The 71,427-nt window shown below is 45.1% G+C and overlaps 4 protein-coding genes and 1 long non-coding RNA gene across 5 annotated transcripts; 1 reads left to right on the top strand and 4 right to left on the bottom strand.

Annotated features, from left to right (window-relative positions):
• Window positions 1-11,623: 11,623 nt before the first annotated feature.
• Window positions 11,624-15,487, bottom strand: LOC125545505 (probable methyltransferase PMT19). Its single transcript, XM_048709460.1, has 6 exons — window positions 14,742-15,487; window positions 14,452-14,662; window positions 14,034-14,331; window positions 12,871-13,260; window positions 12,688-12,765; window positions 11,624-12,165 (listed from the first exon to the last, which is right to left on the bottom strand). The coding sequence occupies exons 1-6, from the start codon at window positions 15,387-15,389 to the stop codon at window positions 11,952-11,954; spliced, it is 1,839 nt and encodes a 612-aa protein (XP_048565417.1). The 5' UTR covers window positions 15,390-15,487; the 3' UTR covers window positions 11,624-11,951.
• Window positions 15,488-34,637: 19,150 nt separating this feature from the next.
• Window positions 34,638-40,135, bottom strand: LOC125545504 (uncharacterized protein At3g49140). Its single transcript, XM_048709459.1, has 13 exons — window positions 39,838-40,135; window positions 38,720-38,827; window positions 38,410-38,635; window positions 38,121-38,223; window positions 37,960-38,024; window positions 37,540-37,656; window positions 37,337-37,432; window positions 36,572-36,728; window positions 36,437-36,487; window positions 36,249-36,358; window positions 35,955-36,107; window positions 35,292-35,387; window positions 34,638-35,207 (listed from the first exon to the last, which is right to left on the bottom strand). Exons 2-13 carry the CDS (start codon window positions 38,794-38,796, stop codon window positions 35,112-35,114), a joined length of 1,347 nt encoding a protein of 448 aa, XP_048565416.1. The 5' UTR covers window positions 38,797-38,827; window positions 39,838-40,135; the 3' UTR covers window positions 34,638-35,111.
• A 729-nt stretch (window positions 40,136-40,864) lies between these two features.
• LOC125545503 lies at window positions 40,865-45,281 on the top strand. Its single transcript, XR_007300055.1, has 2 exons — window positions 40,865-41,985; window positions 44,654-45,281. It is a non-coding gene; the product is annotated as an uncharacterized LOC125545503 (long non-coding RNA).
• LOC125545502 (extensin-2-like) lies at window positions 42,561-44,872 on the bottom strand. The gene is made up of 3 exons (XM_048709458.1): window positions 44,647-44,872; window positions 43,068-44,096; window positions 42,561-42,832 (listed from the first exon to the last, which is right to left on the bottom strand). Exons 1-2 carry the CDS (start codon window positions 44,870-44,872, stop codon window positions 43,093-43,095), a joined length of 1,230 nt encoding a protein of 409 aa, XP_048565415.1. The 3' UTR covers window positions 42,561-42,832; window positions 43,068-43,092.
• Window positions 45,282-46,820: 1,539 nt separating the features above from the next.
• LOC125545501 (AP2-like ethylene-responsive transcription factor BBM2) lies at window positions 46,821-51,695 on the bottom strand. The gene is made up of 9 exons (XM_048709457.1): window positions 51,393-51,695; window positions 50,616-51,303; window positions 50,117-50,199; window positions 49,976-49,984; window positions 49,763-49,851; window positions 49,471-49,544; window positions 49,318-49,368; window positions 49,117-49,193; window positions 46,821-48,126 (listed from the first exon to the last, which is right to left on the bottom strand). The coding sequence occupies exons 1-9, from the start codon at window positions 51,505-51,507 to the stop codon at window positions 47,204-47,206; spliced, it is 2,109 nt and encodes a 702-aa protein (XP_048565414.1). The 5' UTR covers window positions 51,508-51,695; the 3' UTR covers window positions 46,821-47,203.
• Between the last annotated feature and the right edge of the window lie 19,732 nt (window positions 51,696-71,427).

Raw genomic sequence — 71,427 nt, 5'->3', positions numbered from 1 at the left:
TGATCTGCAGAAGTCAAGTACTTTAACTTGTCCGAGAAATGGGATCAAAGGAGAACAATCATTGTCGGAACCACAATTGCAAAGTATCAATTCACAGATATGAGATGATATTTTATCAAGGAAATATTCATTAGTACAAGAAGCTTTCATGATAGGATCTACATCATGTCCATGGGCATGAACACAAAGTTCAAGGTCGACTCCCACTTCTCCAATGCCTAACCTTTCATTCACTTCTCGTCTTCGAAGGAGCTGTAGAGTAGGAAATTATCTGGTAAAATACAAGAAGGGTATGACTTGTGGTAACTTTTGGGTTCATACGGCTTTAGGGAAGGTATAGGTTCAACCCATCGGGCATCTTAGAAACATATAACCCAAGTTTCAAGAGTAAATATCACCAGCTCGAAAGCAGAGCATGGTTGGACAAATCAGAGATTATAATTTACCAATGGCATTATGTATCAGGGAAGGAACTTCCAAAGTGATTGAATATGAAGGATGTTGTCAGATAAAATCCAACCACGGATCTGGTGGTCCTCAAGGGATCTAATGTGAGCATAGGTACTCAACCAGAGGAAGAAAGAATGCATGGAGATCAGATTATAGAATCAACCGACTAAATCAAAGCTCAAATGCAAAAGAATTATGATTTCCAAATCAATGGATCAGAGGAAAATGCTCTGATGAAGGATGGATAAGTTGAGTAGGATTACGGGTACAATCGGTGGCAATTCGATTGGTCAAGATCCAGCCCATGTTTAAAATGATGTCTGAGCTGGAAGGATGAATTCTAGGATTTGATTGAGGATTGCGAACATTAGCAACATATTGAATCAATGGACTCAAAATGATAATGACAAAGGATGCCAATAAGATTACTAGACTTCTGGGATTAATCATAATGCAAGCAAGCAAGAATTTCAAGAGCAATAGGCGGCTGAGGATTTTCGGAAGATCGAATGATATTTTGAAGACTTTTGTGAAATACTTGAATCAACTGGCGATGAGCAAATACTCGATAAGTGCGAGAAATTATTCATAGGGGTATTCAGGTGGCAAAGAACTGCAAGGGCAGTAGGCACCCAGTATTCTCGAAACAATGGAGAGAATTTCGGGGTATCTTGTAATAACAAGATCAACTGGGAATAAAAGTAAGAACGACATATGTATGTATTTATCCATAGGGATATTTCAGTGGTTGGGAATTGCAAAAGCAACAGGCACAAAGTCTCAAGAGAACATCGAAGAGTATCTTCGGAATCCTTCGATGCATCAAGCAATCATCTGGAGTGAGGGGTTCTCCGGGAGGAAGTAATTACGAGAACCTGGAGTTAGAGTTAGCAAAATCATTTAACCCGAGTAGAAGAGAGATCAGAGTCCCTGAGTAAAGATCGAGGAATAAAAGATCCTAATACCACCCAATGGCAATGTGGGCCCGTAAGCCACACAGCCAGGTTAGTAAAAGTTTTGCAATGACAAGACTCAACTTCGGCCAAGGAGTTGGAAAGGGGGATTCCTACAGGTAGTCGGCTCTGATACCAACTTGTGACGCCCTCGATTCAATTATACGCTAATCATACAGAAAATGTGTACGATCAGGATCAAGCACTCACGGGAAGATATCACGACACAACTTTAGACACAAAATAAAATAATACAAGCTTTATATTACAAGCCAGGGGCCTCGAGGGCTCGAATACAAGAGCTCGATCATAGATGAGTCAGCGGAAGCAACAATATCTGAGTACAGACATAAGTTAAACAAGTTGCCATAAGATGGCTAGCACAAACTGGGATACAGATCGAAAGAGGGGCAGGCCTCCTGCCTGGGATCTCCTAACACGCCTCGAAGCCGAACTCCACGTAGAAACATCCTCGGGATCCTCTGGCTCCTGGACTCCATCATCTGGTTGCGTGCTACCTCTTGAGCACTTGCGTTGGCTGTCCCTTGAAGAGGAAGGGGTGGTGCAGCAAAGTAGCGTAAGTATTTCCCTCAGTTTTTGAGAACCAAGGTATCAATCCAGTAGGAGGCCACACATGAGTCCCTCGCACCTACACAAACAAATAAATCCTCGCAACCAACGCGATAAGGGGTTGTCAATCCCTACACGGTCACTTACGAGAGTGAGATCTGATAGATATGATAAGATAATATTTTTGGTATTTTTATGATAAAGATGCAAAGTAAAATAAAAGGCAATAAAAATGACTAAGTATTGGAAGATTAATATGATGGAAGATAGACCCGGGGGCCATAGGTTTCACTAGTGGCTTCTCTCGAGAGCATAAGTATTCACGGCGGGTAAACAAATTACTATTGAGCAATTGATAGAACTGAGCATAATTATGAGAATATCTAGGTATGATCACTTATATAGGCATCACGTCCGAGACAACTAGACCGACTCCTGCCTGCATCTACTACTATTACTCCACACATAGACCGCTATCCAGCATGCATCTAGAGTATTAAGTTCAAGAGAACAGAGTAACGCTTTAAGCAAGATGACATGATGTAGAGGGATAAACTCATGCAATATGAAATAAACCCCATCTTGTTATCCTCGATGGCAACAATACAATACGTGCCTTGCTGCCCCTACTGTCACTGGGAAAGGACACTGCAAGATTGAACCCAAAGCTAAGCACTTCTCCCATTGCAAGAAAGATCAATCTAGTAGGCCAAACCAAACTAATAATTCGAATAGACTTGCAAATATAACCAATCATACATAAAAGAATTAAAAGAAGATTCAAATATTGTTCATAGATAAACTTGATCATAAACCCACAATTCATCGGTCTCAACAGACACACCGCAAAAGAAGATTACATCGAATAGATCTCCACAAGAGAGGGGGAGAACTTTGTATTGAGATCCAAAAAGAGAGAAGAAGCCATCTAGCTAATAACTATGGACCCATGGGTCTGAGGTAAACTACTCACACTTCATCGGAAGGGCTATGGTGTTGATGTAGAAGCCCTCCATGATCGATGCCCCCTCCGGCGGAGCTCCGGAACAGGCCCCAAGATGGGATCTCGTGGATACGGAAAGTTACGATGGTGGAATTAGGGTTTTGGCTCCGTATATATAGGAGGAAGGAGTACGTCGATGGAGCAATAGGGGGCCCACGAGGGTGGAGGGCGCGCCTGGGGGGTAGGCGTGCCCCCTACCTTGTGCCTTCCTCGTTGATTGCTTGACGTAGGGTCCAAGTCCTCTGGATCATGTTCGTTCCGAAAATCACGTCCCCGAAGGTTTCATTCCGTTTGGACTCCGTTTGACATTCTTTTTCTGCGAAACCCAAAAATAGGCAAAAAAAACATCAATTCTGGGCTGGGCCTCCGGTTAATAGGTTAGTCCCAAAAATAAAATAAAAGTGTATAATAAAGCCTAATAATGTCCAAAACAGAATATAATATAGCATGGAACAATCAAAAATTATAGATACGTTGGAGGCGTATCATTGCGACATCCGAGAAGAAAAAGAAAGGGGGGGAAAGAGGGAGCAAAGCAACTGTGGGTACTCATCCAAAGTACTCGCAAGCAAGGATCTACACTACATATGCATTGGTATCAATGAAATGGGTAGTATCTGTGGACTAAACTGCAGAATGCTAGAATAAGAGGGGGATAGCTAGTCCTATCGAAGACTATGCTTCTGGCAGCCTCCATCTTGAAGCATGTAGAAGAGAGTAGCAAGAGCAGCATCAAGGAACACCGCATAGCATAATCCTACCCGGCGATCCTCCCCTCGTCACCCTGTAGGAAAGTGATCACCGGGTTGTATCTGGAACTTGTAAGAGGTGTGTTTTATTAAGTATCCGGTTCTAGTTATCATAAGGTTAGAATACAACTCCGGGTCGTCCTTTTATCGAGGGACACGGCTATAAACTTCCCTGCAGGGGTGCACCACATTACCCAACACACTCGATCCCTCTGGCCGGGCACACTTTCCTGGGTCATACCCGACCTTGGAAGATCAACACATCGCAGCCCTACCTAAGCACAACAGAGAGGTCAGCACGCCGGTCTAAGTCCTATGCACGCAGGGGTCTGGGCCCATCGCCCATTGCACACCTGCACGTTGCGAATGCGGCCGGTAAGCAGACCTAGCCTCCCTAATACAAGAGCAAGCATTCCAGTCCAATCCGGCGCGCGCAGCTCAGTCGCTGACGTCAAGAAGGCTTCAGCTGATACCACGACGTCGAGTGCCCATAATTGTTCCCGCATAGTTGGTTAGTGCGTATAGGCGAGTGGCCAGACTCAGATCAAATACCAAGATCTCGTTAAGCTTGTTAATTGAAGTCTTCGCGGATGTCGACCAGGGCCAGGCCCACCTCTCTCCTAGGTGGTCTCAACCTACCCTGTCGCTCCGCCACAAAGATTCACCTAGAGGGCCATTGGGACAAAGGTCCTTTCAGCCCCCAATTCGATAATCACTTGCGGGTACTCTACGAGCTGACCTGTCTTTAGTCATCACATGTATCATGTATAAGATATATAGTATATACCCGTGATCACCTCCCTAGTGATCACGACTCGATAGTATAGCATGGTAGGCGGACAAGAATGTAGGGCTACTGATGGAATACTAGCATCCTATATTAAGCATTTTGGATTGTAGGTAAGGGTAACAACTGTAGCAACAATGACAGGCTATGCATAAGAATAGGATTAACCGAAAGCAGTAACATGCTACACTACTCTAATGCAAGCAGTAGAGAGAAGGAATAGGCAATATCTGGTGATCAAGAGGGGGGGCTTGCCTGGTTGCTCTGGCAAGAAGGAGGGGTCGTCAACAACGTAGTCGATCGGGGCACCCGTAGCGATGTCAGTCTCGTAGTCTACCGGAGAGAAGAGGGGGAGAAACAATGAATATAATGCAAACAAATGCATATCGATGCATGACATGACAAGTAACGGTGCCAGGTGTGCCCTAACGTAGTAGGTCATACCGGTGAAAGGGGGAAACATCCAGGAAAGTATCTCCGGTGTTTCGCGTTTTCGGACAGATGAACCGGAGGGGGGGAAGTTGCGTGTTTCCTATTCTAGGGATGTGCAGCGGACGAAAGGGCTGCGTCTTCGGATTCGTCTCGTCATTTTGAGCAATTTTCATGTACAAAGTTTTTCCATCCGAGTTACAGATTATTTTATATTAATTTTTAAAGTTTTAGCAATAATTTGAAATTATTATTAACTCGAAATTAATTGGAAAAATGCTATGCTCACCTAGCACAGGGTACACAGAAGTGTACCCAGGGGATGACAGGTGGGCCAAGGGGGCCCGGTTGACCATTCAAAGTTTGACTGGTCAACAGGGGGTGGGGCCCCCTTGTCATTCACTACTTAGTTAATTAACTAGTAGTTAGTTTATTAGACAAAATTAATTAATATAATTAATCATTTAATTAATTAATTAACTGATATTTTTATTTAATTTATTTATAATTATTAAGAAACATTTTCCTGTGGCATGGGCCCCGCTTGCCATAGGCCCAGGGGGCATAGCGGGGCGGGCGCGTAGCGGGCGCAAGAATGGAGCGGGCGCCCAGCGAGCACCCGAGGCCACGACGGGGCGCCGGTGGGCACGACGCCGGCCAGGGGAGGGCGGGCTACGGCGCAGCTGCGGGAGGCGGGTGGCTGCGGCGGTCGGCAAGGGGCCGCGGGGAGCGGGGGGGAGCACGGCCCTGAGCGGAGGCGACCGGAGATGGGCGCCGCATCGGCGGGCGCGGCAAGCAGCTGCGGAGGCGGCGACAGCAGCTAGATGCAGGGTCGGCGAGTAGGTGGAGGAGCGGCATGGGGCGGCTGCGACGCAGGGGCAGCGAGGCCACGGCGCGTGCAGAGCTGCGCGGCCGCGAGCGCATGCGTGGATGCTACGGCGGACGGGGTCGGCGATGGTCGAGCTCGACCCGGGGGGTGTAGCGCTGGCCATGCGGGCTCGGCCGGTGCCCACGGGGCACGGGACGCTGGGCATGGCGGAACGGCGCGGGCGGACTGCAGGCTGCGGCGGCGGCAACAGATGCAAGCGGCGACGGGGAGAAGGGGAGGGGTAGCCGGAGCACGCAGGGCATCGCTGGGCAGCGGCGATCGGCTCTCGGACGCTGTGGGGAACAATGCTAGGGGGTGCTATCTACGACGCGAGGAGGGGGAAACGTCAAGGAGCTCACCGGGACCTGTAGGGGTGCAAAGATGGGCTCGGGGAGGCTTGGAGCAGACGGACGGCGGCGACGATCCACGACGGCTGAGGGCGTCGATCCGTGCGAGGCAAGGGGTCCGGAGCTCGAATGCGTCCACGTAGTCGACGAAGACGACAGAGGCGGTGCTCCCGGCGCAGTCTCAGACGGCGGGGAGGGCAGTGGCCATGAGGATGAGGTCGGCCATGGCGACGTGGTTTGGCTGCGGGCATGGTGGAAGAAAGCGGCGCAGGGGGAGGGGGAAGGGTGCTAGGGTTTGGGGGTAGGGGGTCACCGCCGTTTTAACCATCTAGGGAGCCGTGGGATGGTCGGCACGTGCCAAGGCGCCCTGGATGCCCTCTACGCACTCCCAGCTTGCATCCCTGTAGCTGGAGGTAGAGGAAAATGGAGGTGGGTTGGGCTTCAGTGTCGGGTGTTGGGCCAAAGTGCACATTGACTTTAGTCTTTTTTTAGTATTCTTTGCTATTTAGTATTTTCTACTACTGTTTTGCATCAAGTTGGGCCACCAAATGATTTTTGCTTTGAACTAAACTTTGCACATAAATCTAACACAATAGCTAAGGGTGGCACAAAAAAGTTTGGGTTCTGTTAGAATTCATTTGATTTTGTTTTGAATTTAAAGGTGATGGGTAGGTGCTGTTGGGTCAATTCAAAAATAACTAGGGGCATTTTTAGAGTTCCGAATAATGTTCGTTTCTACATGATAATTCCTTAGTGAATATTTGCAACCCAACAAACATTTTTGTTTTACCGTTAATTCAAATAATAATTTCACTTGGAATTTAAATTTGAATTTGAATCGGGTTTGGATCAAAGTGAGGTTTAGCAAATTAACTGCGATGACATGGCACCATTAGGAGGGGGCCACTGTAGCTTAATTATCCGGGCGTCACAGTTATGGAGGTGATAAAGAGTTTGTTGTAAAGAGTTACGTCGATGCAAGTTTCGACATCAATACAGATGACTCTGAGTCTCGATCTGGATACATATTGAAAGTGGGAGCAATTAGCTAGAGTACCTCCGTGTAGAGCATTGTAGACATAAAAATTTGCGAAATACATACGGATCTGAATGTGGCAGACCCGTTGACTAAACTTCTCTCACAAGCAAAATATGATCACACCTTAGTACTCTTTGGGTGTTAATCACATAGCGAGGTGAACTAGATTATTGACTCTAGTAAACCATTTGGGTGTAGGTCACATGGCGATGTGAATTATGGGTGTTAATCACATAAATATGTGAACTATTGGTGTTAAATCACATGGCGATGTGAACTAGATTATTGACTCTAGTGCAAGTGGGAGACTGAACGAAATATGCCCTTGAGGCAATAATAAAGTTGTTATTTTATATTTCCTTATATCATGATAAATGTTTATTATTCATGCTAGAATTGTATTAACCGGAAACTTGATACATGTGTGAATACATAGATAGAACACCGTGTCCCTAGTAAGCCTCTACTAGACTAGATCGTTAATCAAAGATGGTTAAGTTTTCTAACCATAGACATGTATTGCCATTTGATGAATGGGATCACATCATTAGGAGAATGATGTGATAGACAAGACCCATCCGTTAGCTTAGCATGTTGATTGTTCGGTTTTATTGCTATAGCTTTCTTCATGTCATATACATATTCCTTTGACTATGAGATTATGCAACTCCCGGATACCGGAGGAATACCTTGTGTGCTATCAAACGTCACAACGTAACCGGGTGATTATAAAGATGCTCTACAAGTATCTCCGAAGGTGTTTGTTGGGTTGGCATAGATCAAGATTAGGATTTGTCACTCCGAGTATCGGAGAGGTATCTCTGGGCCCTCTCGGTAATGCACATCATGATAAGCCTTGCAAGCAATGTGACTAATGAGTTAGTTGTGGGATGATGCATTACAGAACGAGTAAAGAGATTTGCCGGTAACGAGATTGAACTAGGTATGAAGATACCGACGATCAAATCTCGGGCAAGTAACATACCGATGACAAAGGGAATAACGTATGTTGTCATTATGGTACGACCGATAAAGATCTTTGTAGAATATGTGGGAACCAATATGAGCATCCAGGTTCCGCTATTGGTTATTGACTGGAGAGGTGTCTCGGTCATGTCTACATAGTTCTCGAACCCGTAGGGTCTGCACACTTAACGTTTGATGACGATTCTATATTATAGAGTTATGTGATTTGGTGACCTAATGTTGTTCGCAGTCCCAGATGAGATCACGGACATGAAGATGAGTCTCGAAATGGTCGAGAGGTAAAGATTCATATATAGGGCAATGATATTTGGACGCCGAAAGTGTTCCGGGGGTACCGGGTACATATCGGGTCACCGGAAGGGGTTCCGGGCACCCCCCCCCCCCCGGCAAAGATTTGGGCCTATTGGGCCAAGAGGGGAAACGCAGCAGCCAGCATGGGCTGCTGCGCTCCCCCATGTAGGCCGAATAGGAAGAGGAAGAAAAGAGGCGAAGAGAGAAAGGAATGGGGAGGGATTCAACCTCCCCCTTCCTGTTTCATTCTCCCTCCGGAAAACAAGGAAGGGGGCCGAATTGGGGTGGGAGCCCAAGTAGGATTCGGCCTACTTGGGCGCCCCCCTGGCTGCCTCTTCCCCCCTCCAACCTATATATATGTGGGGACGGGGGCGCCTAGAACACACACAAACAACTGTTAGCCGTGTGCGGCGCCCCCCTCCATAGTTTACTCCTCCGGTCATATTGTCATAGTGCTTAGGCGAAGACCTACGCGGATCACTTCACCATCACTGTCACCACGCCGTCGTGCTGACGAAACTCTCCCTCCACACTTTGCTGGATCAAGAGTTCGAGGGACGTCATCGAGTTGAACGTGTACAGAACTCGGAGGTGTCGTACGTTCAGTGCTTGATCGATCGAAACGAGAAGAAGTTCGATTACATCAACCACGTTGTCAAACGCTTCCGCTTTTGGTCTACGGAGGTACGTGGACACACTCTCCCCCTCTCGTTGCTATGCATCTCCTGGATAGATCTTGCATGAGCGTAGGAATTTTTTTTGAAATTGCATGCTACGTTTCCCAACAATTAGGCCGAGCCATGTTGTCAGATAGAATATTAGCATCATGGGCTAATCCTTCCTAGCTAGCTAACATATATGTGAAGTTCAGATCAAAGTCAACAGTAGCAAGAACATTCTGCCTTGTGTAGTGCTTACTTTCCATGTATGTTGTAGACTGTGACCTCAACACTCTAGCAATCACATGAGTACCATCTATTGCGTCAATGCAATCCTGGAAGTGGCATGAAAATATGGTGTTATGGCTGTATCAGAATAACACAAGCATGTCAAGGCATGAACTATGAGTAGTGCTCACCTTGAAATATGGATACCATCTTGGGCTCGCACGGATCTTGCTAGGAGTTTTATCGGTTGGTGCCTTGATTATCTCTCCTTTGAGCTTCCCAACAACATACAAGACTTGCCTGAAATACCCACAAATGGTCTCCGTTGATCTCCTGAACGTGTTGTGGATAACCCCAAACCTCTGATTATGACCTACAACATGGAGGAACAATGGCAACTTGCTCTTCCACAGTGGTGTGGATGCTATCTTGTAGCAGCCCCCTTGTTCCTAAACGTCTCCACAAGCCCGATGAAAGGTGCTCTTTTCATTCGAAGCATCCGCAGAGCTCTACGTTGTTGCAGTTGTAGATGTGGTTCAGATTCGTCATCCTCTCCCTATCCTTGATTAACGTTGGATCATAACGGATGACAGGCTTATCACTCCGACAAACGGCTCTCTTGTGGACCAACATGAGCCAGGCTTGAATCACATCTATCAGCGATGTTGCCTGAACAACCAGCTTCATCGTATCGTCCATAACCTTGGCGACAACGATGGTGCAGTGAGCAATGGCGAAATCAATCCTACACCTTACGTGATGGCCTAACAAATGAACTAATAGAGGCAGAGGGGTTGTATGCTGCTTACCCCTTTGGAGCCAACGACCCGTCCATGGCACAGACGAGGAGGACAAGACAGAGTCGAAGACGAAGGGGAGGAGCGGGTCCTGCTGCCGAAGATTGAAGTCGCCACCAACGCCGCCTCCACAGATATGAGAGTCATCGCCACCGAGCAAAGCAAGAACTGAGCTAGAGGTCAACGAGTAAATGGGGGGAGGGGCAATGCCAAATTTCGCTCCATCCCGCGCTAGGGGATTTCTTTCTCCCGCCACCTCCACTAGGATTTTGCCTACACTGCCGCGAATGTTGTGACCCACTTTTGCGCCCGACTCAGCCTGGCTCACTGGAACGGTCGATTCGAGCCTTCCTAGCGAGCCAGGCTCTGGGCTGCTTTAAGGTTCGTGCACATGCGAGCTAGGTTTTTCTCACACCCACTCGACATGTTTGGAGTAACGCATGCTACCAAACATGCCCCAAAATTTTAATTTAATTTAATTTATTTATAGTATTTTTTTAAAAAAAAAGTACTATTCACATGGGTGCAGGTGGAACCATGTGCACCTTTGTATTCATGAGTCGTGTGGTAAGTATAACCTTAGATAAATTTTACCTAACCACTTGTTCAAAAAAGAAAACCTTTGCGGGAATTTTTTCGTTAATGCTAAAATTCCGGCGTTAGATTTTTAAGCATCGAAAATTGAATGTTTTATGCCAAATTTATTTGGCATGAGGATGGCAAATTTAATTTACAATCACGACATTTTTCTGGCAGAAAAATGAACCAAGACGGATTTACCATGCTTGCCTACTAAACTCGCCATCCTCGGCAAACACAAATTGCCATAAAAAAAAGGTTCGATTTACCATGGTCAAAAACATCTGTCATGAGATTTGCAGTGGAGTCCAATTTTTATCTATGCTCTTACCGTTGTCAGCTGACTGAAGTTACAACACTCAATTTACAGTTCCGAGCTGTTTAGCAACATCAGTAGTATTACTTGCGAAAGTGTCCTTCTCCTCCCGAGCTCAAATGAGCTTGGTGAACAGTAAAATCCAAAAAATCTAAATATTTTTTTGACAAAAAATTTAAGTGCATACAAAAATTCATCATGAAATCACATTCCTGTAAGGTGTGGCAAAAAAAAATTAGTGCTCCAAAATGCTTTTGAAGTAGCATTTTCAGAGTACTGATTTTGTTTTTGTTTTTGCCACACCGTTTAGAAATGTGATTCCATGGCGAATTTTTGCAAGTACATGAAACTTTTGTCAATGTTTGTCAACAAAAAATTCAGATTTTTTTTTATTTTACTGTTCACCCAAGCTCATTTGAGCTCAGGCTCAAAAACTATGCGTCCTATTTTCGTGAGAGATAAAAGGCATGTCCGTACTCGATTTGTGCTTTGCTTGTACGGGCACCCCTAACAACGGGCCCTTTTTGCATCAAGCCTGAACCTGGGACAGATTGTTGTTTCGAAAAAGAGATCACAACAACCCAACATGTATTACATATGTGCTCCTCGCTGGTACAGCTATAATACACCACCTCTCACAAGAATATGTAAACCTATTAACCTATAATACAAACTCAAGGTCACTGTTTCTACAGAGTGCCAGGGTAGAGGTTGGTGGCATCTACACACACTCAAGGCCATGCATGCTGGGGGCAATGTACCAAGCCTCGTCAGAGGGTTATTTGCTTATCTTATCCGGACATGTAACTGCAAGTGTAACCTCGCCTTCGGGCTCTTCATTTGTACAGGTAACTGATAAGATCATGGTACTGTCAACGGATGCCGTTGTAGTTGTTATACTAGCTCCCTGGCAGTGGGAGGGAATTGTCGACGATGAGAAGCTTCTGAGGATCTGGGCCCTCATCCTCCGTGTCGACAACCCGGCTGCGCCATTGCAGCCGATCAGCAGCCTCCTTCACTTTCAGAACAACATCAGCTGCATCTCGGATTATTGCCGCTCCCCCTGGCCGGAGAATTCGGTCCATCTCAACCAGTATGTCAAGGATACCACACCTGAAGACAAATTAGTGTCAAAATAGTGCGGTGAACCGCAAGGCCTTCCTGAGTTGCATGGTGACCATGTGCTTTTTGAAGGCATCATGTTTGTCAGGCCATGCGTTGAAAAAGGAGAAACATAACTTTAGGCCCCTTTTGCGGAACAGAAATTGACAAATTGTACATATACTGATGGTATTCAGCAATTAAGGGATTCAAGCAATTGCTGTAATTAAGCCGGGCGGATTTCATGTTAGCTACTTTTTTTCAGATAAGAAAATTCAGTAAGCAGATATCCATGGTCCAAGGGTAATGATGGGTGCCTCTTGAAGTCTTTATGTTCAGGGAGAGTATGCCCCTGGCAAAACTACGTGAAGCATAGGGTGTGTAGTGGCACAGTGGGTACTCTATATTTTAGTAGAGTTTGGTACCCTCAAGCTAAGTAAATTAGAAATAGCATTTATGTCTCTTTCTGAGTCTGTTCTGCCTCAAAACAGAACAAGTATACTTGAACAAAGAGAATTATGAGGAGTCACTTACTTGTCGATATACAAGCTGAATACTCCATTAGCATGTATCAGATCATATGTACGTGGATAAGTAGAGAAAGCTTCACACCTAACAATAAAAAATTGACTCGAGATAGTGAGTTCTTGTCTATATCTTAATGGAAAAATAGGAATAGTACTCCATTACAAGATAACAGTCGCTCTGTAACATTACCAGTCCATGTATGTTCCAATCAAGCCACGCTCATAGATGATACCGAGGGTGTTGTCTGTTATATTTGCAGGAACCACGTTCATGACCCAAACAGGGTATTTCAACATGGCTGCAGCAAAGCTACCAAAACCAGCATTCATATCCATGACATTTCTGTAACTCCTGTGAGATAAATCTTTCAAATATGTTCCATAGAGTTCAACTCTTCTCTTCCAAATTGAAAAGTCATGTTTGTATGCCTGGATGGACATCCCCTTGATTTCCCTATTGGCTATTCTTGGTGGCACTGCAGCAAGTCTTTGAGGCCATTTCTCCACTGGGCCACCAGCAATATCACCAACAAGTTCAACTCTTGGAAGACGAGTTCTACACATCGAAATATTTACATACCTGCAAGATAGAAGTACAATAATCCTTTTATGAGTTCGTCGATAAAATAATCATTCAGTGCAAGCGAGAGATGGCTAATATGTTAGGTTATCCAATGATTCAGCAACTGCCTTCTTTTTGTCCTGTTCGGCGGTGAGCTCTTTGGATTCACTGGTGCTGTACTCATATTCTTAGTAACTCACTTCGATGCACCTTTTTGTACATGCTTTAAGTATTGGGTAGAGTTCTTTTTAGTTATTGAGTTGTCTCCTGAAAATTTCCAGGCACGCTTATGTACAGATGGCTAATATTTTAGATTATCCAATGACTCAGCAACTGCCTTCTTTCTGTCCTGCTCGGCTGTAAGCTCCTATTCACTGGTGCTGTACTCGTACTCTTACACTTACTAACTCACTTAGATGCACCTTTTTGTACATGCTTCAAGTATTGGGTAAAGTTCTTTTTAGTTATTGAGTTGTCTCCTGAAAATTTCTAGGCACACTTATGTTCAACTAACCCGGAGAATTAACATTCATGGCCATACAAGCCCCCGCATGTCATGTACAGAGTGACAAACTTCAGATAAGAACAGCTATAATTTGTATGTTTCTTCTTAGCTTCACAATAACACGCGTGGAGTATATAAACATTAACCCTGGCCAAACTATTCTGTGCAGTGTCAACTTCTTGGGTGGTATTGAGAGGACTATGGAAAATGAAACAGTTAACTATCATGCTTCAAGCACACAAAAATGACTAGAAAGCAAAGTTCAAGCTGCCAAGGAGAACCTTACCAAGCACTATCTGGGTCATCTTCTGTACAGAGTGGTGGTGATCTCAGGAACTCTGCTTCTTGGGCACAATGGAGATGATTAATAGGCTTTCTCCAAACAGAAACTGTGCCCTTATCTGACACCTTTTCCCAACAAAGCTTATTTGCAGTATCTTCCATAGCTAACTGTTGACCATCAAGGTTCTCGATTGTTTTGTTGGGGCCCTTGTAGGGTGATTTCCAGCTTATGGGTGGTCTGGACATAACCCAATACCCACTAGGTCTGAGAAGACGATCAATTTCCAGCATATACAGCCCATCTGGAATCAGCTATAGGTGAATGAGAACATCAGAAAATATGTGCAATCATAAGTTGGATACAAAGAAGAAAATATGTATGTGATTTTTCGCAGTTAGCATCGATTTAGTTCATGTCCTACCATGAGCAGTCCATGAAACATGGCAGTCGGCGCAGTGCACCATGTCGAAGGACCTCGAAGGATACGGCAGCCTGCGAGCGCCGAGCACTCCAATCATCGCGGGCAGTCCACGCTCCAAGGCGAACTGGACATGCGCACCGTGTCTCTCCCTCGGAGCAATGGACATGGTCAGGACGCCATAGCTCAACAGGTAGTCCCCAAAGCTCGCAACCTGCAACGAGCCACAGCATCAGCGATGAGAACGTATGGTAATTACTGGAAGCACGAAGTGATTTAGTCTAGTTACTCACTCCGCAACCGATGTCGAGCGCCGTTCGCACCGCACCGCCGCGGAGCGGCACCACGCGCTCAAGCTGCTCGACGTAATTCCCCGCCCCCTTGGGGAACACCAGCCACTCCCCGCGCGCGTGCACGGGGTCCTGAGAGGCGGCCAGCTTCGCCGCAGTAAGTGGTGGCAGATCCGCGTTGGCGAACCGCGCGCGTTCCCGCCGCGCGGGCCACGGTGGGGGCGGGTGGTACCCGGGGGGCGGGGGGACGCGGCAGTGCGGAGGCGGGGGCGGAGGGTGAGGCGGCGGGTCCTCGGGCGGGTGCGGAGGATGAGGCGGCGGAGGGTGCGGGGGGCAGTGGCGCTCGCCGGAGGGAGGCTCGTGGCAGGGGGGGTGATGGGAGGCGTTGGGCGGGCAGGGCGGGACGGGCGGCGGCGGGGGATGGGGGTGCTCATGGTGCTGCGGCGAGGGTTCGGGCGCCGGGGGGAGCGCGGCGGTAGTGGAGGCGCTGGTGGACGGGGGAGGCGAAGCGTAGTCGTCCCGGGCGCGGGAGACGACGGCGGAAATGAGCAGGAGGGACGTCGCGGCCGCAGCGGCCGCCGCCCCCGCGAGGGAGAGCGCCCGCGGCAGCGGCTTGATGACGGCGTCCACCGCCGGCGCCGGCAGCGGCATGGCGTCGCGTGACGGATACACTGGGCTGGACACTTGGACAGCAGTATCGGATGCTCCGAGCTAGTGCTCGAGGCGTAGTGGAGTGGTTCCGGTGCGGCCGTCGTGTTCGTATTTGAGGCGGGCGGCGGTTACCTCGCAGGCCCGGACGTTGTCGTTGGATGGGGCCCGCAGAAAGTCCAGTCCATCCATTTGCGTCCAAGGCAGAGCGGGTAGGCTCGATTAAAATATGGCCACCCCTTAAAAAAACGGCTTATCTTTTTTTTTAAAAATATGGCTTGAGTTTGAGTAGTACAATACTCAAACTAAGTATTTTTTGAACATTAGTACAGACGCAAATAAAGTTTAGTGTATAAACCAGTTCGTTTTGTTGTTTGCTTAGTTTGCATTTGTCTTTTAACCTGATGGTGTTTGTTGGGGTTTGGGAAATAAATCCAAATAGATCACTAAATCCATGTATAAAAAATTGGAAAACTCCTTGTCTGGTTGTAGGCACAAATGGATTAAGCTGGTAAAATTCCTCTCAAAATTCAAATCTTCTTGTGGCAACTATTTTAAGAGGTTGTGATAACTAGACAAGTTACGTCATTCGCCAAACAATAAAACTAGACAAGTTACGTAAAGTAAAATTTATCACGGTAATCCCATGTGTTTCTTTTGCAATCAAGTAGAACCATCCCAAACACTTGCTCTTTTTCTACACTGTTGCCAGAGCGGTTTGGAGAACCATGGGCACTATATTGGGCACTTACCTATGCCCTAATAATTCTTGGCAATTTTTTGGTGTTACGTATTTTGGCGTGATTACGAGCAACAATTTACTGTTGGGCTTGCTACTATGGTAGTATGGTCTAGTCCACTTGAAATGCTCCAAACAAAATGACCTTTGAGAGCAAGATGATAAAAACAAACTTTTTAGATTTTTTTGCCATGACGGCGATGCGGCAGTGACAGGCGGTATTCTCCTGCATCGCTTCCTCGCATTGCTCAAAGAGCATCTATCTCCGGACGAAATCGAGCTATCAAGGCCTTATTCAAAGCCTTCCAGCCCTCCAAGGCCACCAGCAAGACCCCCAGATGCCCCGCTGCATCTCAGAGGGGCAAGGGTCGAGACCGACGGGCAGCGGCTGACTGGCCATTTGTGCGTGCCACCTTCATCGAGTGCCCCCGTATTCATGTACATACTCTTCGTGATTAGGGACGGCATCTGGAGCTGCATCCCCTTCCCAATGTATCCATCATGCGAGGTAGTTCCTGCTATCCGGGCATCTTACCCCGGGCCCTTTGTATCTTGCATCATGCTAGTGTATTGTTAATTATCTATGACTGACATCAACAATTGTATGGTACTCAATTAAAACGTGTGCGGCCTTAATAATCATGTGCGTCGCCAAATTGTGTGTAGTCTTGTTCATCTTCATCACACCTGTCAATTTTCTCTTTGATGCAAACATCGAACTCATTGAATGGGTCCTTGTACTAGAAATCCTCAGCCTGGCCTTTGCTGATTCCTTGTGCTTCCTTCTTGCCATCGGTACACGAGGGGGAATCCTCCTTGCCTTCTTGTCGAACCAGTTTGACATCACTAGCGTCACTAACTCCACCAACTCGATGCCTACCATGGTGGTAATGCGTGCTTCACGCGCTTCTTGTAGTATTTCAGTCGTTTACGGCGCTCGGTCGCATAGTGACAAAGTTGTGTTCATGTAGAGGAGACGATGAACCTCAAGGCTTCCATGCTTCTTGTATGGATTATATCAGGAGACTTCAACTTGGTATGCAAAGTAGAGGATAATAGTAACTCATCTATAAACAGAAGGTTAACGAATGCTTTTAGGTCGGGTCTCTGAGCTGCCGTTTCACGATCTAAAACTCACTCGGGGCAGTAGTTGTTGTCGGTGTCAAAACCGGCGGATCTCGGGTAGGGGGTCCCAAACTGTGCGTCTAAAGCGGATGGTAACAGGAGGCAGGGGACACGATGTTTACCCAGGTTCGGGCCCTCTTAATGGAGGTAAAACCCTACGTCCTGCTTGATTGATATTGATGATATGGGTATTACAAGAGTTGATCTACCACGAGATCGTAGAGGCTAAAACCCAAGAAGCTAGCCTATGGTATGATTGTTGTATATGATCTATCGACTAGCCTGGCCTCGGTTTATATAATGCACCAGAGGCCTAGAATAACAAGAGTCCTAGCCGAATACGCCGGTGGGGAGGAGTCCTTGTCTTGTTCACCAAGTCTTGTGGAATCTTCCATGTATGCGGCAGCTGTCCGAACTGGCCCATGAGTATACGGCCATGGGGGTCCTTGGCCCAATCTAACAGATCGGGAGACGATGTGGTGAGTACCCCCTAGTCCAGGACACCGTCAGTAGCCCCCTGAACCGGTCTTCAAGTTAGGGACGCTCCTCGATTCTTCCGAACTGTTCTTCATCTTCGGTTGACGGTCTTGAAAACTGGTTCAACAAATCTTCTCATCTTCGATCTTGAGGATCGCCGAAATGCATTCAACGAGTTTACACGTCGGGTATCCGAGGAGCCCCTTTAAGTTTCTGACATTTATCAATGCCTTGTTATTTTATGCCACACCTCGGGTTTGAAGTTGTTCCCGGGAGGCAGTGTCCTCTTGCGTCCGAGCTCTAATGCTAGACTGCATTCGAGGTATCTTTTGCAGCCGGGCACCAATGCCGGACTGCTTCCGAGCTCTAACGCCGAAATGTATCCAAGCTCCAACGCCGGACTGTGTCCAAGCTCCAACACCGGACTATACCCAAGATGTCATAGATCATCTTGGTCCAAAAAAGTTGAAGGAGTTTAGCCGAGCTTAATGCTAGAAATGCCCTCTATGGAGCCAGCCACTAGCGCCCGAGCTTTATGCCGGACTGCTTCCGAGGTGGTGCACCACCCCGACTGTGGGCCGATGTTTTGTCAATATTTTTTATTGGCGCAATTTATTCTCTACCGAGATATATAGCCAGTAGCCCTCAAGGTGTGTATCGGTCTAAAACCCGAGATGCACCTGAAGGATGACGTAAGACCGCCGATCCCAGTAGCCGCTGAGACTCAGGTTGATTTACAAAATCGGCCTGAGGATCAAGTCCTAGCTCGGCACAATACGTCGGGACATAAAAAGCGGCGTGCTCAGTCCTCGAGACTCAGGTTGGGTGAGGCCGACCAACCTGAGGATCAAAATCTCCTCGGCAACTGTATTGCACTTAAAATTTTCTGCATTGAACAGGCAATGCAGTAGCCCCCGAGACACTGGTCGGGTGGCAACACCATATCAGGGGATCGATGTGCCCCTTTAATATTTGTAAATAATAAGCCCGAAGCCCAGTAGCCCCCGAGCCTTAATGCGGGCACGGGTGGCCGAGTTAAGGATCAATATCCGTAGTAAAATCACAAATTATGTGTAATGACTCTATGTATCCAAGTACTTTACATCATTAATGCTCGGATCCGCATTGTACAAAATTTTGTTGACCGACCATCGGCTTCCACCTCCCCGGCTAGTAGCCGAGGAGTGTTTGTCCTACTTTATAAAGCCTTTATGAGGGCAAAGATTTACGACAAACAAGGCAATCTGGCCATACGATTTTATAAACAAATGTACGCAGAGAGATATATTATATTACTGTTGAACATAATAAATGTCTTCAAAGAAAATAGTCCCGCTATTGGTTCCTTTCTTTGGGTTGTCATGCTAAGCATGATCATGAAACCTCGGCTCTAATGTAAGAGCAAAATATTAAGGATTTAGTTTGGGCGGCCAGTTACTAGCCCCCAGTAGTGTTCGGCGACAGTCGAGGTCAAGCCGTAAACACTTCGGCCAATGTCATGAATGGCCCGTCATTTAACACAGTCATCGGATTGCTGACCAATTTACGCTTATTGTGACAGTCAGTTTTTGGCTTTCTCCACTGAGGTGCTTAACCATGTGAGATGGAAGCACAATCACAGTGGTTCTCCCTTTGCACACCTAGCCGAACGAAGCGGAACGTAGGAGGCAAGCGCAGGAGCCGGGCAACCCAACTATTGACCGAAGACACAATTCGAAACCGATGCATATATAGCAATATCCGGGAATATTTTTGCCGAATCTCTAAAGGTGTCCGGCGTTGCACTGCGAGACTTGTGCTGAAAACACACAAATAGTTTAAAAGTGCCCTAAGCTTGGAAAACCAAAAAATGTCAGTAAAAACTTGACGTCCGAACAAGATCAAGTGTTCGGTGCCAATCCGAAAATTGGGGAAAAAATATTGTGCTTCTGTCGTGCATTAATATGACACATCCGATCTCAAGACTTCAAGCGGGTCAGCCTACGGCTGCAGCCTCCTATCCTGAAGGTGGAGTGTTTCTCGTTAGACCAGTTTAGCGAACTAAACTCGAGCGATCACTAGAGAGAAAATGGGTTATCTGGATATTGACCACACACTCACATCGAAAAAGAAGCGATAGGAAAAGACTTTGCAACGACCAAGAAGAAAACACATTTACTATAAAATAGCTCATATAAATTTTAAGAGCCCCCAAGTGACTTGGGTAAAAGAATTTTATGTATAATGATTGTATGTACCGAAGTACTAATATCATATATTTGTTCACCCGGACTTTAAACGCGTCTTAACCGAACGTCGGCTTCTCCCTCTTCAGTCAAGGACCGAAAAGTGTTATGTACTCCACCTGTCGAGAATATCGACAGTGTTTCCGATAACCAGGCAACCGGGCCATAAGGTTGTAACAGACAAAGCGCGCTCAGTGAACTTATGCTATATTATAGACGAAGTGCAAGAAGCATCTTCGAAGAAAATAGTATCCCCACCGATACCTTTCTTCGGTGCTCATTATTACTATGAGACTTGTGCAATAGATTTTTTGTACTCATGAGTTCCGTTGTGTGCCGACCATGATTAAAAACAATAAGAGCGCTAGCTTTCGGCTTCACCCAGTCTGAGGTCAAAGCTCGGAGGATCCGGTCGTGACAATCGCAGAGGTGCTCCCTTTACTCCCTAGCCGAACAATCGGGGACGTAGGGGTAAGCACAGGAGCCAGGCAACCCAGCTTGCAAATCGCTTAAGTCAATATGGTGCATATTGTGGCATAATACACGAACAAGGAACGAAGCCGTACAAGTATAATCATATGCAAGAGGAAAAAGTTTCATGAAGGAAGCCCCCAAGTAAACGGGGTATTTGAATTTGCTTGCAACAAACAAGGCTTTGACAAAGAACTTTGTCACAAACAACTTTTTGCCAAAAAGCATAATGCTTGGTCGAACCAAACAAAAGTTAAAAATTTAAAACTTCGAGCATGAAGGCAACTTAGCTGGGTAATGTGTTCGTTATTGATGATGCGGTCCGAGCTTGATGCGGGACAAGGCTCCATCCCCCAAGCCGGTCCCGAGGTGGCGGAGCAAAGAGCTCGGCACTCCGAAGTGGTGACATAGCACGGTCAATGCAGGCCGGCAGAGTGATGCCGAAGTCCTCGGCATGGGGTAATGAAGCGCTGACGAAGCCCCCCGTCCAGCCAAGGTGACGTGGTATGTCAGTACGCCCAGTTGACGATATGCCCAACCCGGATCATTTCCTGTGCACAAAAAATAGTGCAAACCGGAGATAATAATAATAATGAAAAAAAATGTTGCATAATAAATAATTCATGCAAAGTGAGTAATAAAAGAAATATGGCCTGGCGTCGAAGTCAATGTCGATGCAGGGCGTTGGCGTGATGCGGTAAAGGTGTGGCAAAGCATGAATTCACAGGTCGGTCCGAGTTCCGGATGCGGCGTTCACCGGACTATGTACGGAAACTGACCGAACCACCACGCGACCGTCGTTAGTGCGGCCATCATTCGATAGACCTGTGTACAGATGATGGAACAAACCAGAATAATATTTTCTTGGGAAAAATAAACCCCAACAAGCAAAAATTACTAGGATTAATAGCACCTGGTTTTATTTGTTGTAGCAATCCGAAGAAAGGTGACTCCCAAAATTGGGACTCGATCCGCACACCCATTGCCTGATGGGCGATAAAGCGACGGCATGGCAATACTGGCGAAGGTTGGCTTGCGGAGGCAAAGCCCTCGGTCCAGCTAACGTGACGAAGCTGGTCGGCTAGTGACGCTGAAGTCTCCGGAGTAGGTTGATGAAGAGATGGCGAAGCCCCCGGTCCAGACAAGATGTCGAAGCCTCGATGTCAGCCGATGAGTCGAAGTAGGTCGGCGTGATGGACATCGGCTTGAAGAAGCAACAGTGCGGCCCTGCCGATGCCGGTCGTGACGTGGTCGATGCCGGCCTGATGAAGTGACCGTGCGGCGATGCCGGTGTGACCGCTCTGTGTAATCCGTGGGGCGGCGATGTTGGTGATGATTTATCCTTCGCGATGCTGAACTATTGTTCGGCTTGCCGAGATGATGATCCGAAGAAGTTGAGCTCGGCTCAACAAAGCGATGACGTGCCTAGCGCAGGTCGGTAGCCTTGGAGCAATATTGCCGGACTGGTTTGACACCAGCATGATGATGAAGATGACCTCAGGGGGGGCTTAAAAATTTGCGGGCACGTGTTTAAAAACAACGCACAATACCCTAGAAGAGAATTCCTCTAAAAAGGTTGTCCAATATCACGTTCATAAAAGAAGCATGAATTCGGGTCGGATCCGTATTCGCGCAGAAAACAGATCCGAAAATTGGTCCACTCATCGGAAGGTTCCCGGAGTTTGAACCATCGGATCGAGCTGAAATTTGGAGGGGTGGTAGATATGGGAATTCCGCAGTAGATGAACGGTTGGATCTTCCAAAGGACCTCAGAGATGGGCTCTGGAGACCATGCCCTGAACTCGTCCAGATTCCCGTCCAGATTTGACAGGGCTCCGGTATATCGTAGATTGTCGGAGATTCCTCCATCGGAACTCGACGAAATTTCGCATGGCTGTTGTAGACGTAATTCCGCACTATTCCACTGAAGCGATCGTCAAACCGATGCTTGAGGAGGTGGTGACGGCGAATACAAGTTCGCTGTCTAGAAAAACAGCACGGTCGCTTGAGGGCAATGTTGACGTTTGAGCCCCCGAGCTCCATGAATGGTTCCTTCATGATTTTGATAGAGATCGGAGTTGATGTTTGATGAAGGCCCTCGTCCGAACATGGTGATCCGAACACGGGGCACAGTTCTTGGTTGAACCAAGGTGACCAGTCGAGCTGGTGACGAAGATGCCGAAGTCGCAGTTGATCTGTAGGCGAGTCATCGATCCTTTTGCCGATCACACCCCGGAACTCTCAATGAAAGCACCAATGTCGGTGTCAAAACTGGCGGATCTTGGGTAGGGGGTCTCGAACTGTGCGTTTAAGACGGATGGTAATAGGAGGCAGGGGACACGATGTTTACCCAGGTTCGGGCCCTCTTAATGGAGGTAAAACCCTACGTCCTGCTTGATTGATATTGATGATATGGGTATTACAAGAGTTGATCTACCACGAGATCGTAGAGGCTAAAACCCAAGAAGTTGGTCTATGGTATGATTATTGTATATGATCTATCGACTAGCCTGGCCTCGGTTTATATAATGCACCAGAGGCCTAGGATAACAAGAGTCCTAGCCGAATACGCCGGTGGGGAGGAGTCCTTGTCTTGATCACCAAGTCTTGTGGATTCTTCCATGTATGCGGCAGCTGTGCGAACTGGCCCATGATTCACTAGTAGAAAAAGGGTCAAATGTGAAGCACATTAGTGCCGGTTTGAATTTGAGCCGGCACTAATGTGACCATTAGTGCCGGTTCCAACGGCTAGGCGGGCGGGCATCATTAGTACCAGTTCGTGGGCAACCTTTAGTACCGGTTCATGCCACGAACCGGTACTAATGAGGCTGTGTCAGGCTATGGTCAGACTGGGGCCCCCACGAAGACCTTCAGTACCGGTTCATGCCATGAACCGGTACTAGAGTTTCTTTGTAAGCTGATTTTTAGTCCCACCTCGCCAAGAGAGAGGCAGTATGAGCGGTTTATAAGCCGTGAGTGCACAGACAATGACGAAGAGTTGCAATGCTCACCTGCATGTTGATTAGCTTCAAGCGTGGCGGAATAGCATAGATTGCACTGAGCTATGTGCAGTGCAGTCTACACTATTCCGAATGGCTTGAAGCAAATTAACCAGCATTGCACCTCTTTTTTATTTTTAATAACTTATTTGAACTTCGGACTTCTTTTGTGTTCAGTATGCAGCATTCAAAGCGACGTCATCAATTTCCAACATGTTCTGACATCATTTATTGTTTTTCGGTCATTTACCTAATTGATTAGAGAGCTAAATGACTGTGAAATTGAAAATCACTACAAAATGAATCCTGAAAATGTTGAAACTTGGCATGGTATCATCATATCACCCGCATAGCATGCGCGAAAGAGTAGAGAGGGTCACGGCAAAAATTGGACGCACTTCGTGTACAAACTGGACAAACTCTTTCGGAGTATCAGGGTTTCGGACGAGAACTCATCTGTTACACGGCCACTTCAATGTTTTTTAAACTTATTTGAACTCCGGACTTCTTTTGTGTTCAGTATGCAGCATTCAAAGCGACGTCATCAATTTCCAACATGTTCTGACATCATTTATTATTTTTCGGTCATTGTTTAGAGAGCTAAATGACCGTGAAATTGAAAATCACTACAAAATGAATCCTGAAAATGTTGAAACTTGGCATGGTATCATCATATCACCCGCATAGCATGCGTGAAAGAGTAGAGAGGGTCATGGCAAAAACTGGACGCACTTCGTGTACAAACTGGAAATAGAAGAAAATAAATAGAAGAAAAGAAATAATGCAGAAAAGAAAAAAACTATACAAAAAAATTACTCAAAAACAAATAGAAGAAAATAAATAATGCAGAAAAAAAAATATATAAAAAATTACTCAAAAATAAATAGAAGAAAATAAATAATGCAGAAAAGAAAAACTATATAAAAAATTTGTTGGCGCGCTGCCCAGTGGGCCTGCCAGACCTAGGGTGTGCAAATGCAGGCCCAGAAGGGCCAGCAGGCTCACAGGGCAGCGCACCCTAGTTAATTAGGCCCAGAAGCCTGCTATATAGAGAAGCTTGAAGGAGCAGCCGCGGCTGGGTTTATAAACCAGTGCGGCTGCCCTTCGCTCGGCGAGGTGGGACTAAACATTGTGCACTGCGGGTGGCAGCGCACCACCTTTAGTACCGGTTGGTGGCTCCAACCGGTACTAAAGGGGGGGGTCTTTAGTACCGGTTCGTGGCACGAACCGGTACTAAAGGGGCCGTTTCCCGACCCTTGGCCTGACGAAAATTAGCCTTTAGTACCGGTTGGTGGCTCCAACCGGCACTAAAGACCCCTCCTATATATATGGACCTACGAAAAAAAATCAGTTCATCGACCACCAGTAGTTCTTCTCGATCCAAACTTCTTCGTCGCGCCCGTCGCCCCATCGCGCGCCGCCCTCGCCGCCCCCGCCGCCCGTCGCCGTCACCGCCCGGCCCGTCGCCCCCGCCGCGCCCGTACGTCGCCGCCGCCTCTCGCCCGCCGTGCCCGTCCCCCCGTCGTCGCCCGCCGCCGCCCGTACGCCGCCGCCCCCCGGTCGTACGTACACACACACACACACAGAGACACACGCACACACACCACACACACATACACACACAGACACACACACACACACCACACACACACATACACACACATACACACACACATTGTTTTTACTTATTTTCTATTTTCTGTTGTTTAGATTAATGTTAGATAAATTACGTAGATAATAATGTTAGAATGTTAATGGTTAGATGAATTATATGGAAAAGATGTTAAATATTAAGGTCAAATATATTTTACATGAATTAGAACAAGTTGAACTAGTTGAATTAGTATAGCTAGATATTAATTAGGTATATATATGAGATTATTTGAACTAGTTGAATTAATATAACTAGTTTATTTTTAGTATGAAAATTAATAGAACAAGTTTATTTTTAGTAAGAAAATTTAGGTATATGAGATTTGATGATCTAATCAAAATATTACTATATAGAACTACCTACTTTATTTTAGTAAGAAATTAACTAGTTTATTTTTAGTAAATGCTTAGTTGAATTAATAGAACTAGTTTATTTAGTTGAATTAATAAAACTAGTAAGTGTTTAATGTTTCACCTATATATGAACATATATGTTAGATATTAGATATAAATTATATGTTATATATATATTTAATTTAGTTATATGAGATTTCATTATCTAATTAATTAGTTGAACTAGTTAGTTGAATTAGTTCAATTAATTAGGTATATTCTTCGTAAGTGCTTAGTTGAACTAGTTGAATTAACAGAATTAGTTGAATTAATAGAACTAATAAGTATTTATTGTTTCACCTATGAACATAGGAATGTCGTCTGACGACGAATACGATTTTATTATGTGCGAATACTGCGAAGACCAGCGCGGCCTGTGCGGCCAAAATTTTCTAGTTGATGATAGACGCTTCAGCATCAAGCTGGATGAGAACTTCAAAGTGGGTACAGTAAGTCACAATGACAAGTCTTTTTTCGTAATTAAGCATGACTTATGCTTCATTTTGCTTCACCTTTTAATTTTAATTTTTCACTATTCTACTAGCGTATCCCTTGCCATGCAAGAATTTTTGTCTTGGATAAGATATGTTTCAGTCCTAACGAAACTATGGAGGTAAAAAGAATTTACTTGAAGACCGAGCATGGTTATACCTTCAACGTCAAATTATACAATGCAGACACATACACCTATTTTGAATGCAAAACTTGACAAGCACTATGCAAGGCTTATGCATTTGAGCCTGATATGGTTATCACCTTTGATATTCATCCGGAAGATGATATTGAAGGTAATAGAGACATCTGGGTCGATGTGCAGACGCCTCCAGTTCTACCATTATGTGAGTTTCTCAACCATATTTATGTCTTCGATATGAGATTATTTGAACCAGTTGAATAATTAATAGATCTCATGACAGCTTACTTCCAATCAAGCAAACATGTCCGGCGCTTGGTAGACAGGACCATCCACTGTCTCGGGGCTGAACTAAACTGCGAGGAGACAAGTCATTATGTTTCATGGCTTGAGGATCTTGATACTGTCAAGACAAATTTCTTTCATGCACTTAGAAATGTTAGTACTCAAAACGTGCGACCAATAGTGTTCGTACTGAATTACGGTCACATATATTTAGGAAAGATGGTAAGATTTCTACTATTTCTCCTTAGTGCATCTTTTGCATACATTATTTTTTAAGCTAAACTTTATTGCTAAGTATGTTACTATACGATGTTCTTCAACAGGGACTCCCGATGAATGTTGTGCCTGATTGGATCGAGACTAAAGGTACCATGAATATTGTTAGCTTACGGCCAAGATATCCTATAATGCACTTTAGTGCATTCAGGATTTCTAATAGCGAGGAATGCTTAATAGTAAAAGACTGGAGCAAAATTATGAACGATCACAGAGAAGTACTAGGGGGCAGCAATCAGAAGCGCAACCCACGATTAGGAGACAGGTTCATCTGCATGCTCCAATATGATGAATCAGCAAAGCTATACATGTTCTATACTATTTTACCTGAGAGAGAGCATCAGGAGTGATTAATTAGCTAGTTCATACTCTTAGTACTTGTCCTCCCATGTCCGTGTTCTTCGTCCTGAACTTAATCTCAAAGAGTGATTTGCTTTTGTGGTGTTATGAACGCTTATAATATCATTACCATGTTGAACTCGATGATATCTTTGCTATGAAAACCGTTGGTGATGATATATATGATGCAAGAGTTTTTATATTAATTACTATGATGATGATGATGAGTTATTATATCATTTATGAAAGAAATTGCATATTAGTTTCAACTGGATGGATTCTAGCTAAGTGATCAAGTATATATATGCCATATCCATATTACCTCGATCACTTAAGTAGGTGATCAAGTATATATAATATGGATATGACATATACTTGATGACTTAGCTAGGATCCACATGCATCCAGTCAAACTAATCACCTAATGATTTAACAACTCATTATAATGTAAAACAATCACTAAATTAAATTGAAAACACAAAATTAAAGTAAAAATAAAAAATAAAACCAAAACACACCAAAACATTTAGTACCGGTTGGTGTTACCAACCGGTACTAATGTCCTACGCGCCCACGGAGCTGGCTCGTGCCACGTGTTTGCCCTTTAGCACCGGTTTGCGCTGAACCGGTACTAAAGGGGGGGCCTTTAGTGCCTACAATTTAGTGCCGGTTACTGAACCGGCACTAAAGCCCCTTACGAACCGGTGCTATTGCCCGGTTCTGCACTAGTGAGTATACGGCCATGGGGGTCCTCGGCCCAATCTAACAGATCGGGAGACGACGTGGTGAGTACCCCCTAGTCCAGGACACCGTCAGTTGTCAAGTACAAACTAGAACTAAGACTGATCATGTCGTTTGCACTGACGAATGGGGTTTGTTGTTTCCCCAATGCCACATGCTTTCAATTTCTTCATCTATCTCTGATCATTGTGCAATGGTGTTGACTGGGCAGGTTTTCCAACACCAATATAGTGGCAGGCAGCTAGGCGGGATCGATCTGCACAAGCGGGAGGTGGAGGATGAAGACGCCAGGGACCTCATTTTGATTTCCTTTCTCTATGAGGTTCTTACTGTAAGTTGCTCCACTTAGTATTGGGTTTTCACCAAGTTTTAATGAAGACGTTTCATTACAGAAAAACTTACATTTTGGCAGTGCCCGCGTAGACCAAAACGATCTGAATTGCATAAAAGCAGCGCCTAAGAGTTGGAATGCGCAGGATGAGGAGCAAAGAAATTTCTGGAATTGGTGTGCTTCCAATTAATCATACCATCCTTACCATCTGTGAATCGCACCTCTGCCCCCTAATTCGGTGCCATACAAGGAGGAAATAATTGATCAGACCGTTGTTGAGCCCGTTTCTCATACCCTTGATCCATTTGTTCGCTGCAGGCGCATTTGGCACAATTGTTTTCCCTTATTGAGTGTTTGAATAGAGCTGACACCAACGTGTGCAGCGGCATGTTCAACAGCCATGCATATCGAGGCCCAGAAGGGGGCGCGGTTATAGTTGCCGGTCTCAGAGCATCTCTACCCAACTCCTTATAATTTAGCCCTTCAAAAAGGTTCGTGTTACCTTACTCCTTACATTTGAGGAGTTAAATGAAAACGGTTTCTAGCCGAACCCCTAAACTTAACTCCCTAAATCACCAATTCTTTAAGTTTTTTAGGTACTACATACTTGCGCACATATTAAATCCAAACTTAGTAATAAAGTTCACACAATTCATGAATATTACAAATTTAAAGTTTACAAATCAAATTATTCGAATTCAAACACATGGAAGAGTCCAAATGAAGTAAAGAACATGATAGAAGCACAACAATCAAGTGATATGGAGTAGCCACTGATGCTCAACAAGAACATATTGGAGCTGGGTACAAACTTCTTGGTTCTCGATGCTTCAATGCGCTGGGAGGAATCATTGTATCCTATTTTCATTGTGTTCCGGCTCAACATGATATCCATTGGAGGTGTACGAAAAGTTCTCGAGCATGCCTCTCTCATTTTCAATGACCATGTTATGCAAGATGATGCAACATGTCATATTTGCCATAGGACATGTGGGTTCCAATACTCACCAAGGCCACGAATAATTGCAAAGTGTTTCTATAGCACATTGAAAACTCTCTCAACATCCTTCCTTACCAACTCTTGACGCATTGCAAAGTGGGTTGTCTTGTTGCCTTGAGGGCGTGAGATTGTCTTCACAAATATGGTCCATGGAGGATAGATGTCATCTTCAAGGTAGTAATCCATCATGTACTAGCGGCCATTTACAACATATAGTTGCAAGTATGAGCATGTCCGGCAACAAGCCTTCTGAACAGTGGTGATCTTGACAACACATTTAGGTCATTATCAGAGCCAGGCAATCCAAATAATGAATATCAAATCTTTCGATGCAGCTGCCTCAAGAGTGATTATTTGATCTCTGGAATGCCCTTTGTACTGAAATTTCCATCTTGTGGAACAATTCTTTCATGTTCAGTGCACACAATTAATTGACCCAAGTATTCTAGGCCATCATCGTTATTCACTCAAACCCAATGGTCCCTTGGTGTCTTCACAACTCGGTGCCCTCAAGTACTCCACCCCATAGATCTTAATCACAGCTTGTGTGTATCTCCAAACGACCTCCAGGATTGGATCTTCCACAATGCGGACATAGTCATCAATGGTGTCGGCCAAACACCCATAGGCAAGCACTCGAGCATGTACGACACACTTCATCAATGTGCTCACACTTATATCCTCTGATGCACCTCGCCTCAGTTTAAACCATGCATCATGCTTCTCTACAACTTTTTCAATGGTGGAGAAGAGACTTCAGTGCATCCGAAAATCGACGAAAAAATACTTCTCCGTATAGGTTGCATTGTGGCTGAAGTAATCCTTCATCAGCTCGACATGACCCTCTTCTCTATCTCGATTGATGTACAAAAGGACGAACTGTGATCCTGGTCTCTTACTTCTCCGGCTAGGTTGCATTGTGGCTAAAGTAACCCTTCATCAGCTTGGCGTGACCCTCTTCTCTATCTCGATTGATGTTAAAAGGCCAAACTATGATCCTAGTCTCAGTCATTGAAAGTCCTCGTTACTGATCATGGTCATGGCCATTTTGAAATCATCATCTTCTTCTTCCTCCTCGTTCGATGAAGAGTTGTCGAAGAACATCTCCCTCAACCTCTTCATCTAGACTATGCAATTTTTTTGTTGAATTTGATTGTAAAAACATCAAAGCGTAATGAAAATAGCTAAAAGAATGCACCTAATCAATTCGTCAAACACTTTGAGGGCAGAGGAGGTGAGAGCCTCGGTGAGTCGATGCTGGAGTTAGGGGTAGACGGCAGGTCTGCGAGACGACCAACAGTAGACGTTGTGGCTTCAAGGAGGAAGATTCCCCTCAAACCGATCCCCGGACGATGACAAAGTTCGCCGGTCTTGCCGTGATAATCGCGCTGCCAAGCTCCTCGACGGGTCCTCTACATCATCTCTATCGTCCGCCAGCTTCGTATTGGAAGAAACGAAGCTTCTCGATTGGGTTTTCTCGTCCACGAGATCGAGGTGACGACGAGTTAGATATCGGTAGATTCCAGCAAAGGCGGATGGGAACCAAATCAAAGTGGGGTAGGAGGGGCAGTGGAAGCTACGGGCCGGCGGGGAGCCGGAATTTATCCTGAGAAACAGTGTCAGTCGAGTATATTTGAGGGCCAGCCGAGCCGTTGCTTAATTTTTTTAAGGAGTTAGCTAGATAAAAGTTTGGCTAAATCGGGTTTAACTCTTCAAAACAAAAAATATATAAGAAGTTAAAGCTTTTTAAGGGATCTACTACTAGAGATGCTCTCACAAGGACATGGCGAATTGATCATGCCTATGTTTTAAGAATTTTGTGTGTGTGTGTGTGTGTGTGTGTGTGTGTGTGTGTGTGTTTGAAAGAAAGAACTTTCCATTAACCAACGGGTGCAGCAAAGTCGCTAGCAACCAAGTCTAAAACAAAACCTGGCATGTGATCCAACCAAACAGTGGATGGCACAGCCGCATGATAACCATACTGCGCTACGGAATTACACACTCTCGGGCAAAAAACAAATTCATAAGAATCAAAGTGAAGAATACAACTACTTCTGGCTTCATGGAACAGGACTCCAAGCTCAGCACTATCGTAGTCACCAGAGTGGAGAGCTTGTACCAAGGACAGAGAATCGGACTCCAGCATGATATGATGAACACCAGCATTGCTCGCCCCCTCGATTGCAGCTAGACACGCCTCTGCTTCAGCCTGTAGAGCATTTTTGACATGCGTAAACTTTCCCGCCCCTGCCGCAATAAGCTCGCCCTCGTCAGATCGCAGAACATATCCGTACGCCCCATCGCGTGCATCCTGCTTAAAAGCCGCATCGAAATTAACTTTGACAAAGTCCCTTCTTGGAGGTTCCCATCTTGTAGCAGGAGTATCAATTCGGATCTGTGGAAGGACAACAGGAGCAAAATCTAGCAGGTGCCTTTGGACCATAGAGGTAACCTCGCTTGCAGACCAAGCTTTCTCACCGGCATAAATTTTATTGCGGGTCGTCCAGCAATCCCACAACAAAACGGCCACCTGACACTGAACTTCAGCTGATAAGGAACAGACTGCCTCAACGACAACTACGGCATTTGGTTTTTCCATGAGCTGCAATCTGATCTCTTCCAAATTCATTTGCCGCCACACCTGTTTGACAAATTTGCACCGAAGAAAAATATGGCCTCCGTCCTCATCCAGCCGCATACACACTGGGCATCGAGTGTCTAGCTCAACATGTTTACGTTTGATGTTCATAAGTGTTGGAAGACTATCATGGGCAAGCCGTCATAAAAAGATCCGCACCTTAGCAGGAAGTTTCAAAGCCCATAACTTATTCCATCTAGAGACCTGCAACCCTGTGTTTCCTGAAGTACTAGCATCCCTGTAATTTTGTGTGTTTTTGTTATACCTATGTTTTAACAATTTTGCGAATGTCGTGAAAAAGAAAAAAGAACTCTGTGAATCAAATCAAAGAGACCTTAAAGTAGACATGGCTAGAAGTAGCTAGTAGCATAGGTCGAACTTTGATAAATTCGACCGGAGCGGTACGTGCACCGACGGAGCAACCACAGTAGGAAACTTGCCGCCCCACGCGCCAAGCAATCTTCAATCTTGCGCTCGAAGCGATCGATCTGCAGCGTCCGCCCTCCACGTACTCCTCGACGGCGACCGGCGGGCGGCGACGCATGCATGTTCCGACCATGGCAGCGACGGCACTCGACCCGACCGGTCTCCTCGCCGTGTCACTGCTTCCCCCCGTCGCGGCGCGCCTGGCCGCCCGCGCGCGCCACCGATCAGTCGGCCTCTCGCGCTCGCGCCCGGAGGCCGACGTGCCGCGAAGGTGACCGGCCGGCGGCCGCTTGGCCAATTTCCACGGATTCTTGGAGGGCTCTCACGATCCGGCCACAGTTTCCGCGTGTGGTTCGGCTGCTGGGTCCTCTTCGTCTTCGATCGGCGCCCGCGGCGTCGCTCTCTCCCGCACAGTCGCCGTACGTACACGGACCCGGTTACAGCGAAACGACGCGAGGAAGTTTCGGCTCCGTGTGAATGGATGCATCTCTTTCGTGTCTCGTCATGTCTCTAAGCGATAGTGGCATAGTGCACGTCTTTTTTGGCTGCTGCTTTGTGCTTGATGGACAGGCAGAAAGGTGCCACTGTCGATTTACGTCTTGGAATCAACGCGTAGCATGATTTTTCTGTGGACTTGCGCGAAATTCTCGAGAATTTCTTAGGCTCCAAACGATAATGATGGCAGCCGGCTCCATTCCTCTTGTGAAACCCTTCCTGGTTAGCCTCTTTGAACTGGATTGAAGAAATTTCATTCACAATTCCTATGTTTTGTAGTAATCATGTACACAAATTGCACTTATTTTAGATCGGAGGGAGTACCTCCATTTCGTGCTATGTACTAACATCTAAGAGTATTGACATTCGGACTTGGCAAATTGGACCCCTCAAGCACCCACGAACGTGACTGGACGCGGTCGTGGACAGTGACCGGTCTCGCCTTAAATTTGCTCTTATGCGTCCAAGTCTCTCATATTTCATCCACCAGATCCATACAAACCATACAAAATAAATCTACTACCTTCGTCCTGATTTACTAGTCTCTATTGTATTTTATGTCAAATTTTGATCATACATTTAACTAACAAAATGTTAATGCATGTCAAAAAAATAATATCATTGAAAATTATGTTCAAATACGAATCCAACAATATAATTTTTTGTGACATGTATTAACATTTTGTTAGTTAAACTTTGGTCAAATTTTGGCACAAAAATATAAAAGAGACCAATAAATCAGAACGGAGGTGGTACATACTGCGACACGCTAGCTACGATCGTCGTCGGAGTTGTCCATGACGTCGGTGTCGAGCGCCGGCTGGACGAGCGCGTAGGAGGGCTCCGGCTCCTCCTCTTCCTCCTCCTCCTCCTCATCCATGTACGCGAGCAACTCGTCGACTTCTGCGGCGTGCTCCGCCTCCATCTCCTGCCAACGATGACGTCTGGCCTTCGCATCCGACTCCAAGCTGGCCTGCTGCTCCGCCTGCAGATCGCGTCCCCAGTGTCCCCCAGATTTTCCTCCTCCTCAACCTCATACTCCTTCGGATCCATCGCATACGGAAGTAGCCCCGCGGCGATCCGGGCTTCGCGCCTTGCCCGGATCTGATCAAGGAGCTGCAGCCGGCGCTCCGGAGTTAGATATGGGTAGCTCCTTACCCGGCGGCATGGGGGCATGGCTACTAGTAGTGGCGGGCGGCGAGTGAAAAGTGGCAGCGACGATAGACGGCAGGGGGAAATGTGGACGGGTAGGATTTCAGCGTCGGTGCGATCTGAAGCTCGTCTTCTTCGTCGGATCAATGGCGCCGCGTGACACCGCCAGCATCAGTCTAACGTGGCAAACATGCCTGGGCGTCCCACGTTTGGACTGGATATAAGAGGTGCCAATCAATCCGGGCATTTGAGCCATGTTTAAGCAATCCGTCAGGGTCGCATTTTTGTGACCGGTCAATGACCGGGCTGTCCGTCCGGACGTTTGAGGCGGGGTTTGGGTGCCCGGCTGCGGATGCTCTAAATCCTGCGTTTCCTATTCCTGCGTGACACGATAAAGTGATAGAGGCTCTCCCATCAGGCCAGTCCAGCGACCTCTTTCATTCTGTCAATCTACGCTCCAGATCTCCCGAGCTTTCTTTCTTCATCAGCTTCCACCGAATCCGGCACACAAAAAAGGCGCCACCGGCCAATCCAGGCAGAAAGAGACGACGAGAGAGCGTCACCATTTTCGTTCCAGGACGGCGACTGCCACTACCTCACTAGCATGAGCAAACACTATCTTCTAATCCCTCCGGTCACAATCTTATCGGACAAAACACAACACAGCACAGCATCAGAAAGGTACTTCACTGAAAAGAAAGCTACACACCAACAGACAAAGCAAACAAACAAACATGCCCAGTTACACCCCGTTCTGCACGATAAGCATGTCTCATGTCTGATGTCTCTTGAAACTAACGGCAAAGTAATACTTTATTGCCGCGACGCCATCGATGTCTCGACAGCGGCATGTTGGCGCGAAATATAACTGCATTTTTATTCAGCATGTAAAGGAAACGGATGAGAGCGAGTTAGTTACATGTAAGAAGACGTCGTTTATTCAGGCCAAAGAGGCAGAGCTGTCACTTTGTATCCTGTGTTTCCTGCACCTTATTTCTTTCATAGGGAAACTTATGACTGATGAAACCTGGTCGGTTGCAGATTGCAAACCGACACCGGATCGCCTCGCGTCGCATCCAAGGATGCTCCTCTATACATGTCCACCACCTTATTTGTCAGAAACCATGGGTGGTCGGCCTTCTATAGCCGACGAAGCCGAAACCTCGATCGAGCACTCTAGCACTTGAGGTCATTTCATGTCGACGGGTGTTAGCTTCTAACGAATTGGGAGCTGACTGGGTGCACATCTTCTGTTGAGTTCCCTGCACACCCTTTGTCCTCACCAGTTTACTGTTAGGCGTTCGAAGCTAAAATTAAATAAGTTGGCTAACATTCATCTTCAGCGGAAGCTTTCACGGTCTTGCGATAACGCGGAAAAAGCATTCGCTTGATCTTCTTTTCAGCTGAACGTTCAGATAACGCCTAAAACCAAAAGTCCGGAAAGGTTATTCTGGATTGCATGGAAAGGCCAGAGGTACTTTGAAAAGTTTAAGCCCAATAACCCACCTGGGCATTGAATGAAAATCGAACGGTCCGAGCTTCCAAGCCAGAAAAGGCTCTGACATCGATACCAAGACTATCGACACCTATCAAACTTGCATCCTGCAAAATGAATAAGACTGAGCTCTATGAGAAAATCAAATTGAGTCATGAAGGTAGAAACAGCAATGTCACAACCAACATATGGAAAGGTACTGTTATAATCTCACAAAATATAAACAAGGAGAAAATGTCTGTTGATGCCATTTTTTATACTGAAGTATTAAGTTTGGAGCTGTAGGCAAAGCAGAGCTTCTTGTATATAAGAATGATTAGTTTCAGATATTGTACTAGATGTAAATTCACACATATTACCAGGATTAAATTTCAGGTAAAGTATGATAGTTCCACTAGATGTAAATTCATGCATATTACCAGGATTAAATTTCAGGTGAAGTATGATAGTTCAACTCCAAAGTTTAACTATATGCAAATTCACACATATCACCAGGATTAAATTTCAGGCACCGTATTTTTGAGGAATTTTTATTTTTTCAGGAATAAATCAGGTACAGTATGATAGTGCAACTCCAAAGTTCAGTTGATGGTAAGAATTATCCTATTCATCATGCACAATAACCCACTTAGGAGTATCGAAGCTGAGTAAAGCATTACTGAACAGAAACACACCTCTACTGTAAGGCCTTTTTTCCGGTTACAGAGGGACCTTAGAGCCATGGTACACTGATCACTGTCTTCTTTGACGCGTTTTATAATGTCCGAAGCATGATTTGAAAGAAGATCTGGTTCTGCATCTTGAAAGTCTTGTGGATCAATCATAAACTGCAACAATCAACATGATGACTACCAAGCCAAGAAAAATGATGCTGATTATTTACCATTTTCACTTTACAAAGTAATACATCGATTGAAGTATCCTTTACTTGTCAACTGAAAGCATTGGGCTGAAGAGGGATGCTTTACCTGCTTACCATAGACAGAAAACAGCTCAATTGACATCATTTCCAGCTTGTAGATGGTTGAATCAATGCTACTTTCCGTATCGTTGATGTCCGATTTCGATTTATCACCATCTGAATATTCAGTTACTATAAGTTATACGGATGTTCAAGGCAAGTGACTGAATGAAAGATTTAAACTGATCAAATTACCAATTAGGCCATTGGTTCCAGAAGCTGGCCGGGGTTCTCTGTTGTATTCCTCTGTTAGGTTGACTCTTATTAGAACAAATAACTGGATAGAAGCAGATGACTGATAAAAGCAACTATGAGCAAGCTGAGAAGCACCTCTCCAATTAGATGAATAACCATCGGCACTGCATTCAGCACCAAATAAACTCCTCAAATAAGACTCTTCTTCTATAAAAGCAGGTCTCAGGTATCCTACAATAGAGACACCGTTTGATGGATTATCAATCTTCTCCCCATGATTATCATGAACAGCCTGCATAAGAAAAGTGTGCTTAATGTGATTAAGGAATGATGGAGATAAGGTAGTGCTCCATGTGACAATTCAGGCTATGAAATATGCTAGCCAATGCATCTACCATTTACTTTTCCGAAACGGAATGCATCTACTATGTAATAAATTTCTACAGCAAAATTCAGGATAATAGTAAAAAAATAGGTGGAGTTTTGCAGATTTTATTTTGTTCTGCACTTTAAAATGGCATGTTTCAGCAATCCACTCCAGTTTTTGGCGCAGCTTTTATACACCATAGTAACTGACGGAATGCGTATAACAGAGCAACAAAAATATCTATAACTCATTTATGTCTGTCTCTATTCTCCTTTGACTAGCTGAGTGCATATCTTGATTATTATTTTTGTTCCGGTTGACAAAGAGCATGTAGAGAGAAATTTTAGCAAATATTGAATTCTTATACCCTTTTTAGTCTTAATATGCGTCTACCTGATAGGCTAAGATTGTTCTGGGTGTGTTATTTACCTAGGACACCCCCACCCCCCCCCCCACTTACCCTCCATCGCAAGAGAAGGCACTTCGATTTATTTCAGGAGTTGCTTATCACACAGTAAATGTTCAGGACTTACCTTTGTCAAACACTTGGCAAAATATATAGGATGTATTGAACGCATCGTCACCGGCATTCCCCACTCTATAAGAATATCCGTTATTTCTGTGTCAACCTGTGGTATTTCACAGCGGAGAGCATCAATAATGACACGGTTTGTTGTTAATGAGAAAACTGACAGATAATGCCAGCTGAAAGCAGCTACAAACTTTCTTAGCGAACCTTGCTGTCATTATCATGCATGTCCATAGAATCCTCAACAACCACGTGGTCGCTGAAATCACTAGTTACCGCACTAGTTTCACCGATAATGGCACCATCCGTTCCGATCAAAACTGTCTGCAATAAAAATGCCATTTCAACCGTAAGAAAAATATTCTTGCAGCCAAAACGTTGATGCACACTACACTTGAGAATAGCGTTCATGTCAAACAAGATAATATTATGATGACTTCATCACAAAATGCAGACTCAAGAACTAAGTTGACGATGCACCACAGGGTCCTTATAATGCCAACTCAAAATGGAATTTGGAAGACAGTGAACCGTTTTGGCCTGTCAGTAGACCATTGATAATCATATTAAAACATCTGTGCTTGTCAAGAGACACACCGACGGAAAAGGAAACAGAAGTCATCTTACCACAGGGTTGTTTGCATCATCATCTTCCAAGATGTTCCCATCATCAGGTACTTGAAAGAAAATGTCTGTATGCAATTTCGCCAGTGTAAGTGTTAGATGCACAACATGGTAAATGATGAAGATTCTTCTGTAAAATATGTGCTAGCGCACCAAGGAGTTACCTCCATAGTCATCAACAACATACTGAAATTCTGACCAAGAAACATGTCCATGAGGTTCATTATGGACCCTGGCAGGAAATACGAGCAATCCCTTGCTATTTGCCTACGCAAGATGGAAACATTGTCCAGCAAACGATAAGATATTTAGTACAGCAGGGCGGATTTATGTCAGTTATTTACAAATGTATGCTCGGACTTAAGCCAGGGCACTTTATAGTCATTGCTATGCCGAATTAAAACGACCGGATGCACTTAGCAACAAAAGCACTGTTTTGCTATCATAGGTTACCTCTACTACTGTTCTAGCTGTTTCTACATCTGTCAGTGAAATGTCTTTTTTCTTTGGGCGTTCTTTGATTTCTTCAAGAGGATGGTATCCCCGATCTCTCATGTACTTGGAATCTGGCACTGAATCTGAGTAGTCTGCAGCCACACGGACTTTGGAGAGGGATGAATCCTGATCAGTTGCCAACCAGGAAGGCTGAATTGATCCAAAAGTGTTTCGGCATCTAAAACTACAATACATTGTTACATCAGTCAGGTCCAACCAAAAAGCGTCATTTAAGGGAGTAAGTTGAAGCAATGAAGGAGGGAGTGACCTTAAACTTGAGAAGTCATGAAATCTCTGGGCGTGAAATGGGGTTCTGATCCAGTTTATAGTGGCTCCTGCCGACATTGGTAAACTCCAGCGAAGGACAATCTTATGTCTGCGAAAATACACCAATTGGTAACTAAGAAAATCACTGTATAAACATGAAAAAGAAAATAACGAATAAGAGATTATGCAGTAGATATGATTTTTCTTTTACGACAAACGAAATTGTATTTCTTGCAAAACAAAAGTGGCATTAATCGCCAACTTACAAGTAAAAATGGCTAAAGCAGGGACTGAAACAATTAATCAATGGCATGACTAGTCGCAAAGCGAAATGTTAATTCCTTGGGCAAAGGCAAGGTGCACAATCAGCATTCCCCCTTCTCCAGCAGTGATCCCAATTCAGAGTACAGAACAAGCCAACCATCTAGAGCTCCTCAAATCACAGCAGTCTAACAGAGCACAGAACACTGGATACAAATTGGGAGAAAGATGATTTTGAAAAGAATAACAGAGCACAGAACAGTGGATACGAATTGGGAGAAAAAGGATTTTGAAAAGAAAATTCAACAATTCATGTAAATCCAATAAAAGTGTCAGCATTCCTCCTCCCAACTGCAATTCTACATGTCCCCGAAGAAAAGAGCCACTCTGAATTGTGCGAATTGCCGCTCACACTAACCAGCAGCACAGTCCGCAAATTCTATTTTTTGTTTTGGTCCCTTCAATCCATAACCCTAGTTCCTGAACGCCTCGCTTTTTGGTGGGGCCTAGCGGATCAAGAACACTGGCAAAACTGAAGCCGCTGCCGCACGCAGCACAAAATCGCACGCTCCAACACAGAAGTGACTCGACCAAATCCTCCAGCGTGAACCAGGAGCTGCAGTGAACGCTCACGTCTTCAGGAAACAGTTGCACCGATGAAGAGACAGCCGTCTGGCGGCCGCCTCCGCTCATCCCCTGTTCCTCCGACGGCGGTAGAAACAAGATTACTTCTGTTCTCCTCCTCCTGAGAGCAGTTCTTTGACACCACCGCCGTCCCCCGAGATCACGCAGACAGACGCTGGTCGCGACCAATATTAATTGGAGGGGAAAAAAGAGAGAGAGAATAGCAGCACGCACCTTCACCTCGCCAGCAAGCCGCGGTGGGATGGTTTGGTCCCTGAGACCCAAAGCAGGGACACGGAGAGGGCAGGATCGGAGGAAAATACGGGACGGAGGCGGCGAGGCCGGCGACTCGCTCGCTCTCTCGAGCAGCCCCGGCACGGCGGAACCCGGGCGGATCACGGCGGCGAAGAGTGACGGTGGCTGGCTGCAGAACACGGCCTTGGCGAGCCGCGAGGAGCCTATTTTCTCTGCTCTGTTTCCTCTGCCCCTTTCCTCCCTCTCGCCGTGCGCTTTCAGGCGTGGGGCAGCGGCACCACGGGAGGGCCCTTTTGGTAATTTGAGTTTATTATAAGTTTTTTTTTTGCCGCTGTGCTGACTGCTGACCCAAGTTCCAAACCAATTTTTTATGTTCCCAGCTGCAGATTCTTCTCTCTTTGAAACTGCAGATTCTTGTGTATGTCTCTCTTGTTTTCTGAATGTTTTTTTGTTTTGTTTCTGAATGCAACGCACAGCGGCAGTGAGATGTTTTCGGTCCGGTTGGGGTTGGTGAGGAGTGGATCTCGAGGGTAATTTCCGCATTTAAAGTGTACCGCGCTGGCCCCACTGCTGCTAAAATGAGCGAGTGAATGATGTTGGCAGGGACACTTTGGGCGGCTCACGCTTTAATTATTCTAAAGATCACATGTGTTGGCGGTTTTGGCACACAACTCTACGTACAACTCCCCGCAAAACAAAACACAAAATTCCACTCCATTTCCTTCGATTTTTCTTGCCAAATCCCGTCAAATTCCTACGTATTAACATCACTTGGCAGTAGAAGAACTGTGTAGGAGTAGTTTTTTTAGAGGAAAACGGAAATTGGCAGGGTCTCACTCATCATGCAGCATGTTGGTGTTGGGCGATAAGCCTCGTGCGCAGCGGATGAAGGATGTATGGATGGCATTCGAGTGAGAAGATACCCGAGATAGGAGAGCATCTTCTATTGCACTATGCGCATGCATGTCAGTTGGGATGGGATGGGATGGGATGGACGTGTGCCATGTGTCGTACCTAGCCTGAGACCTCCAATCGCATCGCAGGAGCGGCCGGGGAATATGTCTTCCATGTTGTACCATTCCGTTGGCATCAAAGTTTGGGCCTCCGGGCGGAAGGAATCTGCAACGCCAGCCTCACGCTCCTGATCGGCTGGATTATCAGGCGAGGAACAAGACATTTTCCACAGCTGCAACCTATTTTTGCATCAGAAAACTTTCCGTTTTGCTAGTATTTAATTGGTATGTTTGTATCCTCGCTTTTGGTTTGGGAAAATGACGTGTAGGGCCATGTGTTTTGGTTAAGGTCACCCGTAGTGTGGGGACATGTACATCTACATATACTGCCGTGCCGCCAACAGTATGACACGGCCCATGTGATGTGAGAGAGACGCTCACGCTCATGCTCCGAGCAAGCAAGCAACGCTCTTGTACGATACTCCAGCACTTGCTGTTACAAACAACAAGCTTCGAGCACTCACCGATTTTGCCACTCTCATTCCCATCTAATGTGTGGCGTCGAGCCGTGACGACGTAGTACTGTGTTTAAACATAAACACACAGTACTACATCGTCCCGTTGGCTAGTCGGCTGGGGTAGCTGCCAGCCCATTCGAGTTTGAGTCTCGACTTCTATAAAAAAATACCAACGAAGGTTAGCCTTTGGGTTATTTTTTTTAACATAAACTAGGCAGGCAGGCAGGACACATATGTTTTGCACCAGACGGCAAACAACCTTTTTCAGTTTCTACTACTCGCTGTCGCTGACGACGCAAAATCGTGAATCGTGCCGTGCGGCGGGCGCTGAGCGCCTTGCACCGGCACCGAAATGGAAAGCCAACCGCCGGCGCCGTGCACGGCGTCGTCGTCACTCGTCACTGCCCGCCGCTCACGAGGTGCCCCAGACGGCCCAGCCCATAATATACACGTGCGGGCCATCTACGGCCCAAGCCCACCCAAACTGGCCCGGGCCTTCTCTCCGTCCCCGACGCCGCCACGCCAGGCTCTGCTGCCCGCAGACCCTGACCGGAGCGGACCGCCGGCCGTCCGCCAACTCCGGCGGTAAATTCTCGCTCAGAGACCGCCGCTTCCGTGGTCGCCGTCATCAATCTGCGGTGGTTTACTGCAGCCAGGTCAGTCCCCGGGCTACTCGTTCCTCTCGGCACAATCTGCGTAGGTCTCCCCCCTTCGTCGCCTGTACACGAACAATCGATGGTAGACAGATACCGCGAATTCCAGCAGGAGGATAAACTACTGCCGTTGAGCAGTCGAGCGCTGTTCTTGTTGTTTACTCCCGTTTAGCAGCCGAAATTTCTCTGAAAAACCGCCGCTGTCCACTGAAGAAATGTGCCTTGCGGGCTTGCGGCGCGTGGTTGGGTCATGGATCCTGTGATTTTATTTTACCTAAGAACTGCGCTGCGCTGATTTACTGGTGATATTATGCTTCCCCTGAGGCTGAGATGATGCTGACCGGTAGTCACTCGTGAGCGCACTCTATTCCAAGCTCGGGTTTTCCAACTTTTGATTACTGAACTGAATTTGAGCCATAGAATTTCACGGTGGAGAAGCCCCCCCTGGATTCGTTCTACTCCTGGAGTATCTTGGATAGATGCCGCGGCATAAAGCATGGAACGAAACTGGAATAAGTGGAGTGGCCAGTCAAGCCACATCATCTCTCTATTTTTGTTCCAGTTTCTCGAGAAAGAAATGCACAGTAGAAAATATTTTAGGGATGTAAAGGAAACCTCCGCCGTATATTGGATTGAAAATAGAACAGTGATATACTAAGAAAAGCTCATAGTACAACTTATGGTTACATTGCTGGAATAGCTCTAGGAAACAAAGGGAAAGCTGAAACAACACTGATACTTGGGTAAATAATATTAGAGACTGAGATCCACAGCTGAAAACTCCTGCTGCGGTGCTTCTTCATCTTGAGATAGTCTTCAACTCTTCTGTTTATTCTTCCCACGTCTCATCCTGAAAAGAGATGGGTCAAGCGATATGGTTAACATGTCCCGTGACTATACTTTGGGAACCTATTTACTTGACAGTCATCTAACCAATGCAGTCTTTTTATGTTGAGTTTATGTAACTATCTTGAAAGTTTAAACTCTGTATTACAGCAATTCAAATTCAAAGAGATTATATACATTATGTAAAATTTTGAATGGTACTATACTGTTGCCACATAAAAGCCCACCAGGAAACTTACATTTCGAGAAATCCTTCCTTGATGCTCATGACAGGCGATTCGGTGGTGGCGGGGATTGGTGGGAGTTCATAAGTGATGGTGGTGGAGAGCTGTAGTGGTGCAGAGGCTGTGGAGATGTTGAAGGAACTGGTGGCGCTTTTGCATGAGGAAGCTGAATCGGTGGTGGTGGGGATTGGTACGAGTTCAGATATGGTGGTGGAGAGCTGTAGGGGTAAAGAGGCTGTGGTGATATTGATGCTGGTGGCTGATTAGCATGAGGAACATTTGGTTGTAGATGTTTTGGTGGTACAGGTGGAGAATATTGGTAAGGTGGGGGTGAAGATCCATAGTTAGATGGAGGTCGAGAGTTATAATGGCGAGGAGGCGCTGGTGACAATGGTAGAAGAGGCGACTTGTAGTTGTACGGAGGTGGGGACTGCAGGTATGGCAGCGGTGGAGCTACGTGGCTGTTTGGAGGTGGGGAGTTGTAGTAGTATGGAGGTGGTAAATACTTGTGGGTTGGTGTTGGATTGTTAGATGTTGGTGGAGCTTGGTAGTTGTTTGATGGGGGTGGCGAAGAGTAGAAGTTCTGGGGAGGTGATGGATACTGATACGATGGAGGTGGAAACTTGTTTGAAGGAGGTGGTGAATGCTGGTGCAGTAATGGTGGGGATTTGTAGTTGGATGGAGGTGAGGCATGGTATGGGAGTGGCTGTGAATTAGATGGATACATCGATGGTAGAATGTGAGGTTTTGAACATCCAGCAAATGTTTTCTTTGATCCAAATGCCATTACTTGGTTGGCTTGGAGAACCACTTCTTCATTGGACTTTGAGTAAACGCTAACTCCAGAGAGATTTAACTCCATGGGCACATTGCAGTCAGATCCTCCTGCTGCTGCATGGAGCTCAACCTTGCACGAGTCAGCCCCAAAGGTGCCGCTAAGTGGCAACCCGGTAATGGCCACACTGTATTTGCCATTGCTTTCGGTGTAGCCAAATCTCACTATTGCTTGGTCATTGGCCTGGCAAGTGACCTTGACCATGGCTCCTGCACCAGATAATGATAAAAAGTATTTAGTTGCAGTATGAAATGCTGAAAGACATTTAGGAAGAATGAACAATTTGTAAAACATCATCCATCTTCTAAGTAGTTTTTCTCTTCGATGAATTTAGCTACAATTTGGGTTCACAGTTCATCATGGTATTAGTCGCATATCCATATATGTGTATCCTCGGTCTACTGTACTTTGGCCTACCTGGTAGCAACTTTAACTTGATGTTTTTATTTAAGCAAGAATGTATAGGCTTCTATAAAACACTAACAATGCCCTGTACCAAAGGAAATGTGCAGATCCTTCTTGTGCAGACTTTGGAAGATTCTCTTTTTGTAAATATAGCAGATAATAATGATAACCAAGCTCAAATTTTTCCTCTAGCCATGTTCTTGGATCTTCTGTATGATATGCTTGAATACATTTTCTTGTCACCAAGTAGTGTTTAAGCCAGAAAACTATGAACAAGAAGAAACTCGACGTATTTCCAAGCTGACTGCATTAACGTGCTTAGATAAAGAGAACTGCAAATAACCAAAATTTTACCTTCCAGGTGCTCCTTCCCATGCGATTCTTCTGGGTGTGCCTCATTGAAGCATCTATAGCAGTATGCTTTGCCTATCACCTTAATGATAGGAGCATACGTTGGCGATGCTGAAAGAGAAGGTGGTGGCAAGCTTCTGGCTGCCTCACTGAGCATTGCAAAGGCAACCAGCACGGCTAAGACCAGCCATAGCTGACCCTTTGGCTGGTGTCCAACGCTTACTTTCATGGCTGGACAGTGCTTTCTCAAGTGAGAGGAGGAGATGGGAGAATGTGAATGATTTTGGCTTTGGTATGGATGGGTATTTATAATGTTCAGGGTGGCACTTGGCAGGGTCTCTGGGGAAGCAGGTGGAGCTGGTAAGGTAGTATGGCCATTTGAGTGATTAGAGCCTGTACTTCCCTAAAAAAAATTAGAGCATGTACTTTGTCAACCACTTGATTTCAGGGAAGAAATGTGGAATTTAGTTATGATTTATGATAACCTTTGGTGGTTGGAGTATGTGTATATAAATCTGCTTGTATGTTATTTCAGAGAATTACTATTGTAGATTTTGAAGTAATCGCAGATACACAATTATGTTAGCCATGAAAACTTTCACCGGCCTGATGCACATATTTATTCAGTTGCTTGTAAATCCTCAAGGGTCTTTGTACACATCTTTTGCAGTTTATCCTGCATACTGAATTCATCTCACCTGAATGTAAAAGAGCAGAGCAGTTTTGTATTTTTTTTTCTACTCCCTCCGTTCACTTTTATAAGTCGTTTCAGACAAGTGAAATTGAGCTGTTTTGCACAATGTCTGAAACGTCTACAAAGCCTTATAAAAGTGAACTGAGGGAGTATTTATCTTAGAAAAGTTCATGTTTCATAGTACTCGATAGCATAAACTGGAAGTTTGTGATGGAAATTTTCCTACGTTTCTTTTAGAAATATTGCAACCTGAATTGTGTAAACTCGGTGTCTTTGAAGGTATATCATTTATCAGCTCTGACCACGATAGATCGAGGTGGTGAATTTATTTTTATTTTTATTTTTTTTTGGGGGGGGGGGGGGGGGGGGGGGAGGTGGTGAAGGTTAAAGCCTTATTTACCAAAACTGGCAAAGTTCCAGGTGTGTCCACTTGGAATCGGAAGAAACACATGATTTGTCAGGCTACGGTATCAAATGAAAATAGGCCTGGCCGTCATCATCGACTTCGATGTCAAGACCGCGGCGGTAACAAGGTTTGGTTTGATGTCAATTGCGCCGGGCACCTAAGTTTCCACTCCATGGAGCGTTCACAGTGGTGCAGTTAAACCGAATCCATTCTGGTAAACATCTACAGTGCGGCATCTTTGGTTGTTCCTCATAGGGGTGACCTGATGCTGATGCAAGGTAACATTTCCAGTCCGTTGATGGCTACCTCAACCATTTTTTAGACTCCGTCTGTCAATATTTATTCTTAGCTGCAGATTCACCCTTGTTTAAAAATAATAAAATAGTACAGGAAAAATGGATTCACCATTTTTTTTGGCAGCTGGTGGTAGAATCTGACAAGAAGTCGGAGAAAAAGGTTAAATGAACTGCCACATTATCTTTGTCAGGTGAGCCGAGGAGAGTGAGTGGCATGTGTAGCTTCAACTGCTCAAATATACTAGGCCGCTGACCACAATGTAGCAGCTCACCAAACCAAACCCAGGGCAAAGAAAGCAAAAGGTGTATGTGCGCCCTTGGTCAAAGGAAAGCTTTTGCATCCATGTCTTGTCTCCTCTGCTCCATGAATGAATTGAGCAGGTTTAACTAACATGCTTTGATCTTGTTTTTCCTTCTAGTTTGTTCTCTTGCAATCATCTGCGAGACTGATGTTTTAGAGTTGGAGACTTATATTTGATTAGTAAGAGAATAAGAATGGATTGATATTTGTATGTTCTTTTTTTGAGCTGGATATATGTATGTTCTTGTTTGCCTCAAATGGATGGCATTTGCCATTTGGTGGCATCCAGTTCAGAGACCGAGAGCTATTTGCATTTCCGGGCTTACTGGACTTCAGTATTAAACGACTCAGCCCAATCCAGCCCAGCCCAGCCCCATGGATTGTGTCCATGACATGTTCGGTTCGCTACTAAAATTCTTCTGGCCAAATAATACTTTTCTCACCACATTGTTGGAACCAAATAAAACACTAAAGGAAACAGAAATAAAGTTAGAGAATTTTGTTAAAAAAAACTCGTTTGCTCATTGATCGCCATCATGCAGTGCCATCCACCCTAGCAATTCAAAATTTACAAGCAGGCTAGTTTTACCTCCATTGATTTCTAAACCATCTAATTCCCTAGTCAATATGCCCCCATATATGTTCTTCTGAACTTAACCCCAAAATGATAACAGCTCAGCAGATCCAAGAACAATGCACTGCAATGCATAGCCCTCTCACAGGCCATTACCTTCCTCCAGAAGAACACCGTCCCAACTAGCTACCGAGTAACAATAATTGAACACGACAGTAACACCTTAATGGCCATATCATGCATGAACCCTAAGTGCTATGTGATGTTAGTGTTTCTCTCTCTAGCTGACCTAATTAGAGTCGTTCCAGACGCTGAAGAGCTGCGCGCCGGTCATGTCGCTGCTGCTTGTCGCCGGTGGAGCTGAGGCCTGTGCCCAGGCAGCCATCCTCCCCCCGCCGTAGGCTTCTGCGGTGCTCACGAGGTAGTTCTCGTAGGCGATCTTCCCGTCGTCGTGATCCCTGCTCATGTTGCCGCCGCTGTATGCCTGTGCCGCCACCGCGCGTGCGTCGGCATGCGCTGCCACCTGCTCGCGGGCGTGGCTCGCCGTCGCGGTGGTGGTGGTGCTCATGGGAAGCATGTAGCTCTCGACGACGCCGTTGTTGTACAGGACGGAGTTGGAGCCGGTGCTGTGCTCGAGCGAGGCGCCGGCCGCGTTGTCGATGCTGCCGAGGCCACCGTGCTGCTGCTGCATCGCCTGGGCATGCTGCGAGAAGAAGTCATGTGCGCCGCCACCGGCGCCGAGGTTGAGGTGGTGGAGCTCCTGCAGGCTGTGCGCAGCCGCGATCACCGCGTGGTCCGGCTCCTGCTTGCACCACCCGCGCAGCGGCTGCGCATGGGCGTAGGGGTGGTACATGTGTCCACCACCGCCGCCGGAAACCTGATGAGGCGGCGCCTGGAACGCGATGGTCGGCCACGCAACAGCGCCGGCGACAGAGGGGTGATGGTGGTGGTATGCGGCACCGTAGGCGGCCAGGGCGCCCATGTCATAGCCGCTCACCACGCCTGCGTGCTGCTGCTGCTGCAGCGCGAGGGACGACGCCGTAGCCGCCTCGGCGTCCTTGAGGCGCTTGGCAGCGCTACCGATGGGGAGCGCGGTGCTGTCGAGGATACTCTTGACATCATAGCGCGTCATGTCGAAGTTTGTGACAGCATTGAGCCCCCGGAACTTGATCGCCGCGATGTCGTACGCCTCTGCAGCCTCCTCCTGCGTGCCTACATTACACATGGACGACCATAGTTAGGTGCCAACGCAATCTACCACTCGACGCCATGCATGCATGCAAGGTGTGACAGGCTAGCTTAATTATTTTAGTTGATCATTAGTTTACTGCAAATGCATGCATGCATGCAGACGCAGCTCGAATATTTTGACTAAATGCACCGGCAGGGGGAGACAGCGGCAGCACTAAACATGGAAGTTACGCTTAATAAAGCATGCACTCATGCACAAAGTATAATAGTAATATGCTCGATGCAACTTGACATGACTTGCAAGTCCATTTTCAACGGGAAATCTACCATTTTGTCGATCCATTCATTGGCATTTTATGGACACATCAGTTGGAATTTGGAAAATGAACGAGTACCGTCCGTATAGAGCTCATAACTAGTTTGCACTGGAGGATATAAATGTCAGCATAAAATGCATCTAACTGTATTTGTTTTTTTGAGAAACACACAGTACAAACGCATACGCTCTAATGTCTCTGAAAGCCGAGGTTGTAATTTCATGGCAACCAAATGTTTATCTTTTAAATTTTGGAAAATCAACGAGTACCATATGTATAGAGATCATAACTAGTCTGCACTGGAGGAGGATTATCAATAAATGCGAGCAGAAAATGAATCTAGCTGTTTTTTTAAGAAACACGGTACAAACGCATACACTCTAATGGCTCTGATAGTCAAGGTGGTAATTTGAGTGTAACCAAATGTATCTTTTTTTCCTCAAAAAAAGTATATATATTTTGGAATCAGAATTCAGAAAATCAACGAGTACCATCTGTATAAAGATCATAACTAGTTTGCACTAGAGGTTTATAACAAATGTCAGCACAAAATGTATCTAGCTGTTTTTTTTTTGACAAACACAATGCAAAGGCATATGCTCTCATGTCTCTGATGTTGAGGTGGTAATTTCAGTTTAACGAAATGTATATATTTTGTACTGGACGTGGACAGATGTTGAGTATATATACTTACTGAAGGTGCCTAAGTAGAGATCCTTGTTCCCTGCAACTCTCCCTATCCTCGCTTGCCATCTCCCATGTTGGTGGTGCCTTTATTATACAAAATTCAAATGGATCAGCAGCAATAATCAAATTTTTATGTAGCTAATGTAAGTATTGTCCTCTCGACCTCTACACGATACGATGCAAACAACCAAGAAAAGGAAACACATACCTAGTTACTCCACGATAAATGGATGCGCCTCTGGAGAAACCACTGCTCTTCCTGCACATATACACATTAAACAACATTAGCATTAGTTGATTTGAAGATTGATTTGCTAGCGATGTACCTACATTCACCATATATAAAAGATAAGAGACCAACCTTCGCAAAGACGCCACAAACTCCTGCCTTGTCATGTGCTTCATCTCCTCTAGCTCTTTTTCGTAGTTGTTTACCTAGAAAAAAAAAGAGAAACAGATGCATGTCTTTAACTTCAGTAAGCTAGGCTTCCCAAAATAGAATAATTAGAGATATATATGCAGCTATGTGGTTCACCATTACATTGATCAACGAATGATCAAATGGTTTTTTTGACGGTTAAATGATCAAATGGTGATAAATGACAATATGGCTTCTTCCAAAACAATGACAAAAAGATGAGTGTGATGCTTACTGGGAAATTTGTCGTCGTCGTCGCACCCCAATATTTGAGAGCAGCCAAATCATAAGCTCTTGCAGCTTTCTCCTCTTTGTCATAGCCACCTGTGTATGCATTTAAAGATTAGAAGGCATAGAAAAAAAGTAGCTTAAAGAACTGATAGCAATGAATGCATCTACAAAATATGATAAAAACAAATGTAATTACTTCAATATGGATCTTGCTTACCTAGATAGACTGTATGGAGTCGAAAGGCCGAGTTCAAACAAAGTTGGATAAACAATCAAAGAGTAATTTTAATTAGCAACATTGGAGGGGGTTCATCATATATATGTAAGCATATATGTAAAAAAGATGGCACATCAGTACCTTGACGACCCTTGCGTGTTTGCCCTTCTCTTCTGCAACTGTTGTCCCATAAGTGAGCCTCATATCTCCCAGTCCATCTATGCCTATTAAAGCCAATAATAAAAACAAAAAATCACACTTTGTAAGCCTACCATAATCATGCCCACATAACGGCATTCCACATTTCCCATGCATCTACATTATTAATTTATCCTCAAAAGCAAATGGCACTCATTTGATGCAAAGAAGTCAAGAAGAGAAAAATATGAAAACGATACTAGCATCATATATCGCAAAAACAAAAAAAGGAAAGAGACCACATTAGCTAGATCCATGCTTAGCAATATCAGTGTTTGAGTTGATTATTAGCTAGAAAACAAAAATGGCCGAAACTGTATACATTACCTGGATGCTCAGTATAATGACACAAAAAACAATCAAATCTTCCACTTTTCATATATATTATGTTCAAATACTTTCATGTATGGTTGCACTGCACTATAGTACGTATACTACATACCTGGTCACACCACGGTAAATCGAGGTCCGCTGCCCAAACGTGTCAGCCGTCTTCCTGGACGCCGGCGTCTCCACCACCACGCCACTGCTTCCGCCAGTGCTATCCGCACCACCGGCCGACACCACGGCGCCAGAACCAGCGCTGCTGCCACCGGCCGTGTCATCCTTCCGGACAATCGGCAACTCCGGCACACCACGCTCCCCGCCAACGAGCGGCGGCATGCACGCCGCCATGTTCATGGACAGCGAGAGACCCTGTGCCGCCGCATCCGCCCTCTGCTGCTCCGGTGGTTGTGCCGGGGATGGCTGGCTCCGCAGCCAGCTCTTGATCATGGACAGCCCGATGCCACCCCCGCCGCTGCCATTATTAAGGTCACCGTTGGCTGTGGTGTTCGCCATGATGCCAGCGCCGTCGTGGTGGACGCCACCGCCGGAGGAAGCCACCATGACGGAGTCGGCAAACTGGAGGGAGGCCGAGCTGGGGTGGTACAGGTAGCCCACGCTACTGCCGCCCGAGGTCGTGTAGCATGCGGCGCCGCCGCTGCCGCTACCTGCAGGGACGACCATGTTGTTGCCGCCGGCCTGCTTGTGGTGGTGGTGGTGGTCGGAGTAGGATATGCCGCCGAGGAAGTCCTCCAGCTTAGGCTCCGCCACCAGGGCAGATAGCTCTGATCCCCTCATGTTCCAATCTGCGAAACAAACCAATCACAAGATTGTCATACAACTGCTTGATGCACTTAAACCAATCAGAAGAATACTACGATGTGTATGTATCTACCTTGCGGGATGTTGTAGCAGACGTCGGCGCCAGAGACGTCACCTGAGGCGGCGGCGGAGGGAGGGAGCTCCTGCGGGGAGAGGGAGAAGCCCAACCAGTTGTTCACGGTGGCCATGGTGGAAGCTACCTAAAAGCAACACAGTACGTGGAAGTGATTAACTGGTCTCTACTTAAGCTTGCTGTTGGATAGGCCGGGAAAGGGAGAGCAGCAGATCAAGAAGCCATTGTTGCTGGGAGCCCAAGGTTAGGAGAAGCTGGAGAGGCCAAGACCCAAGAGAGCTTTGGAGTTTGGAGACTTGAGCAACTGTGCTACTAGTAGTACAAGTAGTAAGTACTAGTACTGGGGCAGATATTTATACAAATGATTATAGTACTGATCCTTAACGCCATTAACACTCCTATGTCAGAGTGTGAGACTACTGTGGATGGTTATGCACGTATGATATTTTTTTTTTTTGCGGGGAATGCATGTATGATATTAATTCTACAGAGAGGCTACTCCTTGATTAATTAGTGAAATGTACTCTGCGTAGTAGGAAGCTTTTTCCACACATAAAAAAGGGTACTATGTTTTAGTATCTTTGTGCAATACAAAAAACAGTGGCATGGTTTAACTGAGCAGGGACATCTTTTTGCTTGTGCTTTCTGGTGGGAGATCGAGTCCACCATATTTTGTCTCATTTCCCCCCAAAACATGTCAAGATATATGCCTACATGAGTGCACCCTGTTGCCTGCATGTACATGTACTACTAAAGCGGCGCCCTTTACTCGATAACAGTATGAGTTGTCATGCCCTTTTTTGACTGGAAAGCTGGTATTCACAGGTGATTAGAAAACTGATCACCCCCTTGAAAAAATTAAGAAATGTCGCAAGATCTAGCTTCATTCTATTTGTCTAGGATCTCAATTCGATCGCGAGCAGATGTTCTTTGCGTACATAGTATCTCCTCTCTTTTTCAATTGCGGAGGTGCACATGCAGGCGCACGGTTGGGTGCCCTGGACATATATGCACGCAGTTGGGCAGTTGACATATGCATATGTGCGTGTGTATATAACTAGTACTGGTAACATTGTTAATGAATTGCTAACTATGCGCCAAAACACTGTTCAACAGTGATGAATCCACGTATGAACAATTAAGTCTTGGCCGGCTTCGTCTCTCAAACCCTAAAACCACTCGCCGCTGCAGAAGCCGAATCCCTGACAAGGTTTAATTTCTTTCAAAGCCCTAGGCTCTGCCTCCCTCCTCCTGACACACACCAACACACACAATGACACAAAGGGTGTGGCATGCACAGTGCATGGCAGGCGCCCTACAAATCGCCGATAAAAATCTCATGAAAATAATACTGATTCGCAAGTGACAATACACATGATGAGATTAAGCTCTGTAATTCGCACATAACAACTTATATAGTTTACTAAATACTTATTATTTGATAGTAGGGATATAAAATTTCAAAACATATTTCGCCTCAATGGAAAGCATAAGCTAGCTACATATAGCTAGTATAGCAGAACAAAGAGAGGCTGGAAATGGGGAAAGGAAAGAAAATCATCACTTGTCTCATACCGGTAGAGTGATGGGTGAGCGGGGAGTGGGGAGGAAGAGGAGAGGAGATAATGTGCTACCTGCACCCTAGAAGAGGACACGGACCCTCGTCTTCCGGCCATAGAAAAACCTTGGCGTCGATCCTCTCCAGAAACGCATAGAGAAACGCGCGAGCGGAACCCTAAACCTCGCATAGGATCCCCCATGACAACTTGTTACCAGTACTAACAAGACCCACCCAGCTAACCTCTCTCTCTCCCTAACAAGACTAGAGAGAGAAGCAAGCGCCAGTACAAGAGATAGAGAGAGAGGGTGGGATTAACAATGCCTGTGTTGCTTTCTTCTTCTTCTCTCTCTTTATGGGGAGAAGGAGAAGCGGAGGTTAAGATAGGCCGGGTGTGTGTGTTTTCACCTTGGTAATTGCACCGCTTGCCCCCGCCTAAAACTTTGACCGTCAAAGCTGGATCGTATTCAAACCGCAAGCAAGCGTGCGAGAGGTGTGTGTACGCGCGTGTCTCTTTAATTGCCTATTCTGTTCAGCGTTCAGACTGGAGCCTCATCATCTTTTACTGATTAACCGCGTGGTTAGTTAATTACTGGTACAGTACTACTCGATCAGCAGTACTCCTCGAGATTCTCTCAGAAATGAAGCATACGTACGCTACACATGTATATTCATAAGCGTACGTATATATCTACTAAGTGCATTGTGGACTAATTAGACACGTACGTACGCCTAATGATATGATATGATATGTAGGAGGAAAATGGAGGGTGTTGTTTAAGTGTGAGCGATCAAGTTGGGCTTCTCACGTGCACACACTGATCACAGTCCACCGTCGTCGACCTCGACCGCCCAATCTTCTCTTGGAACGATAAAGTGCATGTGCGAGGCCATTGGCATGTGCATGCATGCCCTTCTTCTACTCAAGTCTGGACACGCACACGTGTGCCTCTTAGATGATCGGGTTAGTCTCCCACGGTACCAGAGGGATACCACCCCCACATGATCGCCACTATGCTAATTGCTTGCTTCATCGGTTGATCGATCCATCTCTTGTGCGCCTAACATACACATATAGTATGATCTGGTGACAATCTTCTTATTGTACGTGATCTTTTTTCTCTTAGTGCCAGTCACCATGACAATATATAGGGTATGTATATGAACGTGAGACAGGACATAAATTGGTTCTTCCTCTGTCACATATGATCATACCTGATGTGGAGGAGAAGGAACAAATCTGACGCATCAAAGCCAAAATTCCAAAACCCTAGAATGATCAACATCAATGTCTTTGTGTGCTAGTGTCTCACTCCTCATGCAAAAACAGCTTAAGAGACAACCCATTGCTATGTGTTTAGTGTCGACACTAGTGTATGTCATGGAGCGATGAAAGCCTTAACGACTAACTCTACGTGCCTACGCTTTGGACATGTCGTGACAAGTTGCCACACTATATGTTATTTGGTCTTATGTGCAAGCTATATCTAGGAGAAACAACTTTGCCTTGTGAAATTATGCATGAATTCCTGGAGATTTTTTGTTGTTCTTACTCAATATATTGATGTACATAACCATATAGGGGCCAAGCAGAGAGTCCACTTACTATGATGAACCATATATGGCACTCAGATCATGTGCAGAAAAATATAATTTTGCCTGTCTAATCCTAAAATAATCCGTGGGTGCACAATGAACTTTGAACCTGCAAAGTTTCGTCCAATAATGTGTATGTTCGTAGAACAAATTGAGTACTTATGACACTCTTCCTTCCCTTTTTTTTTCTTACATAACACAATCATATATATTTTGATCAAATTTGTATGTTCATACTATATCCACCAATATGTATCCCGTCTTTTTTTGGGAATGTTTAAGAACTTACACATGTGCATCTGGTTATTTCAGGCAACTTACACAAAATTTGCTCCCATTTTGCGAATCATGTCATCCAGTTTTAACACTGTAGTGTCTACGTACATCGATCATTTGTCAAAACATGTAGCTTCTTCATTTCGGGACTTCTCCCTTCTCCATACATGTGGTCCTTAAGCATATATATCGTCAGAAGGTGGGGGTGTTCTCAACATGTCATTGTAGTGGTTTGTTGGTGTATTTGCCATGGCACACATCCGAAATCCACTACACGGAGCGTAAGCTCTTACAGTTGTGTGACTTTATCGACATATCTGTAAACTCAAGCCCGCAACTAGTTGTACGTAGAAGAACTCTCTGGCCATTGACTTCATCAAGGATTTGCCAATATTTTACAACCATCCCTCCAATGCATATCCCCCCCCCCCCCCCCCCCCCCCCCCCCCCCCCGTCCCCCCCCCCCCCCCCAATTGAAGCGCCTCACATTCGTCAATAGCCCTCAAACTTCTATGCATATGAAAATTTTACAAACTAGATACGGCTTTGGGTGGCTGATTAACAAGGAAACAATAATTCCATACATAATTCTTCCTCCAATAATAATCAAATAGACATTTTGTACATCTTCTTCCCAAACATATCATAAATGACCAAAGAAAGATTTCACACGCGTATTCTTCCCATTTAAAACACCACAAGAATTTCATGAACCTGCAGGGTGTAAGTGCAAACAAACTTCATAAGCCCTTGGATGCACGATCGATGGACAAGATAGTTAAGCTCCAACTAGTCGTGAGAAACTACTCTCTATTGTACGGGAAAATACATCATCGAAACTAGTTCTGAGTTATAACACGACCCAAGGTTATGCCCTAGTTCTTTTTGTTAGTCAAAATGATATTTTGTACATTTACACTAGTGCGCGTACTACTAATTGATTTTTTAAAGGAGAAACACGAATATTTGGTTTTGAATAAGATGGCCTGTGTATTTTAGATCCGGATCCTTTTTATTTAAAAGTTGTGAAAATGTTAAATAACATGTGTTAAGTTTTATAAAATTTAGGCATCTAGCTATATTCTTCTAGTGCGGAGTAGCATTCCCTTTCTGAAGGAACAAAATTCATCCATTTAATCTCAATGATATAAATATCATAAAGGTAAAGGTTTATCAATCCATGTATACGCACAATGATATTTTAGACGTCTTGTTTAAAATGTAATTTTGAGTGCTAGTTTATGTTGCAACTATGTACAATCACCAACAAAATCATAATATTCTAAAACTACTCCCTGAGAGATATCTGTACATATTATTTTCAAGTTTCATACAAACATGTGGAGCAATATTGGTGGCTAAAATTTGAAATCTGACTTAGGACCCCAAATGTTAAAAAAAACGTGAAGTAGAGGAAGTACTCAGTGGCAAATACGCTCGGCGATCAAGAGATGCATCCGTGCAAAGACGTGGCTTCCTTTGGGAAGTACTAGTATTTGTTTTTTTAGGGATTAAGTACTAGTATTTGTAATAATTATACCCCCGTTAAAACTATATAAAAGTTATCATAAAAATGATGAATTGTATACATTTTCTCTCACATTGACATGCAAACTTGTGTTGGGTCCAGGAATGGATGCATATGTTTGGTGTTTCTGCCACTCCAAGACTCCAAGTATGGATCCCCATTGTTTTTGAACAACTTGGTTTAGGTAGTCTGAGATGCAAACCAGAGATGCCAGGGCTGCACGACGCTGGTAAAAGTAGAATAATACTCCTGGTAGGGGGTGCACCGAGCATGCATGCATGGGTCATTGAAACCCTAGTGAGCAGCATGCACTGGCCTGGGAGAAATCAACGGAGAGCGAGCGCCCGTGCCGCCTCGTAAACACTGTAAAGATAACCTTGTGTAGACTAATTAATACTCCATAATTAGTGGTACGACTACTACGCTTTGCATGCAGTTAGAGCATCTCCAATGGTTGTAAGATAATTGTTGGTAAACTTTGTTACTACCTCTCTCTCAGTTTACAGGGCGTGCGCGTGTCCCTAGGTCGTCAATTTGACCAACCTAATACAAGTCATATATTATAAAAAATATATCACTATAAACTTCAGATGGTCTATTTTCAAACGCTATAATTTTTGTGTTATATGGTTTATATTAGGGTGATAAAATTGGCAACCTAGATATACGCGCAGGACTTGTAAACTGAAACGGAAGGAGTACATAGGATTTTTTATGATGTGTCATACAATAAATGAGGGAAGAGAGGAAGGTTGTATGTACATGAACCAACACTCCTTACACAAGCTTCAATGTAGAATGAGAGAGCACCTTATTTATTATCTCACATTCTATTGGGCAAACTAGATACAATCCATTGAAGTTGTTGTATGTTAAATTGTTGGTTGATGACATGTCATATTTTACCAACAAGCTAACATACAAATTGTTGGAGATGCCCTTAACCTTTAGCTGGGGAAGAGGGAGGGAGGAGAGGGTAGGGTCAGGGGAGGCAATCCCACTGAAAACACTTGCATTGATTCGGGCAGCTTTCGTGGGAGACTAGCTAGAGTAGGGTAGCCAGTAGCTAGGCTGAGCTGAGCAGCGACCCGTTTGATTTTGAAGGCTACGTAGATTGGCTAACATTCTTATCGCCCGCAGCTGCTGTCTGCTCAGAGTGCATCCAAGACCTATGCTACTGGCTAGTGGTGCTAGCCCTGCGACAGGCTAGGCAAAGGTCTATCGCCGCGTTTTCTGATCGCCCGTGTTCACTTTTTTCTGATCATGGTGTACTGTATGCGTCTCCTTCCCTTCTTTTCTGACAGACAGTCAGTCGGCCAGCCAGCCACGCATGCATGGGTATGCAAGCATGCTTCTGGATTGAAGTGCTTTTCTTTTCCAAGAAATGTATACTTGGCTTGTGTATACAATTTTAGCTCTTGTGTGTGTGTGTGTGTGTGTGTGTGTGTGTGTGGAAAAAGGAACGACATAACAAAAGATTGAAGTACAAAATTGTTGCCACGATACACCAGAGGTGTGTCCTTCCTAGTCCACGAAACAAAGAAAAAATGTAGGAATCTAGAAGAGCGGACTTCTATAAGGAAAATTGGTTTGGTATCACATTTCAAGCAAATAATCGGTTATCTCAGGGATTGTTAGGTTCTCTGGATTCTGAAAACATGGAATAGTAAAAACACATTAATATCATGGGAATGTAGGTGCAAAGCAGATGATTTGAAAAAATAAACTACATGAACTTGCACTTTTGGTTGCCTATGTTAGTACTCCTTGATGTTTTGACCTCGTTACCTTACATCAACTATAATAAAATATGATTGTGTGCATCACAATAATGCAGAGGCTGAGGGTTTCAACCTCCTTTTCAATAAAAAGGAGGTCCAAGCGGATTGTGTGTGTGTGTGTGTGTGTGTGCGTGTGTTTCTTTTGACTGTGTGATCAAAGCAATTTTTCCTGCACTTTTCATTTCCTATATTCCCGTGAACCAAACAAGCCCTTAGATTCATTTAAAACCCCTATGGAATAGCATTTCCTAGCGGAAACCAAACATGAGCTAACACATCTATATTTCTCCTTTCTCGCTCGCGATCCATATGTTTTTCCCGTGTGACCGGTGCTCTTGAAGTTTTCCTTTATGCATTTGGTTAATATAGGAATCTAAAATATGTTGCATCCCAATTCCTGCATTTTTGCTATTCCCGCTTAAGTTTCTGCATTCCAAATGGTGCATTCTTCTAAGAAATAAAGCAAACCAAAGTTTTCTCCAAGTCAAGTATTGATATCCATCAGCTTAAGTGTTGTAGCATCAACGGAAATAAAAAAACATGTGTTTTCTCCCTCCCGCCTCCTCTCTCTCTCTCTCACTCACTCTCATGACACCTTGGGAGCTATGACAGTGACACAAAACTACCTTCCTCTGGTGAGATCACATCCCCCTCTCCCTCTGACCATCTCTTCAGCAACGGGAGGTGGCCGTTGTTAGAAGGGAGAGAGAGGATTGGTGGAATAGTTGATGTATTGTTTGAGCCTCGTGGCCATATATATAGAAGTACAATGATCAACTTGGAGTACAAGACAAGCCAGAACAAATCCTAGTCTATCTCGTCTTTCCTAATAATCAATATACTCAACATCCCCTCGTAGTCACAACGGTAGCGACGCAGATAGTGAGACTGGAGAAGAATCCGAAGGCAAGCCGATGGACACCGCCCCCCTCCCCACAGTCGTAACGGTCGACGCATCGTGAAAGTTGTGACTGGAGTGGGAGTGAAAACCGACGAGGTTTCTCAAGCAAGGCGGTAGCCCTATGTGTCGTTTGTCGAAGTAGCCGAGGGCGTACGTGGTGTAGCTGTGGTTGAGGTTGTCGTGCGAAGAACGCCGTGGTCGATGTCGAGTCGGGGTAGCTGGTGTCGAGGAAGTTGATGTGGAGCCGCGGAAGAAGAGTGACATCGGCGGCTAGGAAGGGAGTGCGGCGGCGATGCTTGAAGTAGGCGAGAAAGAACCCAACAGCGTGATGAAGACCGGCACGGACAGTGGTGTTCCCGCTCCAAGGGAGGCGGCATGGCGCATAACACTTGAAGTCGACGCGCGGGGATAACGGTGGACCGCGGGCCGCACCGCTACGGCCCGAAGGGGCGACACAGCGGCGGTGGGCAGGTCAGGGCGACGGCGGGGAAGACCTCAGGGCGGTTGCAGGGATCGCGTGCCATGCTCGCTACAGCCCGATGGGGCAATGCAGCGGCAGCGCGAGGGTCGGCCTGGAGCGGACGGCCTCGATGCGGCGGTTGACCGCGGGCCGCGGCACTACGGCCCGAAGGGGCGACGCAGCGGCAGCGCGCGAGTTGGTGCAACCACGGAAATGGCCTCAGGGCGGCAGCAGGGACCACCGGCCGCGACAGCACGGATCGGTCCAGCCACGCGAAGAACCACGGGGCGGCGGCGATGCGGTCCAACGGGGCGACGCAGCGGCAACCCGTTGCTCGATCGGTGAAGAAACACGTTGTACTCGAAAACAATCTTCGTGAGATCCTACCAAGCTGCGCGTAGACGGTTGATCTGACCGTAGACGTGACGAGCGAGAATCCAAAAGACGTGAGCCAAAGACGAAACACCCGCGACGTGCCTCTAATACCATGTTAGAAGGGAGAGAGAGGATTTGTGGAATAGTTGATGTATTGTTTAAACCTCATGGGCATATATATAGGAGTACAATGATCAACTTGGAGTACAAGACAAGCCAGAACAAATCCTAGTCTATCTCATCTTTCCTAATAATCAATATACTCAACAACTGCGATCTCCCTGTTTCAAACTAGTGGTGGTAGGGTAAGATTTTTCGTTTAGGTTTTGGTCCTCAGTCGTTGGTGGTAAGGCGGTGGCACCGCCGTTGGCATGGAATATGTCCTTCATGTCTCATCCTCGTTGCGATTGTGCTTCTTGGCATCATTAGGAGGCGCGTGGAGAGTGGTGTGTCTCCAGATTTGGTTCTCTAGTTTGGTAAAAAAATAATCTTTGACATGTTTGTCTTGGTGGCGCTATCAGGCGAAGCGGATAGTGCAGTTGCGTGACTTGGTTCTCCGACTCCAATTTCGACACACAAAGATTGGGCAACTTTGGACACATAAGGGAGCATGCGAGAGTTGCGTTCACAAACTCCATCTAGTCGGGCATGGGGCGTTATACGGGCCATCTCCTACATTTTATTCCCTGGAGCGAGCAGCCATTTGCTATGCAGATAACGGTTGCCCACGTCTTCTGTTCTACATCAATGACTTCTATGCCGCTATTTCTACAAACTTTTGGGTTTAAACAAGTTTTCTACGCTGTGATGGAGGCCCAGGGGTGGCAATGAACTTTGTTGCACACCATCAAAGGATGCAGGAGGAAGAAGACTTCATCATCCAAAAAGATTTGGATGTATATTTTAATTTATGCAAGGGTGTTTTTGTAAGTGTGTGTGCTACTTAATGTACATGGCCTTTGGCCTTTGAAAAAAAGATAGCCATCAAATTAAGGCTTTTCCATCCCGTTTCCACTGCATCCATCTTGCAGTCTGGCTGCAACATTCTTTAGCAACAACTTAAAATACATAGTTATTTTTAGTCGGTTTCTAAAAATTACAGCAAAACCGAAACAACCTCATGAATGTGCATAAATAACTTATGTTTACCCCCCGCAAAAAAAGTACTTGTGTGTTCCTTTAGTCATCGCCCATCTATTCGCTAACTAGCTACACATAGCCAATCCATTTTATTTCACCCCGAGAAAGAAAGAAAGGCGATCTCATTCGCCAAGAGAGACGAACCTTCTCACATCGTCCTCCGCTTGCTCCCTTTTGCCAAGGACCTCTCGGTTGTCGACGGTGAGGGAGGTAGACCGATCCGGCTGATTCTTTCAACGGTAATGGCTTCGTCTTTGGCGAGCTGTTAGAATAAATCCGAGGCATACCGTTGATCATCCGAGGACCAAGCAATCACACAAGCACAACGCCGAAATTTGTTAACGAGGTTCACCGATATGGCTACATCCCCAGGGCTTGACTATGGGCGCTCCTCCCCATGACACCGCTACAATACCGTACCCGGTCGCCCTGGACGCCGGCACATGTCGCCGGCTTCCTCTGCGTTCCGGTGCTATTATGTTGGCATAGGTTACATCGTGTGTCTACCCCCGCTATATATGAGAGGCCTAGGATACAAGTGTCCCACTTGTACACGACTCCATATCCTATCTAAACACAATACAACTCAGAGTCCAACTATAACCTACCTTGTACACTATATTCGACACAACTCTAATAAACTCCACCTTGGCGAATATTCTCCACCACCTTGAATTTGTCCATCCGTCAAACTTCCATGTACATTGGACTTGAGTTTATCCCATGAGCACCGCTGCTACTTCAAAGACTCCATATGACTCCACCTGCAACTTGTAGTCCCTTCTTTTCTTGACCACAGTCAACACTCGAGCAAAATCAAGTTCCACATTACTCTAGTTTGCGCTCCCAACTTCCAGAGTATCAATCCATCTTCAACACACACTGATCACTGACCTGCATGAAAGTGAACAACTCACATATTGGGTGTCACACATAAGAGTTACCTGAACTCAACATCACTGCTCCTTTCTTGACCGCTTGTCTAAAACTTGAAGGAATTTCACCATTGCTTGTAGTCATTCCGAGTCAAATTCGCAGTTGTCTCACTACATGTATGACCACCAAAGCCCTGCTTCGTCTCCCTGCCTCGTGCGTACCGCACGCCTCGCCGCTATTACCACGTCGAGCCTCCGTCCCGGTCGAGTCTCAAGGGTCGCGAACCCACACCACTCAACCCTGACTGTAGAATACCACCGACCATCACCGACCAATGACGAGTTTCACGCTTCCATCAGACCACTGGGCTCCAGTCCAAACTATGTGTCCCTCGCTTTTTTCCTGGTGAATAGGCTTCGACTCCATCGACTTACGTCGTAGCCCCTCAATCAGCACCAAGTGAAGTCTTCTGTCAGACTCCAGCTCCACCTTCAACATGACTCCCTGGTAGTTGTACGTCCCACCCCGCGCCCCGTCGACTTCAATCTCCGTGTGTACACCACCTGGAATCAACCCCGCGTCATAGTCTTGTCGAAGTCACATAAGCCCCTGGGACTGTGGCACGTGTTTCCACGCCCAGAAGTCGGTCACCGTCAGCACCACGCTCCTATGTCGTCGTCGCCGATCCCACCACCGTCTTCAGTATCCACCGACTCGCGTCGATCCGTCAGACTGTCTAGTCCGACCCAGCCAAACTTATTCGACTGCAACGACACACTCCAGACTCCTCAAGCCTTCAGCGTAACCAACGCCATCCATACACAGAAGTGTACCAGCAAAGAAAACCCAAAGCACAATCCTTCATAGCCTTCCCGCGTGAACACCAAAGAAGATTAACAAAGCAAGCCAAGTTCCTAATTGACCACACGTACGTAGCTGTTGAACGAGCTTCTCTATTTCTTTCATGATAGCATCCTAGTCTTGACTAGTCTTCGTGTCAACTTTTTTTCCCAAATAAGATCTCAGTTGTATCCTGGACTCCAAACCCAATTGTCTCTGGCCTACTCATACAGCTCTCAGCAACCCACCGACTTGTCCTCTCGAGAGCCAGCACACCCCTGCTAGAGCGGACTTGCTCGCCTCGTGCATCAGCCACATGGCCTTGAAAGCACGCCTTCTACCTGGCCTTCCATGGGCCGCTGCCTGTAGCCTGCCGCTGTGCACCGGCCGCACATATGCCCACGCCCAGGGACTCCTGTTGCCGCACGCTAGGTTACGCTGCCACAGTACCGCCTTACAAAACAATCTCGAATCAATTGACCCGTCGAGTTGCCAGGACTGTAAGTGCATCTAGTGCCACCCCTAGTTGGTTTTGGAGTATTGACGACAAACCTGGTTGAGGGACTAATGTGTTTGTGAGAATTGCAGGATAACACAGGTAGTAGTCCCTCATTGATTTGGTTTACCTACCAGAGATGACCCCTAAAAATGTGTGAAGACATTGAAGATAATGGTGGTCTGTGAAGAGTTTCACATTGAAGACTATGACACTAGAAGACATTGTATGAAGACTATGGATTGCGAAGACATAGTTGTTTCGTAGTTTCCTTTTCTTCTTCGTTGAGTCATAGGAACCACCGTACTGTTAAGTGGGGTCTAAGTGAACAAAGTCAGAGTGACTGAAGTGATGCTCAACCAAATCCTATGTCTTCGAGCGAAGACAATGAGAGCAAATCTTATCCATAGCTGGATAAGTCAGCTTTACTTGTAGCCCAAGTCAAGTTGTCGCGTGTGTTTGAAATTTGACCGTTAGACACGTGTCAGTTTCTTAGTGACCCAGGGTCATTTCAGACAAATCAGGTTGCGTTGCCTAGTGGCTATAAATAGCCCACCCCCTACACCATAAATTGGTGGCTGCTCAGAGTTAGTGCACGGCTTTTGTCGTTTGAGAGCAACCCACTGATGACCCACAAGTATAGGGGATCTATTGTAGTCCTTTCGATAAGTAAGAGTGTCGAACCCAACGAGGAGCAGAAGGAAATGATAAGCGGTTTCCAGCAAGGTATTCTCTGCAAGTACTAAAGCAAGTGGTAACATATAGTTTTGTGATAGGATAATTTGTAACGAGCAACAAGTAACAAAAGTAAATAAGGTGCAGCAAGGTGGCCCAATCCTTTTTGTAACAAAGGACAAGCCTGGACAAATTCTTATATAGAGAAAAGCGCTCCCGAGGACACATGGGAATATCATCAAGCTAGTTTTCATCACGTTCATATGATTCGCGTTCGGTACTTTGATAATTTGGTATGTGGGTGGACCGGTGCTTGGGTACTGTCCTTACTTGGACAAGCATCCCACTTATGATTAACCTCTATTGCAAGCATCCACAACTACAACAAAAGTATTAAGGTAAACCTAACCATAGCATGAAACATATGGATCCAAATCAGCCCCTTACGAAGCAACGCATAAACTAGGGTTTAAGCTTCTGTCACTCTAGCAACCCATCATCTACTTATTACTTCCCAATGCCTTCCTCTAGGCCCAAATAATGGTGAAGTGTCATGTAGTCGACGTTCACATAACACCACTAGAGGAGAGACAACATACATCTCATCAAAATATCGAACGAATACCAAATTCACATGACTACTAATAGCAAGACTTCTCCCATGTCCTCAGGAACAAACGTAACTACTCACAAAGGATATTCATGTTCATAATCAGAGGGGTATTAATATGCATATAGGATCTGAACATATGATCTTCCACCAATTAAACCAACTAGCATCAACTACAAGGAGTAATTAACACTACTAGCAACCTACTAGCACCAATCCCGGACTTGGAGACAAGAATTGGATACAAGAGATGAACTTGGGTTTTGAGAGGAGATGGTGCTGATGAAGATGTTGATGGAGATTGCCTCTCCCGATGAGAGGAGCATTGGTGATGATGATGGCGATGATTTCCCCCTCTGGGAGGGAAGTTTCCCCGGCAGAACAGCTCTGCCGGAGCCCTAGATTGGATCCGCCAAGGTTCCGCCTCGTGGCGGCGGAGTTTCGTCCGAGAAGAAGGCTTCTTATTTTTTCCCATCGAAAGACTTCATATAGCAGAAGATGGCCACCGGAGGGCCACCAGGGGGCCCATGAGGTAGGGGGCGAGCCCAGGGGGTAGGGCGCGCCCCCACCCTTGTGGGCAGGGTGTGCCCCCTGGTGAATCTCTTCCACTAAGTATTTTTTATATATTCTGAAAACGTCTTTCATGAAGTTTCAGGACTTTTGGAGCTGTGCAGAATAGGTCTCTAATATTTGCTCCTTTTCCAGCCCAGAATCCCAGCTGCCGGCTGCTACCTCTTGAGCACTGCGTTGGATTTCCTCGAAGAGGAGAGGATGATGCAGCAAAGTAGCGTAAGTATTTCCCTCAGTTTTTGAGAACCAAGGTATCAATCCAGTAGGAGGCTATGCTCGAGTCCCTTGTACCTCCACAAAAACAATAGCTCAACGCAACCAACGCGCTTAGGGGTTGTCAATCCCTTCACGGTCACTTACGAAAGTGAGATCTGATAGAGATGATAAATAATATTTTTGGTATTTTTGGTATAGATATGCAAAGTAAAAAGTAAAAGCAAAGTAAAAGCAAAGCAATAATAAAGTGATGGAGATTGATATGATGATTAAGAGACCCGGGGGCCATAGGTTTCACTAGTGGCTTCTCTCAAGAGCATAAGTATTCTACGGTGGGTGAACAAATTACTGTTGAGCAATTAACAGAATTGAGCATAGTTATGAGAATATCTAGGTATGATCATGTATATAGGCATCACGTCTGAGACAAGTAGACCGAAACGATTCTGCATCTACTACTATCACTCCACTCACTGACCGCTATCCAGCATGCATCTAGAGTATTAAGTTCATAAGAACAGAGTAATGCATTAGGCAAGATGACATGATGTAGAGGGATAAACTCAAGAAATATGATATAAACCCCATATTTTTATCCTCGATGGCAACAATACAATACGTGCCTTGCTGCCCCTGCTGTCACTAGGAAAGGACACCGCAAGATTGAACCCAAAGCTAAGCACTTCTCCCATTGCAAGAAAGATCAATCTAGTAGGCCAAACCAAACTGATAATTCGAAGAGACTTGCAAAGATAACCAATCATACATAAAAGATTTCAGAGAAGAATCAAATATTGTTCATAGATAAACTTGATCATGAACCCACAATTCATCGGATCTTGACATGATGTAGAGGGATAGTTTCATGCAATATGATAAAAAAACCATCTTGTTATCCTCGATGGCAACGATACAATACGTGCCTTGCTGCCCCTTCTGTCACTGGGAAAGGACACCGCAAGATCGAACCCAAAGCTAAGCACTTCTCCCATGGCAAGAACAACCAATCTAGTAGGCCAAACCAAACTGATAATTCGAAGAGACTTGCAAAGATAACCAATCACACATAAAAGAATTCAGAGAAGATTCAAATATTATTCATAGATAGACTGGATCATAAACCCACAATTCACCGGTCTCAACAAACACACCGCAAAAAGAAGATTACATCGAATAGATCTCCACAAGAGAGGGGGAGAACGTTGTATTGAGATCCAAAAAGAGAGAAGAAGCCATATAGCTACTAACTATGGACCCGTAGGTCTGAAGTAAACTACTCACACTTCATCGGAGAGGCTTGGATGATGATGTAGAAGCCCTCCGTGATCGATGCCTCCTCCGGCGGAGCTCCGGAACAGGCCCCAAGATGGGATCTCGTGGATACAGAAAGTTGCGGCGGTGGAATTAGGTTTTTGGCTCCTGTTCTGATCGTTTGGGGGTACGTGAATATATATAGGAGGAAGAAGTACGTCGGTGGAGCTTCGAGGGGCCCACGAGGCAGGGGGCGCGCCCTAGGGGGGGCGCCTTCCACCCTCGTGACCGCCTCGTGGCTTTCTTGACGGAGGGTCCAAGTCTCCTGGGTCTTATCTGATGAGAAAATCACGTTCCCGAAGGTTTCATTCCGTTTGGACTCCGTTTGATATTCCTTTTCTTCGAAACCCTAAAACAGGCAAAAAACAGCAATTCTGGGCTGGGCCTCCGGTTAATAGGTTAGTCCCAAAAATAATATAAAAGTGGAAGATAAAGCCCAATATAGTTCAAAACAGTAGATAATATAGCATGGAGCAATCAAAAATTATAGATACGTTGGAGACGTATCAAGCATCCCCAAGCTTAATTCCTGCTCGTCCTCGAGTAGGTAAATGATAAAAACAGAATTTTTGATGCGGAGTGCTACTTGGAATAATTTTAATGTGATTCTTCTTAATTGTGGTATGAATATTCATATTCGAAAGATTCAAGACAAAAGTTCATATTGACATAAAAATGATAATACTTCAAGCATACTAACTAAGCAATTATGTCTTCTCAAAATAACATGGCCAAAGAAAGTTCATCCCTACAAAATCATATAGTTTAGTCATGTTTCATTTTCATCACACAAGAATGCTCTCATCATGCACAACCCCGATGACAAGCCAAGCAATTGTTTCATACTTTAGTAATCTCAAACCTATAAACCTTCACGCAATATATGAGCGCAAGCCATGGACATAGCACTATGGGTGGAATAGAATATAATGAGGGGGGTTATGTGGAGAGGACAAAAAGGGAGAAAGTCTCACATCAATGAGGATAATCAATGGGCTATGGAGATGCCCACCGATTGATGTTAATGCAAGGAGTAGGGATTGCCATGCAACGGATGCACTAGAGCTATAAATGTATGAAAGCTCAACAAAAGAAACTAGTGGGTGTGCATCCAACTTGCTTGCTCACGAAGACCTAGGGCACTTGAGGAGGCCCGTTGTTGGAATATACAAGCCAAGTTCTATAATGAAAAATTCCCACTAGTATATGAAAGTGATAACATGAGAGACTCTCTACTATGAAGATCATGGTGCTACTTTGAAGCACAAGTATGGTAAAAGGATAGTAACATTGTCCCTTCTCTCTTTTTCTCTCATTTTTGGGCCTTTTTATGGCCTTTCTCTTTTTTTGGGCCTTCTCTTTTTATGGCCTTTCTTTTTTTTATTCCTCACTTGGGACAATGCTCTAGTAATGATGATCATCACACTTCTATTTATTTACAACTGAATGATTACAACTCGATACTAGAACAAAGATGACTCTATATGAATGCCTCCGGCGGTGTACCGGGATATGCAATGAACCAAGAGTGACATGTATGAAAGAATTAAGAACGGTGGCTTTGCCACAAATACTATGTCAACTACATGATCATGCTACGCAATATGACAATGATGAATGTGTCATGATGAACGGAATGATGGAAAGTTGCATGGCAATATATCTCAGAATGGCTATGGAAATGCCATAATAGGTAGGTATGTTGGCTGTTTTGAGGAAGATATAAGGAGGTTTATGTGTGAAAGAGCGTATCATATCACGGGGTTTGGATGCACCGGCGAAGTTTGCGCCAACTCTCAATGTGAGAAAGGGCAATGCACGGTACCGAAGAGGCTAGCAAGGATGGAAGGGTGAGAGTGCGTATAATCCATGGACTCAACATTAGTCATAAAGTACTCACATACTTATTGCAAAAATCTACAAGTCATCAAAAACCTCGGCACTACGCGCATGCTCCTAGGGGGATAGTTTGGTAGGAAAAGACCATCGCTCGTCCCCGACCGCCACTCATAAGGAAGACAATCAAATAACACCTCATGTTTCAAATTTGTTGCATAACATTTACTATACGTGCATGCTATGGGACTTGCAAACTTCAACACAAGTATTTCTCAATTTCACAACTACTCAACTAGCATGACTTTGATATTATTACCTCCATATCTCAAAACGATCATCAAGCATCAAACTTTTCTTAGTATTCAACACACTCATACGAAAGTTTTATTATTAATCTTGCATACCAAGCATATTAGGATTTTAAGCAAATTACCATGCTAATAAGACTCTCAAAATAATCTAAGTGAAGCATGAGAGATCAATAGTTTCTATAAAACAAATCCACCACCGTGCTCTAAAAGATATAAGTGAAGCACATATAGCAAAATTATAAAGCTCAAAAGATATAAGTGAAGCACATAGAGTATTCTATCAAATTCTAAATCATGTATGGCTCTCTCAAAAGGTGTGTACAGCAAGGATGATTGTGATAGACTAACAAGCAAAGACTCAAATCATAAAATACGCTCCAAGCAAAACACATATCATGTGGTGAATAAAAATATAGCTCCAAGTAAAGTTACCGATAGAAGTAGACAAAAAAGAGGGGATGCCTTCCGGGGCAACCCGAAGCTTTGGCTTTTAGGTGTCCTTAGATTATCTTGGGGGTTCCATGGGAATCCCCAAGCTTAGGCTCTTGCCGCTCCTTGTTCCATAGACCATCAAATCTTTATCCAAAACTTGAAAACTTCACAACACAAAACTTAAAGTAGAAAACTCGTGAGCTCCGTTAGCGAAAGAAAACAAAAGACCACTTCAAGGTACTGTAATGAACTCATTCTTTATTTATATTGGTGTTATACCTACTGTATTCCAACTTCTCTATGGATTATAACTATTTTACTAGCCATAGATTCATCAAAATAAGCAAACAACACACGAAAAACAGAATCTGTCAAAAACAGAACAGTCTGTAGTAATCTGTAGCTAGCGCAAGATCTGGAACCCCAAAAATTCTAAAATAAATTTCTAGATGTGAGGAATTTATCTATTAATCATCTGCAAAAATAATTAACTAAATATCACGTTCCAAACGAAAATGACAGCAGTTCTCGTGAGCGCTAAAGTTTCTGTTTTTTACAGCAAGTTCAACAAGACTTTCCCCAAGTCTTCCCAACGGTTCTACTTGGCACAAACACTAATTAAACACAAAAAACACAACCAAAACAGATGCTAAATAATTTATTTATTACTAAACAGGAGCAAAAAGCAAGGAATAAAAATAAAATTGGGTTGCCTCCCAACAATTAACGCCCCTAGCTAGGCATAACAAGCAAGAATAGATCTAGGTATTGCCATCTTTGGTAGGCAATTCTTCAATGAGGCATATATCTCCCTTAGGAATTTCTTTCTTTTTAGTGATTATCAAACTCTTAGGCACAATATCGAAAAATTCATTTGTAGCAATTGGTTCCTTAATGATAGCAAAAAGATTGGGATGAATACTTATAGATTTAAGATCCGCAGTTTCCTTACTAGATGATTCACCCTTATTTTTAGGAACATACATAAGCTTGGAAATTTTAGTAGGAGGACTTGGAGTATTCTTCACGGAAGAAAAAGCGGTTCCCAAGTTCGTAATGATACCCTCAAGTTTATTGATTCTAGTAGAATCTAAGTTTATTTTCTCATTAACTATGGGTTCCTTTTCCTTAATATTTTTCAAAGTCATTCCTACCTTAGATCTGTATTGGATAATTTTATTATGGATCTTTTTATCTAGATTTTCAATTAATTCAATAGTAGCAACTTTATTTTCAATAATTTCAAGTCTTTGCATAACATGCTCCAAAGTTAACATAGTTCCATTAACCAAAAGAGGTGGTGAGCCAAATAAATCTAACATAGCATTATAAGAATCAAAAGTATGGCTACCCAAAAAATTCCCTCCGGTAATGGTATCAAGGATATATCTATACCAAGGATTAGCACCTACATAAAAATTGCGGAGAAGAACTGAAGTAGATTGCTTCCTGGTAGATCTATTTTGAGCATTGCAAATTCTATACCAAGCATCTTTTAGATTTTCTCCCTCCCTTTGTTTAAAATTTAGAACTTCATTATCGGGAGACAACGGAGAAGATAAGAGACTAGCCATAACGACAAGCAAACAAACTAACACGCAAGGAAACGGGCAAAAGAGACAAAATAGAGAGGGAGGATAGAGAGAGAGGGCGAATAAAACGGTAAGGGTGAAGTGGGGGAGAGGAAAACGAGAGGCAAATGGCAAATAATGTAATGCGGGAGATAGGGATTGTGATGGGTACTTGGTATGTTGACTTTTGCGCAGACCTCCCCGGCAACGACGCCAGAAATTCTTCTTGCTACCTCTTGAGCACTGCGTTGGATTTCCCCAAAGAGGAGAGGATGATGCAGCAAAGTAGCGTAAGTATTTCCCTCAGTTTTTGAGAACCAAGGTATCAATCCAGTAGGAGGCTACTCTCGAGTCCCTTGTACCTACACAAAAACAATAGCTCAATGCAACCAACGCGCTTAGGGGTTGTCAATCCCTTCACGGTCACTTGAGATCTGATAGAGATGATAAATAATATTTTTGGTACTTTTGGTATAGAGATGCAAAGTAAAAAGTAAAAGCAAAGCAATAATAAAGTGATGGAGATTGATATGATGATTAAGATACCCGAGGGCCATAGGTTTCACTAGTGGCTTCTCTCAAGAGCATAAGTATTCTACGGTGGGTGAACAAATTACTGTTGAGCAATTGACAGAATTGAGCATAGTTATGAGAATATCTAGGTATGATCATG

This window comes from Triticum urartu, chromosome 3 (genome assembly GCF_003073215.2).
Source record: "Triticum urartu cultivar G1812 chromosome 3, Tu2.1, whole genome shotgun sequence".
In the NCBI taxonomy this organism is placed as follows: Eukaryota; Viridiplantae; Streptophyta; class Magnoliopsida; order Poales; family Poaceae; genus Triticum; species Triticum urartu.
Note: the sequence above shows the minus strand (reverse complement) of the source record. Positions and strands in the feature narration are given on the sequence as shown.

Excerpts from the sequence above, each read along its gene's own strand:
- LOC125545505 (XM_048709460.1), bottom strand. The coding sequence starts at position 15,389 with ATGCCGCTGCCGGCGCCGGCGGTGGACGCCGTCATCAAGCCGCTGCCG. Across the intron at positions 14,663-14,741 it reads CGCTCGACATCGGTTGCGGA|GTTGCGAGCTTTGGGGACTA; the intron begins GTGAGTAACTAG and ends GGCTCGTTGCAG. Across the intron at positions 12,166-12,687 it reads TTCAGCTTGTATATCGACAA|GTGTGGTATCCTTGACATAC; the intron begins GTAAGTGACTCC and ends ATTTGTCTTCAG.
- LOC125545504 (XM_048709459.1), bottom strand. The coding sequence starts at position 38,796 with ATGTCGGCAGGAGCCACTATAAACTGGATCAGAACCCCATTTCACGCC. Across the intron at positions 36,729-37,336 it reads TTGCCAAGTGTTTGACAAAG|GCTGTTCATGATAATCATGG; the intron begins GTAAGTCCTGAA and ends TTTCTTATGCAG. Across the intron at positions 35,388-35,954 it reads AAAAAGGCCTTACAGTAGAG|GATGCAAGTTTGATAGGTGT; the intron begins GTGTGTTTCTGT and ends TTCATTTTGCAG.
- LOC125545502 (XM_048709458.1), bottom strand. The coding sequence starts at position 44,872 with ATGAAAGTAAGCGTTGGACACCAGCCAAAGGGTCAGCTATGGCTGGTC. Across the intron at positions 44,097-44,646 it reads TGGGAAGGAGCACCTGGAAG|GAGCCATGGTCAAGGTCACT; the intron begins GTAAAATTTTGG and ends TATCTGGTGCAG.
- LOC125545501 (XM_048709457.1), bottom strand. The coding sequence starts at position 51,507 with ATGGCCACCGTGAACAACTGGTTGGGCTTCTCCCTCTCCCCGCAGGAG. Across the intron at positions 51,304-51,392 it reads CTGCTACAACATCCCGCAAG|ATTGGAACATGAGGGGATCA; the intron begins GTAGATACATAC and ends TTTGTTTCGCAG. Across the intron at positions 49,369-49,470 it reads TTTGTGGCGTCTTTGCGAAG|GAAGAGCAGTGGTTTCTCCA; the intron begins GTTGGTCTCTTA and ends GTATATGTGCAG.